The sequence below is a fragment of the Amblyraja radiata genome, chromosome 4 (genome assembly GCF_010909765.2).
Source record: "Amblyraja radiata isolate CabotCenter1 chromosome 4, sAmbRad1.1.pri, whole genome shotgun sequence".
Classification (NCBI taxonomy): Eukaryota; Metazoa; Chordata; class Chondrichthyes; order Rajiformes; family Rajidae; genus Amblyraja; species Amblyraja radiata.
The window spans coordinates 109,698,670-109,770,189 of record NC_045959.1 but is presented as its reverse complement, the minus strand read 5'-3'; the positions used below and the strand labels follow the sequence as shown (position 1 = coordinate 109,770,189).

The 71,520-nt window shown below is 48.5% G+C and overlaps 2 protein-coding genes and 1 long non-coding RNA gene across 3 annotated transcripts in view; all 3 read left to right on the top strand.

Moving 5' to 3' along the window:
* The window catches only part of LOC116972476, a 1,579-nt gene extending 1,034 nt beyond the window's left edge, over positions 1-545 (top strand). Inside the window, exon 2 of the long non-coding RNA XR_004411811.1 lies at positions 203-545. This is a non-coding gene — a long non-coding RNA (uncharacterized LOC116972476). The remainder of the gene's footprint in view (positions 1-202) is intronic.
* Positions 546-8,597: 8,052 nt separating this feature from the next.
* On the top strand, positions 8,598-16,495 carry tmub1 (transmembrane and ubiquitin like domain containing 1). The gene is made up of 3 exons (XM_033020409.1): positions 8,598-8,811; positions 9,214-9,757; positions 15,953-16,495. Exons 1-3 carry the CDS (start codon positions 8,598-8,600, stop codon positions 16,302-16,304), a joined length of 1,110 nt encoding a protein of 369 aa, XP_032876300.1. The 3' UTR covers positions 16,305-16,495.
* Positions 16,496-40,461: 23,966 nt separating this feature from the next.
* fastk (Fas activated serine/threonine kinase) lies at positions 40,462-69,884 on the top strand. The gene is made up of 10 exons (XM_033020408.1): positions 40,462-40,581; positions 48,125-48,791; positions 51,217-51,687; positions 53,012-53,173; positions 55,841-56,041; positions 57,669-57,828; positions 59,816-59,907; positions 61,971-62,691; positions 67,682-67,796; positions 69,329-69,884. The coding sequence occupies exons 2-10, from the start codon at positions 48,170-48,172 to the stop codon at positions 69,413-69,415; spliced, it is 2,631 nt and encodes an 876-aa protein (XP_032876299.1). The 5' UTR covers positions 40,462-40,581; positions 48,125-48,169; the 3' UTR covers positions 69,416-69,884.
* The last annotated feature ends 1,636 nt before the right edge of the window (positions 69,885-71,520 follow it).

The window sequence follows — 71,520 nt, the reverse complement described above, 5'->3', positions numbered from 1 at the left end:
ACCTAGGATTCATCCCCCTCTGTTGCCGTCTGTGTGCAGGTTGCATGTTTTCCTTGCACCTGTCACAGATTTTCTCCCACATCCCAAAGATGTGAGAGTCCGGAGGTTAATTGGCCACTTTACATCCACTGTAATTGAAGGGTGCAGCCTGGAGGGCTATTAGTGGATTGTGGAGAGAATAAAATGGAATTTGTTTAAATAGGTCGTGTGGGCTCGATGGGCTGAAAGGCTGTGTGACTATAAATTATAACAGAACATGATGGTTGGCGTGGACTCGGTGGGCCGAAGGGCGTGTTTCCACAATGTATCTCTAAACTAAACAATGAACAATTGGAAGTCCAGGGAATAAAAACCCGTTCAAGAGTGTAGTGAACATTTCCACACTCAATAATACGACACATCTTCAGATGCTGAGGTTAAGACCAAAGACTCGTTGGATGCTACACACAGAAGTAATCAATGTCCTTTCTGAAGTTCTCTGCACAAATCTTTTTAAAAATAAATTCTCACATTCATTCCAACTGGAACTCAAGCAGTAATGAAAACGTGACTGGTCTATTCGTGCCTGTTTTGCTATTCAATAAGGTTTTGTTTATAAATGGTAGGAGCAGAATTAGGCCATTCGGCCCATCAAGTCTACTCCGCCGTTCAATCATGGCTGATCTATCTTCCCCTCTCAACCCCATTCTCCTGCCTTCTCAGCATAATCCATGACATCCGTACCAGATAGAATCTATCTATCTCTGCCCTAAAAATATCCATCCACGGATTTAGCCTTCTGGTGGCAATGAATTCCACAGATTTGCCTCCCTCTGACTAAATAAATTCATCCTCATCTCTTCCTAAAGGAACATTCCTCTGGTCCTAGACTCTCCCACGAGTAGAAACATCCTTTCCACATCTACTCTATCCAGGCCTTTCATTATTCGTTAAGTTTCATTGAGGTTCCCTCTCATCCTTCTAAACTCCTGCGAGTATAGGCCCAGAGCCGTCAAATGCTCATCATATGTTAACCCATTCATTCCTGGGATCATTCTCGTAAACCTCCTCTGGACCCTCTCCAGCACCAGCACATTCTTCCAAAAGATCAAAACTAATTCTTTGCCTCAGTGCATTTTCATGCTGTAATCCCAAACTTCTTAATATCTAAAAGTCTATTGATTGCTGCTTTGAATTTCCCCATTCCAGACAAGCAGGTTAAGTCAAGTCTGTATGAATTTTATATAGAGTTTCTCATCAACCCAAATTTAACAGTTCAGGCCAAGTCTCCTGAATCTCTCCATCAATCTGGTTATAAGGTGAGAGGGAAAAGAGCCTGAGGGCAACATTTTCGCACTAAGGGTGGTGGGTGTATGGTAAGAGCTGCCAGAGGAAGTGGTTAAGGCAGGTACTATAACAACATTTGAACGATATTTGAACAGACACATGGATAGAAACGGTTTAGAGGAATTTGGGCCGAATGTGGGCAAATGGGACTAGCGTAGATGGGCATCTTGGTCAGAATGGACGAGTTGGGCTGAAGGGCCTGTTTCCATGCTGTATAACTCTATGAAGTGCTTTGAGAGGTTGATTATGGCACGTATCAACTCTACCTCGACAAGAGCCTCGACCCACTGCAGTTCGCTTACCGCCACAACAGATCAATGGTGGATGCGATCTCACTGGCTCTCCACTCCACTCTGGACCACCTGGACAACAAAAACTCATATGTCAGGCTGTTATTCATTGACTACAGGTCGGCGTTTAATACGACCATCCCCTCCAAGCTTGTTACCAAGCTCTCAGATCTGGGTCTCTGCACATCCCTCTGCAATTGGATCCTCGACTTCCTCATTCACAGACCACAGTCTGTCCGTTTTGGTGGAAATGTGTCATCCTTGATAACAATCAGCACGGGAGCACCTCAAGGCTGCGTGCTCAGCCCTCTGCTTTACTCACTCTATACTCATGACTGCGTAGCCGGTCATAGTGCGAACTGCATCATCAAGTTCGCCGACGACACCACTGTTGTGGGACGGATCACTGATGGGGACGAGTCAGAGTATAGAAGTGAGATCGACCGATTGACCAAATGGTGCCAGCACAATAACCTGGCTCTCAACACCAGCAAAACGAAGGAACTGATTATGGACTTTGGAAGGGGTAGGACAGGGACCCACAATTCTGTTTATATCAACGGGACGATGGTGGAAAGGGTCAAGAACCTCAAATTCCTGGGCGTGCATATTTCCAAAGATCTTTCCTGGTCCCAGCACACTGATGCAATTATAAGGAAAGCACATCAGCGCCTCTACTTCCTGAGAAGATTACGGAGAGTCGGTATGTCAAAGAGGACTCTCTCGAACTTCTACAGGTGCACAGTAGAGAGCATGCTGACTGGTTGCATCGTGGCTTGGTTCGGCAACTTGAGCGTCCAGGAGCGGAAAAGAATGCAGAAAGTTGTGACCGCTGCCCAGTCCATCATCGGCTCTGACCTCCCCACCATCGAAGGGATCTATCGCAGTCGCTGCCTCAAAAAGGCTGCCAGAGTCATCAAGGACCCACATCATCCTGGCCACACACTCATCTCTTCCCTGCCATCAGGTAGAAGGTACAGGAGCCTGAAATCCAGGTTCATGAACAACTTCTTCCCCACAGCCATCAGGCTATTAAACTCGCCATTAAACAAACTCAGAACTGTAACAGCCTATTGCACTTTATCTGTTTTATTTATGTGTATAAATATGGTCTATGCTATATAGACACACTGAACTGTTCTGTGGTCTGAAGAAGGGTTTTGGCCTGAAACGTTGCCTATTTCCTTCGTTCCATAGATGCTGCCGCACCCGCTGAGTTCCTCCAGCACTTTTGTCTACCTTCGATTTTCCAGCATCTGCAGTTCCTTCTTAAACGAACTGTTCTGTATTTATGCTTACTATATTCTGTTGTGCTGCAGCAAGCAAGAATTTCATTGTCCTATCTGGGACACATGACAATAAACTCTCTTGACTTGACTTGATCAGCTGATGCAGCATTCTCTTTATTGCAAGTACATTCCTCATTCCTCAGACCCATTGGCTATCTATGCCTCATAATTTTAATATACTTCTGTCTGGTATCTCATCAGCCTCCGACATTCTAGAGAAAACAATCCATGTTTGTCCAATCTCCCTATATAGCTAATACCTTTTAATCTAGACAGAATTGTGGTTAAAGTCACCTGAGGTGGAGCGCGTCTCCAACTACAAATTCCTCGGGGTACACATCTCAGAGGATCTGTCCTGGTCCCTCAATACCACCAAATTGATCAAAAAGGTGCAGCAGCGCCTTTACTTTCTGAGGAGGCTTAAGAAAGCTCACCTGTCCCCCCAGATCCTGTCCAACTTCTACCGCTGTACCATCGAAAGCATCCTGACCACCTGCTTCACGGTATGGTACAGCAGCTGCACCACAGCTGACAGGAAGGCACTGCAACGGTTGGTGAAAACCGCTCAGCACATCATCGGTGCCCCGCTCCCTGCCATGGATGCCCTCCACCACAAACGGTGTCTGAGTCGGGCCGGGAAAATCATCAAGGACCCCTCTCACCCTAACCATGGGCTATTTGCCCTCCTCCCATCAGGGAGGCGGTACAGGAGCCTCAGGTCTCGCACAAGCAGGCTGAGGAACAGCTTTTTCAATAACATCATTACACTGCTGAACTCACAGTCCCGTCGCTAGCTATCTTTTATACTCTCCCATTTGTATACATTTATTTGCCTATGTACCAGTTTAATTCATCCACAGTGCACACATTGTTTAACCAGTATTTTTATTTCTACTATCTTGCACTATGACCAGACGCTAAACTGCATTTTGTTGTACCTGTACTCGTATTTGTGCAATGACAATAGTTGAATTGAATTGAATTGAACTAAGACAACCCTGTTGCTTTGGCATTTTTTTGATAGTAGCTCGATGGTAATCATGGATTTTCTTTCCGTTGGCTGATTAGCACGCAACAAAAGCTGTTCTCATGTGACAATAAACTGAACTCCACTGTAATCTGTCTATATATCTGTTCCGTTATCTCCCGCTTGCTTTTGGGGCCTATAGTACGATCCCATTAGAGTGCTTAGAAACTCTTATTTCTAAGCACCACCATATCACCTCAGCGGACAAACCCTCCAAGCATGTCCTCTCTGAGTGCTGCCGTGACAGCCTCCCTGATTAGTAGAGCAACTCTCCCACCTCTTTTCCCTCGCTCTTTATCATGTCTGAGGCATCAAGGCACTGGAGCACTGAGCTACCAGTCATGTCCCTCCAGCAACCAAGTCTCCATAAGGGCCACAACATCATAGTTCCATGCACTAATATGGGCTCTAAGTTCATCTGCTTTACCCTTGCATTAAGTGGATACATTTTAAGGTCAGGTTGCACAAATTGTGTTGAACAATGATTCTATTCAATTAAATTTAGCATAAAGGAGTGCTGTGACAGACTAGACAAAGAGAAACTGCGCCCTGCATGGAGTTTGCAAGTTCTGCCTGTGACCGTGTGAGCTTCCTCTGGGTCCAGTTTTCCTCACACATCCTGAAGACGTGCGGATTTGTCCCCTAATTAGGCCCCTAGTGTGTAGGGAGTGGACGAGAAAGTGGGATAACAGTCTTACAGCGTGGAAACAGGCCCTTTGGCTCAACTTGCCCACACCGGCCAACATGTCCCATCGACACTAGTCCCACCTGACTGCATTTGGCCTCTATCCCTCTAAACTGTCCTATCCATGTACCTGTCTACATTTTTCTCAAACGTTGCGATAGTACCTGCCTCAACTACCTCCTCCACAGGGCCGGATTTACCTATAAGCTAGACAAGCTTAAGCTTAGGGCCTCGAGGTCTAGGGGGGCCTCCGGCCAAGGCAGGACACCTACAGTTCAACTCTGGGCGGCCCCCCCTCTCTATCTCTCTCCATCTCCCCCCGCTATCCGTATCCGGGCCGCCGGGCTCCGCTGGCTCCTCATCCGCCGGCACGGCAGGCCGCCTTGCACATGCGCATTGCTGTGGCCTGCACGTCCCCCTGCACATGCGCGCAACCACGGCCAGCACATCATCGGCCGCCCTGCGCATGCGCACTGCAACGGCAACTGGTCGGTGCTGGGCACTTTCTCCCTCGCTTTGAATTGTGGGAGATTTGGCCGCCATGTTCGTTCAGTTCAGTTTTATTTATAGATGTATTGGTCCGCTTCCAGATCCAATCACCGTACCCCCTCCCCTCACTTCCCCTTCTCCCCATCTCCCCCCATTCTTCACCCCACTTTCCCCGACGCCCCCCCATTTGTGGACCCAGCCTGCGACCAGCGATCCCCCGCACACTATCCCACACGCTAGGGACAATTTATATAAACCTGTGCACCTTTGGAGTGCGGGAGGAAACCCAAACCCTAACCGTAATCCTAACCCTAACTCTATGTTGATCGGCTTGGTATAATTATAAATTGTCCCTAGTGTGTGTGGGATAGTGTGCTGGTCGGTGCGGACTCGGTGGGCCGAAGGGCACTGTATCTCTGGACTAAATGTGACACAGGGGCCCCAGGAGTTGGACGAACCCCCAATATTCTGCCTGCTCCTCATGGGAACTAAACTATTGGCCACGAGTTGTCCCAGAGGGAGATCTCTCTTCCAGTGGTCTCTCCAAACCCCCAGAGGCAGTGGGCTTTTCATCTGGGTACAGGCAAAGTTGTCAATATACCAGTACCACCCACCTGCTCCGGTCACTGAGTCTAAATACCCACCACCCATTTTGAAGCAAGGCGAGGGGGGGAGGGGGGGGAGGGGAGGGAAGGGAGGTGGGTGGTGTTGTTCCCAAAGTCTGCATTTATCCCATAGTCAATGTTACTAAAACAGATGATGTGGCCGTTGTGCAGTACTATTAGTGGGATCTAGCTGTCACAGGCTGGGTCCACAAATGGGGGGGGGGGGGGGCGTTGGGGAAAGTGGGGGGGGGTTGGAGAATTGGAGAAGGGAGGGGGAGGGGGGGGGTGGGGAAGGGGGAGAAGAGTGGAGCGGGGAGAAGGGAGGAAGAGGGGGGAAGGGTGTTAAGGTTTGTTTTATCAAGGGAAGAAGGTGGGGGGGAGAGGGGAGGGGAGAAGGATAGGGGGAGAGGGGAGGGGAGAAGGATAGGGGGAGTGGAGAAGGAGGGATGGGGGCGGGAGGGAGGGAGGGAGAGGGGAGTTCAGTCTACACTCACTGAATCCATCCCTGTGAAAGTTATAGAGACGGTGATTGCATCTGGAAGCGGACCAATACATCTATAAATAAAACTGAACAACTCAGACATCTTTTCATTTGCACAATTGATTTTATTGTATTAAGTTTAATGTATTAATGTTTAAAATCCATGCATTGAAGGAAGAATATTTTACAGCCATCTGTGGTCCCTAACCCCAACCCTAACCCTAGGTCCTTAAATTAAACTCAATTAAGCATCCTCATGGGTGAGATGGGTAGGTGTAGAAAGTATTAACACTTACTGGAAGAACACTTCCTCACTCAAAATGCAACAGTAATGGCATAGATAGGGTAGACAGTGAGAACATTTTCACAGGGTGGAAACATCAAATACTAGAGGCCATAGCTTTAAGATGAGAGGGAAGTTTAAAGGAACTTGCTGGGCAAGTTTGTCCACACAGGGTGTGGACAAACTTATGAAGGAACTGGATAACATAAATGGACAAAGGTGCCTGGAACATGTTGCCAGGGATGGTGGTGGAGGCAGATACAATAGTGGGGTGGAGAAGGCTTTTAGATAGTCGCATGGATGTGTAGGGACCTGGATCGCGAGCAGGCAGAGGAGATCAGTTTAATTTGGCATTATGTTCAGCATATACGTTGTGGGCCAAAGGGCCTGTTGTTGTACTGCACTGCTCATATGTTCGTTTAGCAGAATTAGGCCATTCGGCCCATCAAGTGTATTCTGCGATTCAGCCATGAGTGATCTATTTTTCCCTCTCAACCCCATGCTATATTTGTAATCCTTTGTTTTTCCACACCTGTGACCCCTATCCTTTTCCAGAGTCAATGTACCATTCTTGAATTGTGGTGAATAAAATTACTCCAGATTGCGTCAAATTAAAACCTTCAGATAACCAACATAATTTTCCAGGTCTCTTAATATTTAGGCTGTGATCTCATCAGCTCTCCAATTTTTTTGTACCTTCTCTGATTTCTGTATATAGACCCATAAATCTCTCGATCCACTCCGGTTTGCTGGTCATTTGGAATCATTCTGATCTTTCTCGCAGATGTCCAACACAGATGGCTTGCCTTACCCCACAGTAAACTGCATCTGCTGTAGTTTCGCCCACCCTCTGAAACTTGCAATGTCCCATGCATTCCTCTGCTCCCATCACGCCACCGGACAACAAGGAAACTGAGTATCACCCTCTTTCTTCTCCCTCCAGTTTGTGTATAAAACTCAGTCTGAAGAAAGGTTTCGGCCCGAAACGTTGTCTATTTCCTTCGCTCCATAGATGCTGCTGCACCCGCTGCGTTTCTCCAGCACTTTTGTCTACCTTTGCTTTTCCAGCATCTGCAGTTCCTTCATAAACACTGTGTATAAAACTCTGCTGAAAGTTAGAGCTCTCGATACAGCATTACCACCTGATATTTGGGGTTTGATACATTTGGTATTGATACCGCAATACAGCGACAAACTTTGTTGTGTAGAAGGAACCGCAGATGCTGGTTTACACCGGAGATAGAAACAAAATGCTGGAGTAACCTAACGGGCCATCTATTCCTTTTCTCCACAGATGCTGCCTGACCCACAGAAGAACTTTGTTAGTGTGCTATCCAGTCACATCATATTGTACAGAAGTACAAGAGAGAGTGCAGATGAAAAACTAAACAGAGCGTACAATATAGTGTTACAGCTATAGAGAAAAACAGAGGGATTGGGAGATTTTTAATATATCTTTAGTTCATTGCGACCACACATTTCACTGTGCCAATTGGTACATGTGACAAATAAATGTATCTTGTATCTTTATGAATCGGTCTGAAGAAGGGTCCTGACCTGAAACATCAGCTATCCATTCCCTCCTCAGATACTGTCTGATCTGCTGAGTCAAATCGTACCAAACACGAGTACAATCAAGCTGTACACAAGTACAACAGGTAGTGCAAAGAGAAAAATACCAGTGTACAGAATATAGTGTTATAGAGAACTTGCTAATTAATAAGAAGTGCAAGGTCTGCAGTTAGGTAGGTTGGAAGATCAGTACAAACTACACACTAGCTTATGGGAGTCTGACAACAGCAGAGAACAAGCTGTTCTTGATTCTGGTGGTACGTGCTTTCAAGCTTTTGTATCTTCTGCCCATTGGCAGAGAGGAGAAGAGGGAATGACCAGGTTGTGAGTGGTCCGTGATTACATTGGCTGCTTTCCCGAGGCAGTGATATGTAGATGGAGTCGACGGTGGGGAGTCTGGTCTGCGTGACAGGCTGGGCTGCATGTCCTCGCTCTCACCTGCTTGCCTATGAGCTTGTGGTCCAGTTCTGTGTCTCTCACTGTTTCTGTGCTTGATTCTTGCAGCCCCCGCCCCCCCAGCTGAGTGAGAGGGGAGTCTGTGGCCCGCACCATGGCTTTGATCGAAGGAGTGGGGGATGAGGTGACTCTTCTCTTCAGCCTGGTTTTCATAATGATGGTCCTCGCCCTGGCCTGGGCTTCCACACGCACCGTCGACCGAGGGGAGCAGACCCTGCCGCCCACACAGTCCACTTCCACGGATTCCACTGAGCAATCCGACTCCGCCTGCCCCTCGTGCCAAGGGGGCTCTCCGCAGCCAGAGGCCGGCACACCAGAACACAATACCGAGCAGCAGAGGAATGGAGCGGAGGGGGAGGGGGAGAGGGACGGAGTGGTGAAGGAGAGGGATGTGAGGGAGAGGGACGGAGTGGAGGGGGAGAGGGAGAGGGACGGAGTGGAGGGGGAGAGGGATGGAGCAGTCAGGGAGACGGACGGAGTGGTGAAGGAGAGGGATGTGAGGGAGAGGGACGGAGTGGAGGGGGAGAGGGACGGAGACAGAGTGGAGAGGGAGAGTGTGCGGGTCGGAGCGGAGAGGAGCAAAGCGGAGGGTGAGAGGGACGAAGAGGAGGGGGAGGGAGTGAGGGTCGGAGCAGAGGGGGAGACGGGGAGGGATGGAGTGGAGGGGGAGGGAGTGAGGGACGGAGTGGAGGGGGTGCCGGGGAGAGAAGGGGATAGGAGGAGTGATGGAGAGGAGGGAGGGAAGCAGAGAGACCGGGTGGAGAGGAAGAAGGATGTGGAGGGCGAGAGACAGAGCGATGGGGTGGAGGGGGAGAGGCAGGCAGACGGAGAGGAGGGTGGGAGACAGAGGGACGAAGCGGAGAGGGACAAACAAAGAAACGGAGAGGGTGGAGAGCAGCGGAGAGATGATGAGGAGGGAGAGAGGCAGAGAGACAGAGAGGAGAGGGAGGGGGACAGAGTGGAGGGGGAGAGGCAGGAGGAAGAGAAGAGGAGTGACACGGAGCGACAATTTGTGGCTGAACGTGAGGAGACGTCTCCGGCCGCCGGTGCTGCTGAGAACACGTTTCCTGACGATGTGCCTGTAGAGGTACGGCAGCGAGGGAGCGCGGCGAGGGTTGGCGACGACGAGGGGGAACAGCCCCCGCACACTGACTGTGCCCCGGACAGCCCCATGCTGATGAGATTGAAGTTTTTGAATGAAACCGAGAGAATCATTCAGGTCAGACCTGAACAGACGATCGGATACATTAAGAGGTAATGTCACCACCCCCCCCCCCCCCCCCCCCCCCCCGACCCAGCCTTGTTCCACCTGCCATCGGCATATGAAGTGTACGCTTGAGGCGACACATCACAACACATCTCCCACCCCCCTTGCCTGTTGCCCCATACCTCCCTGCCCTGTGTCCACTGCCCCTCCACCCACCGCCCTGCATTATGTGATAGACAGCAGGCTCAGCGGGGAGAGGCAATGAGGGGCTTTCCTCCGCTCTCAGGTCCTGCCCTGTTTATTGTAAGGTGAACCGAGATACATGAGGAGCTTTGTTTTGGGTGCTATCGAGGTTTAAAAAAAAAACCTTCCAGACATGAGTACAGTCAAAACCAAAGCAGCGTGCAATGGATGGCGCAGAGAGAACGGAAACAATGTAGAATCCAATCTATTCAGCACGGAAACAGGCTGTTCGGCCCACCGTGTCCTTGCTGACCATTGGCATACAGGACTAGTCCCATTTGGCCCATACCCCTCGAAACCCTTCCTATCAATCTATCTGTCAAAATGTCTTTTAAATGTTGTCATTGGATCCGCTTCTATAGCTTCCTGTGGCAGCTCGTTCCAGATACGGACGGACTCCCCTCTGAGAGATCTCTCCCCTCTCACCTTCAGCCTGTGCCCTCTCGTTTTAGAATCCTCTATTCTGGGAAAAAGACTGAGCGTTCACTTTATCCATGCCCCTCATGGTCTTGTACACCTCAATAAGGTCACCCCTCAGACTCCTATACTCCCAGCCTATCCAACCCCTCCCTATAACACAAGCCCAGGTAACATCCTGGTGAATCTCTTCTGCACCCTTTCCAACTTAATGACATCCTTCCTGCAGCTGGGTTATTAAACCTGCACACAGTACTCCCAGTGTGGTCTCACCAATGACTTGTACAGCTACGTCATGAGGTCCCATTCTTTGTCCTAAATGCCCTTCCCAATGAAGGGAAGCGTGCCAAATGCCTTCTGCACCATCCTGTCATTTTCAGGGGAAACATATATTGTTACAGCTACAGAGAAAGAGCAGATTTAGAAACAAATATAAGGCCTATATTGCAGTAGATTAGGGGTCAGGAACACACCCCTTAGATTGTGAACACAAGCCAGACTTCCCACCATCAACTCCATTTACACTCTGCCTCGGAAAAGCAGCCAACAGAATGAAAGACTTGTCCCAGCGCAGTCAGTCCTTCACCCTTCTGGTAGAAGCTTGAAACTGCACACCACCAAACTCTGAAACAGCTCCTTCCCCTCTCTTATTGGACTTCCGAACAGTCCTTCGATAAGATGGGATACTGTCCTGTTCACCTATAACTCATTACGGACATTGGGAAATTTCCCTGGCAGAATATTGGTCCCATAGTGGATATTGGACACTTTCTCTGGAACTGATGAGCTACAATGTTAAGAACTATATTCTGCGTTCTGTATCTTCCCCTTTCCACAACTTTTTGTACTTGAGTTTGACTTGTTTGTATTTACCTAGAGTATTATCTGATCTGATAACAAATATGTTACAAAGCTGGGTGGCAGTGTGAACTGTGAGGAGGATGCTATGAGGATACAGGGTGACTTGGATGGGATGGGTGAGTGGGCAGATGCATGGCAGATGCAGTAAAATGTGGATAAATGTGAGGTTATGCACTTTGGTGGCAAGAACATGAAGGCAGATTATTATCTGAACAGTGTCTGATTTAAAAAAGGGGAGGTGCAACGAGACCTGGGTGTCCTTGTACATCAGTCACTGAAAGTAAGCATGTAGGTACAGCAGGCAGTGAAAAAAACAAATGGCATGTTGGCCTACATAGCGAGAGGATTTGGGTATAGGAGCAAGGAGGTCCTACTGCAGTTGTACAGGGCCCTGGTGAGACCACACCTGGAGTATTAACATAGAAACATAGAAAATAGGTGCAGGAGTAGGCCATTCGGCCCTTCGAGCCTGCACCGCCATTCAATATGATCATGGCTGATCATCCAACTCAGTATCCTGTACCTGCCTTCTCTCCATACCCCCTGATCACTTTAGCCACAAGGGCCACATCTAACTCCCTCTTAAATATAGCCAATGAACTGGCCTCAACTACCTTCTGTGGCAGAGAATTCCAGAGATTCACCACTCTCTGTGTGAAAAATGTTTTCCTTATCTCGGTCCTAAAAGATTTCCCCCTTATCCTTAAACTGTGACCCTTTGTTCTGGACTTCCCCAACATCGAGAACAATCTTCCTGCATCTAGCCTGTCCAACCCCTTAAGAATTTTGTAAGTTTCTATAAGATCCCCCCTCAATCTTCTAAATTCTAGCGAGTACAAGCCGAGTCTATCCAGTCTTTCTTCATATGAAAGTCCTGACATCCCAGGAATCAGTCTGGTGAACCTTCTCTGTACTCCCTCTATGGCAAGAATGTCTTTCCTCAGATTAGGAGACCAAAACTGTACGCAATACTCCAGGTGTGGTCTCACCAAGACCCTGTACAACTGCAGTAGAAACTCCCTGCTCCTATACTCAAATCCTTTTGCTATGAATGCTAACATACCATTCGCTTTCTTCACTGCCTGCTGCACCTGCATGCCTACTTTTAATGACTGGTGTACCATGACACCCAGGTCTCGTTGCATCTCCCCTTATCCTAATCGGCCACCATTCAGATAATAGTCTACTTTCCTGTTTTTACCACCAAAGTGGATAACCTCACGTTTATCCACATTATACTGCATCTGCCATGCATTTGCCCACTCACCCAGCCTATCCAAGTCACCTTGCAGCCTCCTAGCATCCTCCTCACAGCTAACACTGCCCCCCAGCTTCGTGTCATCCGCAAACTTGGAGATGTTGTATTCAATTCCCTCGTCCAAATCATTAATATATATTGTAAATAGCTGGGGGCCCAGCACTGAGCCTTGCGGTACCCCACTAGTCACTGCCTGCCATTGTGAAAAGGACCCGTTTACTCCTACTCTTTGCTTCCTGTCTGCCAGCCAGTTCTCTATCCACATCAATACTGAACCCCCAATACCGTGTGCTTTAATTTTGTATACTAATCTCTTATGTGGGACCTTGTCGAAAGCCTTCTGAAAGTCCAGATATAACACATCCACTGGTTCTCCCTTATCCACTCTACTAGTTACATCCTCGAAAAATTCTATAATTGTGTGCAGTTTTGGTCTCCTAATTTGAGTAAATACATTCTTGCTTTTGAGGGAGTGCAGTGTTGGTTCATCAGGGTAGTTCCCAGGATGGAGGGACTGACCTATGGTAAAAAGACAAAGTGAGTCGACTGGGCTTGTATTGTCGACTGGGTGCTGCAAGGCTTGGTGCTGGGACCCCAGTTATTTGTAGTAAATATTGGCGATTTGGACAGGGGAATTGGGTGTGGCATCTCCAGGTTTGTGGATGACACAAAGCTGGGTGGCGGTGTGAGCTGTGAGGGGGATGCTATGGGGCTGCAGGATGAATTGAATGGGTTGGGTAAGTGGGCAGATGCATGGCAGATGCAGTGTAATGTGGATGAATGTGAGGTTGTCTACTTTGGTGCCAAAAACAGGAGGGCGGATTATTGTCTGAATGGGAAAGGGGGAGATGCAACGAGACCTGGGCGTGCTTGTACATCAGTCACTGAGGGTAAGCATGCAGGTATAGCAGGCAGTGAAGAAAGCTAATGGCATGTTGGCCTTCATTGCAAGAGGATTTGAGTTTGGGAGCCAGGAGGTCCTACTGCAATTGTGCAGGGTCCTGTTGAGACCACACCTGGAGTATTGTGTGCAATTTTGGTCTCCTTGTTTGAGGAAGGACATTATTGCTATTCCAGTGCCGCGTAGGATCATCAGGTTAATTCCCGGGATAGCGGGACTGACATATGATGAAAGAATGGGTCGACTGGGCTTGCATTCACTGGAATTTAGGATGAGAGGGGATCATATAGAAACATATAACATTCTTAAAGGATTGGACAGGTTAGATGCAGGAAATCTGTTCCCGATGTTGGAGGGGTCCAGAACCGGGGGTCTCAGTTTAAGAATAAGAGGTGGGCCATTTAGCACTGCGATGAGGAAATACTTTTTCACCTAGAGAGTTGTGAATCTGTGGAATTCTCTGCCACGGAAGGCAGTGGAGGCCAATTCACTGGATGTTTTCAAGAGAATGCTAGATTCAGCTCTTAGGGCTAAATGAATCAAGGGATATTGGGGGGAAAGCAGGAACGGGGTACTGATTTTGGATGATAAGCAATTATCATATTGAATGGCGGTGCTGGCTCGAAGGGCCGAATGGCCTACTCCTGCACCTATTTTCTATGTTTCTATGATTGGAGAGCATGCAAGACAAAGCATCTCACAGTAGCTCGGAGCCATCATTGCGTGTTCTGCTCTGGAACATGGCCAATGTCCTGTGATTAACCATGGCGACACCGGCCGCAGATTCGGCCACGCGGGCTCTGTGTCCGTGGGATCTCTTGTCAATGTTCGATGCAGAGAGCGAGGGTTTAGAATGACTTGCTCATTGGGCAGTAAACTCGCAGCACTCTCCATTACACAGCACACATGCACAGGGTTGCTTGTTGCGTGTACACAACATTGTTGTGGCCATAGGTACACAAAATTGCTGGAGAAACTCAGCGGGTGCAGCAGCATCTATGGAGCGAAGGAAATAGGCGACGTTTCGGGCCGAAACCCTTCTTCAGACGCCATATTAGGAGTACTGTGTTCAGTTTTGGTCACCTGCGAGAGGAAGGAAGTTGTTTAGCTGGAAAGTTGGTGAGCAAGTCAAGTCAAGTCAAGTTTATTCGTCACATACACATACAAGATGTGCAGTGAAATGAAAGTGTCAATGCCTGCGGATTGTGCAAAAAAACTACAGAACAGAATAGAACAGAATCAGTATTTACATATTAGAAAAAACCCCAACAATTTTAAAAAGACACAACACAACCGTAAATTAGTCCCTGGTGAGATAAGAGTTTACAGTCCTGATGGCCTGTGGGAAGAAACTCTGTCTCAGTTTTCACAGCATGACAGCGGAGGCGTTTGCCTGACCGTAGCAGCTGGAACAGTCTGTTGCTGGGGTGGTAGGGGTCCCCCATAATGTTGCTGGCTCTGGATCTGCACCTTCTGATGTATAGTTCCTGCAGGGGGGCGAGTGTAGTTCCCATAGTGCATTCGGCCGAACGCACTACTCTCTGCAGAGCCTTCTTATCCTGGGCAGAGCTGTTCCCAAACCAGTTTATAATGTTGCCGGACAAGATGCTTTCTACAGCCCCTGAGTAGAAGCACTGAGGGATCCTAAGAGAGACTTTGAATTTCATCAGCTGCCTGAGGTTGTAAAGGCGCTGTCTTGCAGAGAAAATTTACGAGGATGTTGCCAGGACTCGAGGGGCTGAGCTATAGGGAGAGGTTGGGTAGGCTTTGTCTTTGGAGCACAGGAGCCTGAGCCGTGATCTTATAGATGTGGTATAAATCATGAGGGGAACAGATGGGGTTGATGCACGGAAACCTGGGTAGGGGAATCAAAAACTAGAGGGCATAGGTTTAAAGTGAGGGGGGACAGATTTAATAGGAAACCGAGAGGCACAGAAGGTGTTGGTTATATGGAACAAGCTGCCAGGCAAAGTGGTTGAGATGGGTATGATAACATTTAGAAGATATTTGGACAGGGATATGAAAGGTTGAGAGGTCAGAGAGTCATACAGCGCTTAGGCCTAACTTACCCATGCGGACAAAGGTATATGGGACAAATGCGGTCAGATGAGATTAGCTTTGGTGATGCACCTTGGTTGCACAGACGAGATGGGCCAAAGAGCCTGCTTCAGTGCTAAAGATAGGCCCAACATGCTGGAGTAACTCAGCAGGTCAGGCAGCATCTCTGGAGAGAAGGAATAGGTGAGGCTTCAGGTCTAGACCCTTCTTCAGATTCCTTTTCCCAGAGATGCTGCCTCACCCGCTGAGTTACTCCAGCTTTTTGTGTCTATCTACGGATTAAACCAGCATCCTCAGCACCTACACATTGTGTCTGCTTCAGTGCTGTATGGCTCTGACTCTATGAGGAGCACAATGCACTGATACCAAAGCCCAGTGGACAGAATAAACCTGTGGCAGCTGGTGCTATGCTCGATGCTGCCAATCGTTAATCCGCCTCTATCTCTCTCTCTCTTTCTCTCTCTCTCTCTCACCCCCCCCCCCCCCCCCCCCCCCCGCCGTCAGGACTCAGTTCCCTCAGCAGGAGCACCAGGTGCGTCTCATATACCAGGGGCAGCTGCTGGGAGATGACACACAGACGCTCTCCTCGCTTCACATCAGCAGCAACTGCGTGGTCCACTGCCACATCTCGCAGAACGCCACGCCGCAGTCGCCGGCCGGCAGCCAGGCCGCCGAGAACACGGACAGCACCCTCAACATCGGGGGCCTCATGTTGCCCCTCTTCTTCCTCATGCTCTCCATACTGTGGTACTACCAGATCAACTATCGCCACTTCTTCACCGTGCCCGCCACCATCTCCCTGGTCGGCATCACCATCCTCTTCAGCTTTGTGGCTTTTGGAGCATACCGCCGCTGACCTCACCTTCGCTTACGAGACCCTCCTTCTCCCAAGGACCGACACTGCTTCCGCTTCTTATCGATTGAAACTGGCAATCGTTTGGGAGGTGTGGCAACTATGATGCTAAGCCTGTGGTGGTCTTCGTGGCCATGGAGCTGTTTGATAAAGGCAACTGTGTTGTCATTGACTGATAAAGCTGTCTGCACCGTACGACTGCAGCCTGGTTATTGTTCTGCCCCCCACACCCCCTCCCCCATGGGGCACGCGGTGGGCTCCAGCCCATCTCTCTGTTCGTTCGTTCCTTCGTCCAGTAGGTTGGTCCTGTCTGGTCCCTGGCCCAGCTGTGCAGGCTCTGGGAACAAATCTGCTTCTGAAGGGGAGGCAGGACGAAGAGCAGCTCTCATTCTGCCACAGGTTGTTCACATCATGGGTGATCATTGTTGGCGTGGACTCGGCTTGCCGAAGGGGCTGTTTCCATGCTGTATTTCTAAACTAATTGTATCCCAAGTCACTTATCCCTGGAGAATTTAAAATCAAACAGGTTCCTTGGCTCCTGCCCTCTTTCCATTAGCCTGTACCAACCCCCAATCAACCCAGCTCCCTCTTTATACCAATCTCAAGAATATCCCACTGCCTCGTTTAAAAAAAAAATTCAAACATTTATACAATTGTTTCCTAAAAACACAGTGCATCTCATTTTATTTTTCATGCTCCATCATTATTCACAGTAAAGAGGCCAGACATTTCCTGGGTTAAGTAATTTGGTCTGTCGACATCTTCTAGTTCCTACCATCAGAGACCGCTCTGGTCGTGTGTCGTTGAGTTGCGTGTGTGTTCGTTGATCATAGCCGCACAGACCCAACTCTCCCCTTGTGCCATTCTCTGAAAAGCTGCCCCACCCTGCCGTGCGATCCACAACTTGATCTGTGGCTGCTGCCAGCTGAACAATTACCAATCCTTGGTGTGAGTTGGCTTTCCATTTCACAGACGCAAGGAACTGCTAACGCTGATTTACAAATATAGACACCGTGTGCTGGAGTAACTCAGCTGTTTAGGCAGCATCGCTGGAGAACATGGATAGGTGACATTGAAGAAGGGTCCTGATCTCCAGAGATGCTGCCTGACCCGATGAGTTACTCCAGCGCCTTTTGTCTTTTTATCATTTTACAGAGTTTGTTGTCATTGAGATGTGAAAGCAGCTTCAGTGATTTATGTCTCTTTGTATTCCTTTAACAAGGCTCCTTTCAGGTGAATGCATGTGGGGATCCTCTCCGTCGATGTGTAGTGTGTAAATTGACCAGGGTTCTGGGACCTTTTCATTGTTGATACTCGACCTGTTCAGCTGGTGGAATCAGAGCCCTTCTCCATCGCCCTGAGCAGTGTCCGTACACATGCTGTGGCTCCGGCAGAACATGCGATATTTCCCACCCAGTGGCACCCTTAAGAAAAACTGCACTCCCTGCGGTGAAGCTTTGGCAGCAAAGTCGAGGATGTGGAAAGTCTAGGGCGGTACACAGTGGCGCAGCTGGTAGAGCTGCTGCCTCAGAATGCAGAAACCCAGGTTCAATCCTGACTTTGGGTGCTGTGTGTGTGTGGAGTTTGCAGGTTTCTCCCTGTGACCGTGTAGGTTTCCTCCGGATGCTCCAGTTTCCTCCCACACCCCCAAGAACGTACGGGTCCGCAGGTTATTTGGCCTCTGTAAGTTGCCCCTAGTGTGTAGGGGGAGTGGAGGAGAAAATGGGATAATAACATTGAATAAGTGATTAAGAAGGAACTGCAGATGCTGGAAAATCGAAGGTACACAAAAAAGCTGGAGAAACTCAGCGGGTGCAGCAGCGTCTATGGAGCGAAGGAAATAGGCAACGTTTCGGCCCGAAACTTTGCCTATTTCCTTCGCTCCATAGATGCTGCTGCACCCGCTGAGTTTTTCCAGCTTTTTTGTGTACCTTTGAATAAGTGATTGATGGTTGGTGGGGGTTTGGTGGACCTAGGGGCCTGCTTCCATGCAATATCATTGAATGTAAAAGATATTGCCCATCAGGAGGATGTGTACCACGGAGGGGAACGGTGCCTGCTTGTGCTTGCTGTCCTGGCTGCTGGATGATGCACATTTGAGAGGTGCTGTCAGCCTTGGCGTGTGCAAGAGTCTTGTCTGCCTGCTCCTTCCCAGCATCACCAGTGCAGGGCCACAAAAACCTTGCCAACACCATGCCGGCGTGGAGTCTGTAACCACATCCTACATCCAGCAAGTTTCAGCTTTTGAAAGAAACGTGTGCACACAATGGGTGAAAGAAAGCCATATCCCCATAGCAACATTCAACAATTCATGACTAGAATGGCCAGGGTGAAATAGCAGAGATGGTAAACTCCCTACCATAAAGAGCAGCGAGAATGAGCAGTGTACCTCCCTCAGCTACTGCACAAGATCGTGCCTCATTTTCCTCAACTGTCGTCCCATTCCCCTTTATTCCTTGTGCACAAAGACCCAGTGATCTCAGCTTGAAAATGCTCTGGCTGAGCAGAAGAGAGCAATAAAAGCTGCTGAAGGTGTACAAACAACCTCTCCTCCTCTCTGTCCCACATGCTGGGTTGATGTCCAGTTCCAGTGTACCAGCAGAGCAAGGCCACTCAGAATGTGTCTCAACAAGATCTCAATTCTTCCCAGCTTTACGCCATTCTTACTCATGGCTGATCATTACTGATCAGACAACTCGCGTTCCAGAAATCAACTTTTGAATCTACACAGCTTCACCAGGCAAGGATGTAATATGTTGGGTAGAGGGCTAAATTGCAGACTATTTTCCAGATGAAGTCTCACCAACCACGGTACATTAGCAGTCCAGTAAGACACCTGGACTCCATGTTCTTTCTGCTTGCAAGAAGTCAAACTATTGGAGGAGAAGACGCAAGGTGCTGGAGTAACTCAGCGCGTCAGGCAGCATCTCAAGGGACATGAATAGTTGACGTTTCGGGTCAGGACCCTTCTTCACCTGTTGAAGCAAGACTTATCAGACACCTGAAACTGACTGTCCATTTCCTCCATAGATGCTGCCTGACCTGTTGAGTTCCTCCCAACATTTTTATTTTTGCCCGGGATTCCAGCATTTGCAGTCTTGAGTCTGTTCTGCCACTAAGGCAGCGCTGTGATGCTTTTGAACGAATGGCTCAATGCTACTTTATTATCACATGTGCACAGTTACATTATTTTTTGCATAGATCACATGTTTTGGTGCCAGTTACAAAAAGTCTAAAGTCCAGTCCACACACTCGATGTACTGGAGCAGCTCCCGATCCAGGTAAGCCCCAAGCTGCTGCAGGGTGGGCCTGGATTGGCGTGACCCGCCAACTGACCTCGCCCAACCGCCTCTGTGTCCCAGGGGCACCTCCTGCAGCCGACCTTGTAGGCACTGGATGCAATACCACGGCCCCTCTCCTAATAGCCCACTCCTCACATCTGTCGTCACCAATGGCTCCCTCCTCCTCGCCTCTCTGATCTTCGGGGCCAAGCTCAACGGCTTCCGAGCTTCCTCCCCGCAGGCAGCGGGCCTCGGCGGCTTCCCCCTGCCAGCAGCGGCTGCCGGGTCTCCCAGGCGGGTTCCCAGCTCAGCAGCATCCTAGGCCGCCATGGGGGGCAGTGGAGCATCCTTCATCCTGCTCCGCAGTGCATCCGGGAAGCCGGATACCCAGTCCCCACTGCACATTGTCTACTAGTTCCTCACCACAGATTATGTGTATTTCCTGTCAAAGTACATATCCCCACATTTCACTCCACTCGGCACCTCCTTAACCTATCTACATGTTTCCTTGAGGAGGTTTGGAACTCACTCTCCCATCTCACTTTGTATTGTCTTCGATTTGTTACCATTTAACCAACGTATTAGTTTAAATCGGGGGTTCCCAACCTTTTTTGTCCTGTTTACCCCTGGCAACTTTAACAGCACCTAACGATGTTATTTCACTTATTTATGAACAACTAATGATGAACAGATACCGATATACCAGAACCAAACCACAGTCAGTCAATGAGAAAAAAACATGTACAAATCCAGAATCAACAAATTTACCCCCTGGATAGGTGAAATTTACCCCTTGGGGGGTAAATTTACCCCAGGTTGGGAACCCTTGGTTTAAATTCTGAATACCCAAGAGCCCAGAACTGATTCAAGTGAAGCCCCACCAATAAACCGCTAACCTGAAAATCGTTCTTTTATTTTTCAACACAGGGAACTGCAGGTTTGCAAAGAAAGACACAGTGTTGGAGTAACTTAGTAGGCCAGGCTACATCTCCAGAGATGCTCAAAACATATCTGTTCATAAAACTATTTGATCTCTGCGAATTAGATTATTTAAAAAAAAACAATTTTCCTAACAATGAAACCCAGCATCATCACATTGTTCAGCTATTTGGTCCAGTTCTCTATGTCTCGCTTCCTTTCTAAGTCAATAGTAAGGACACAAGGAACTGAAGATGTTGGATTACAAAAATAGAAGACACAAAGTGCTGAAGTAACTCAGTGGGTCAGGCAGCATCTTTGGAGAACATGGATACGTGACAATTCAGGTTGGGTTCCTTCTTTAGGGTTGCATCCTGAAATGTTACTATCCATGTTCTCCAGAGATGCTGCCTCACTTATTCAGTAAAGGGCCTGTCCCACTTGCCGATTTTTTTTTTCGGCGACTGTTGGCGTCATATCAGTGTCCCCAAAAGATTTTGAACATTTCAAAATCCAGCGGCGACACTTGAAAAAACACTGCGCATCAAATGTCATCATGGCACGTCAGCACCGCATCACACCGCAAATTTTTCGGTGACCTGATACGTCAGTCCACGATGCCGGCGGTCGCCGAAAAAATCGGCAAGTGGGACAGGCCCTTAACTTTGTGTCAAGTTAAATTTGAAGAGTGTTGAACAGAAGAAAAGGCTGACAATCTGGAACGTTGACTATTTCTCCCATCACAGGTGCTGTCTGATCTGTGGAGTATGTGGTGATCTTTCCAAATTACCTCTGATCCTTTCCGTTTTTTGTTTTTTTTTTAGTTTGCACTTAGTGAATTTCACTTATTAAAAAAGGTTGTAATGCATCGACTTTGTCTTTCAGTTTAACCAAATTGAAACAGCACAAATACATTCAAAGTCCTAATTGAAATTTCTCGTGCTCTGCAATTAGTTTTAAAGTAATGATTTATACCTAAAATGTATACATGCAGATATATATAAACTCAAGGTGAATGCCCACATTGATTTGACAGCAATCTTTCACAAACAACAGCGGTGGACGGGTAACTGGGAATCTGCTCAACTTACATGTCCATCTAATTCTGTTGTCCTCCCATTTTCTCCCAGGATACCATTGCCTGATTGATATTGGTTTATTACTTTTCTTTTCACTGTACCTCAGAACACATGACGATAATAAACTAAAGATTATTGTCTGGTGTACCGAGATGCAGCGAAAAGCTTTGTGCACTATCCTTTACATCATGCTATACATGAGTCCAATCAAGTCATACACAAGTACAACAGGTAACGTGAAAAGAAGAATACCAGATTGCAGGATATAGCGCTACAGTTACAGGGAAGAGTGCGATGTTCACAATGAGGTAGGTTGGAAGATCGGGTCTACACCCGGGCGAATGGGAAGACCATTCAGCAGTCTGATCACAGCTGAGAAGAAGCTCTTCCTCAATCTGGTACGTGCTTGTAGGTTTTTGTATCTTCCCGATGTGAGAAGAGTGAATGATTTGGGTGAAAATGATCTTTGATTTTGATGGCTGGGTGAGGTGTAGATGGAGTCGATGGTGGGAATTCTGGTCTGTGTGATGGACTGGGCTATATCCACAACTCAGCAATTACTTGTGGTCTATGGCAGAGCTGTTGCCAAACCAAGCTGTAATGCAAACCCATAGGATGCTTTCTACAGTGCATTTACAGAAGTTGGTAAAAGTTGTCGGAGACTACTTACTATGTGTGTGTGTGTGTAGTGCATTGCACATCATGATGAATTAATGCCTATCCTGAAGCTGGTATGCATGTAGAAATGTTCTGCTGTAGTTTCACCAAAGTTTGCTCATCCAGAGGATGAGGGGGGGACCTCATTGAAACGTACTGAATAGTGAAAGGCCTGGATAGAGTGAATGTGGAGAGGATGTTTCTACTCATGGGAGAGTCTAGAACCAGAGGGCATAGCCTCAGAATAAAAGGACTTGCCTTTGGAAAAATGAGGAGTTTCTTTAATGAGAGTGGTGAATCTGGAACTCATTGCCACGGGTGGCTGTGGAGGCCAAGTCATTAAATCTTTTTAAGGCGGAGATTGATAGACACTTGATTGGTAAGGTTGTCAAGGTTAATGCAGGAGAATTGGGTTTAGTGGGGAAGATAAATGGATAGATAAAAAGATAGGGAAAGAAAGATCCTTTGTCATTGAATGGCAGAGTAGACTCGATGAGGCGAATGGCCTACTTCTGCTCCTATGACTTATGAGGCTGGCACAAGCAGTACAAACATCTCACAGCTTGAGTTGGTTCAATCCTGGCCGGCACTGTCTGTGCTTCCTCCCACATCCTGGCGAAAAAATAAAACGGGAAGGCGGCTCAATCGTGGCTCACAAGGGGAATTAAGGATGGTGTTAAATCCAAGGAAGAGGTGTATAAATTGGCCTGGGGAAACAGCAAACCAGAGGATAGGGAGAAATTTAGAATTCATCAGAGGGGGAAAGAAAGCATGAAAGAAAGATTGCGGGGAATATAAAAACGGACTTAAAAGCTTCTTTAGATATGTGAAGAGGAAAAGATTAGTGAAAACAAATGTAGGTCCCTTACAGTCAGAAACAGGTGAATTTATAATGGGAAACAAGGAAATGGCAGACCAGTTAAACGAGTACTTTGTGTTCCTTAGTGAAGACAGAACCAATCTACCAGAAAAACTGGGGGCCGAGGATCTAATGGGAGGCAGGAACTGAAGGGAATCCACATTAGTCGGGAAATGGTGTGAGGTAAATTGTTGGGACTGAAGGCAGATAAATCCCTGGGGCCTGATGGTCTGCATCCCAGAGTACTCGAGGTGGCCCTAGAAATCGTGGATGCTTTGGTGATCATTTTCCAATGTTCTATAGACTCTGGATCAGTTCCTGTGGACTGGAGGGTAGCCAATGTAACCCCATTTTTTAAGAAAGGAGGGAGAGAGAGGAATTATAGATCAGTTAGCCTAAGTGGGGAAGATGCTTGAGTCGATTATTAAAGATGTATTTGGAAAGCAGTGAAGGATCGGTCAAAGTCAGCATGGATTTATGAAAGGGAAATCATGCTTGACTAATCTTCTGGATTTTTCTGAGGATGTAACAAGTAGAATGGATAAGGAACAGCCGGTGAATGTGTATCTGCCAGATGCAGTATAATGTGGATAAATGTGAGGTTATCCACTTTGGTGGCAAGAACAGGAAGGCAGATTATTATCTGAATAATAATAATAATGGATGGGATTTATATAGCGCCTAGTGTCAGATTAAGAAAAGGGGAGATGCAACGAGACCTGGGTGTCCTTGTACATCAGTCATAGAAAGTAAGCATGCAGGTACAGCAAGTAGTGAAGAAAGCTAATGGCATGTTGGCCTTCATAGCGAGAGGATTTGAGTTTAGGAGCAAGGAGGTCCTACTGCAGTTGTACAGGGCCCTGGTGAGACCACACCTGGAGTATTGGACTGACATATGATGAAAGAATGGAGCGACTGGGCTTGTATTCATTGGAATTTAGAAGGATTAGAGGGGATGTTATAGAAACATAACATTCTTAAAGGATTGGACAGGCTAGATGCAGGATGTTCTCCATGTTGGGGGAGTCCAGAACTAGGGGTCGCAGTTTAAGAATGAGGGGTAGGCCATTTTTGACTGCAATGAGGAAAAACTTTTCACTCAGTTGTGAATCTGTGGAATTCTCTTCCACAGAAGTCAGTGGAGGCCAATTCACTGGATTTCTCCAAGAGAAAGTTAGATTTGGCTCTTAGAGTTAACGGAATCATGGGATATGGGGGGAAAAGCACGAACGGGGTACTGATCAGCCGTGATCATATTGAATGGCGGAGCTGGCTCGAAGGGCCGAATGGCCCACCCCAGCACCTAGTTTCTTTGTTTCTATTCCAGAAACACACTGGTTATCAGATTCATGGACTTCCCAAGTGTTGGTTGGTGATTCGGGGTGGAGTTAATGAGCACAGGAGAGAGAACGGGTTACAGGAAAGCAAGTGGGAGAATGGCTCAATGGCTGCCAATGTCATGATGAGAAATGGTCCCATTGTCCGGCGGGGGGAGAGGAGGAGGAGGGGGGAAGAGGAGGAGGAGGGGGGGCGAGGATGAGGGGGCAGAGGAGGAGGGGGGGGAGGGAGAGGAGGAGGAGGCGGGTGAGTCTGAGGAGAGGGGGGAAGAATAGGAGGAGGAGGGGGAGAGGAGGAGCGATGAGGGGGCAGCGTCGGAGGGGGGAAGGCGAGGAGGAGGGTGAGGGAGAGAGGAGGAGGGGAAGCGGAGGAGGGAGTGGGGGATCAGAGGAGGAGGGGGGGGACAGCGGAGGAGGGGGGGTCAGAGGAGGAGGGGGAAGACAGACGAGTGGGGGAGGAGGCTGGGGGGAGACGGAGGAGGGTGGAGAAGACTAGGAGAGAGGGGGGAAGAGGATATGGAGGAGGGGGGGAAGAGGGGAGGAGGGTGGGGAGAGGAGTCGGATGGGGAGAGGATGGAGGAGGAGGGGGAGAGGAGGGAGAGGGAGGAGGACTAGGAGGAGGGGGGAGAGGGGAAGGAGGGGGGAAGCGAGGAGGTGGAAGGCGAGGAGGAGGGGGGGGAGAGGAGGAGGAGGGGGGGAGGGAAGACGAGGAGGAGGGGGGAGACGAGGAGGAGGGGGGGGCGGGAGGAGGGGAGAATAGGAGGAGGGGAAGAGGAGGGGGGAGGGGGGAGAGGAGGAGGGGGAGAGGAGGAGGGGGAGAGGAGGAGGGGGGTAGAGAGAGGGGGAGAGCAGGAGGGGGAGAGGAGGAGGGGGAGAGGAGGAATAGGAGAGGAGGAGGAGGAAGAGGAGAGGAGGAGGAGGATTAGGAGGGGGAGAGGAGGAGGGGGAGAGGAGGGGGAGCGGAGGAGGAGGGGGGAGGGAGGAGAGGAGGAGGAGGAAGAGGAGAGGAGGAGGAGGAAGAGGAGGGGGGAGAGGAGGAGGAGGAAGAGGAGGGGGGAGAGGAGGAGGAGGGGGAGAGGAGGAGGAGGGGGAGAGGAGGAGGAGGGGGGAGAGGAGGAGGAGGGGGGAAGAATAGGAGGAGGGGGGAGAGGAGGAGGAGGGGGAGAGGAGGAGGAGGAGGAGGAGGGGGGAGAGGGACCCGAGAGCTCTAGTTCTTCACTTGCAGTGCAGTCTTCAGCTATGATCTTTGGTCATTAGCCGATGGGCTGACTTTTGAATAACGGGGGGAAGAGGGAGGGGTGGAGGGGGTGACGTCACTCGCAGCGCAAGCAGACGTAGCGCGAGCAGACGGCAGCCAGGCAGGTCCATTGTGACGTCATCAGCGAAAAACAGGCTTTTTTTACATCAAAGTTTGATCGGATTTATGAAGATTTTCATTAATAACTCAAGAAATAAAGCACAACATTTTCAGATAAGGCGATTTCGGACTACAACGGGTAAATCTCTACCAGAATATGTTAAAAAAATTACTGTTAGCACGTCGTTTTTTCGAGAAGATGTGACAAGACACAAACAAATAAATACACACACACACACACATCCACACACATCCACATACACACACACACACACACACACATCCACATACACACACACACACACACACACACACACCACACACACACACACACACATCCACACACACACACACACACCACACACACACACACACACACACATCCACATACACACACACACACACACCACACACACATCCACACACATCCACACACACACACACACACACACACACACACACACACACACACATACAAGATCGGAGTTTTATAGTTTTAAGGATGTGCAGGACAAGTTTTTAACTAAGTGTGGTGGGTGCCTGGAACGTGCTGACAGGGGTCCTGTTCCATGTGTATAATTTTGTTGGAGTTATAGCAGCTCTCTCTCAACGACCGACACACTCTGCAGAGATGGGAACAAAAGAAATGGGAGCAGCGGTGGACCACTCTGGTCGGGGAACCCACTCCGGCATTCAAGCTCACAGCTGATGAACTTTTCTAATTTTCTGCACGATACTCCCTATCCCTTAGAACAGTACAGTACAGGAACACGCCCTTCGGACCACAATGTGCCAAACATGATGACAAGTTTGAAAGTAATTCCTTTGCCTGCACATGGTCCATCACAGGAGCCGACCAGACAAAAGGCAATTCTGGATTTAGTGTCCAATGAACCAGATTTGATAAGAGAACTTGAGGTAAAGGAACTGCTTGGAGGTAGTGGTCATAATATGATTAGTTTTAATCTGCAATTTGCGAAGGAGAAGGTTAAATCGGAAGTGTCAGGGATGGCAGGAATTTCTGGGCATAATCCAGAAGACGCAGGATTATTTCATTCCAAAAAGGAAAAAAGATTCTAAGGGGAGTAGGGGGCAACTGTGGCTGACAAGAGAAGTTAGGGATAGAATAAAGCTAAAAGAAAAGATGTATAACACATCAAAGAATAGCCGGAAGCCAGAGGATTATGAAACTTTCATAGGACAACAGAATGAAACAAAACAGGCAATACGGGCTGAAAAGATGAAGTACGAGGGGAAGGTGGCCAGGAATATAAAGGACAGTAAAAGCTTCTTTAGATATGTTAAGGGAAAAAGAGTAGCAAAGTCAAATGTGGGTCCCTTGAAGGCAGACACGGGTGAAATTATTATGGGGAACAAGGAAATGGCAGAAGAGTTGAATAGGTACTTCGGATCTGCCTTCACTAAGGAAGACACAAACAATCTCCCAGATGTACTGGAGGACAGAGGATCTAAGGGGGTAGAGGAACTGAAAGAAATTTTTATTAGGCGAGAAATAGTATTGGGTAGGCTAATGGGACTGAAGGATGATAAATCCCCTGGGCCTGATAGTCTGCATCCCAGGGTCCTCAGGGAGGTGGCTCTAGAAATAGTGGACGCATTGGTGATCATTTTCCAATGTTCAATAGATTCAGGATCAGTTTCTGTGGATTGGAGGATAGCTAATGTTATCCCACTTTTCAAGAAAGGAGCGAGAGAGAAAACGTGGAATTACAGACCAGTTAGCCTGACTTCAGTGGTGGGAATGATGCTGGAGTCAATTATTAAAGAGGTAATAATGGGGCATTTGGATAGCAGTAAAAGGATTAGTCCAAGTCAACATGGATTTATGAAAGTAAAATCATGCTTGACTAATCTTCTGGAATTTTTTGAGGATGTGACAAGTAAAATGGATGAAGGGGTGCCAGTGGATGTAGTGTATCTAGACTTTCAGAAAGCTTTTGATAAGGTCCCGCACGGGAGACTGGTGACTAAAATTAGAGCACATGGTATTGGGGGTATGGTGTTGACATGGATAGAAAATTGGTTGGCAGACAGGAAGCAAAGAGACAGGAAGTGAATGGGTCCTTTTCAGAATGTGGCGAGTGGAGTGCCGCAAGGCTCGGTGTTGGGGCCAAAGATCCTATAGCGGAGCAAGATAGGCTACTCCTGCGAAATGCAATGGGCTGACGTGTAGTATGCTACGGAGGGGATCCTGGGCATTCTTCCCCGCCCATTTCAGTGTAATCAACGTTGCGGGGGAACAGTTTTTGTGCGTGATATAGGGTTAGATTCATAATTCTGTTAGTTCATACTTCTGTTAATTCTTGTTAAAGAATAAAATGTTTATAAACACACATACATGAATGTGATATAAATGTATATAATCATATAACACACACAATTATATTTCTTCTGATTTTTATATCCAATGATGAACTTTATTTCAGACTAGACAAGGGACATTAAATAATAAACATTGTAAACCTCCCCGCAACTTCACACACACTAGGCCCTATCCCACCCAACTCTTCCCCCCCCCCCGGCACTCCCCCCGCACTACAATGTCTCCCCCCCTCCTATGCTGTAGTTCCTTAACCCACCAGCCCCCAACCCCACATCTCTCCCCATGCTCTCTGCACCCCGGCCCCTACACCACCTCTCCCTCCCAAAGATCTTATTGCGGAGCGCCGCTATAAGATCTTTGCTCTCTCCCTCCCCCGGCCCTACCTAACCCTCCTGCGCCACCACTACCCCACTTACACTACTCCCCTCCTCTCTCCCCGCTGACCAGGGCCGCACACCCCTTCTCCCCGCTGCCCCGGACCCCTTCTCCCCACTGACCCGGGCCTCACACCTCCTCTCCCCACCCAAGTCAAAGACTTGCGAAGATACGGGAGCGGAGGCGGAAGCAAAGATCCGATCTTTGGCCGGAAGCAAGATGGCAGAACAAGATTGCGGAGGCTGGTTGCTATAATGGGTCCTATAATCACCCATGAATCTGCCCATGACCGTACTACGTGTTTTGCCTGGGAGTAGGCCATCTTGCTCTGCTATAAGATCTTTGGTTGTGGCCGCAACTGTGTACCATATATATTAATGATTTGGAAGAGGGCATTAGGAGCAACACTAGCAAGTTTGTGGATGACACAAAGCTGGGTGGCAGTGTGAATTGTGAAGAGGATGTTTGGAGGTTGCAGGGTGGCCTGGACAGGTTGAGTGTGTGGGAAGACGCGTGGCAGATGCAGTATAATATAGATAAATGTGAGGTTATCCACTTTGGCAGCAAAAACAAGAGGGCAGATTATTATCTCAATGGGGTTAGGTTAGGTAAGGGGGAGGTACAGCGAGACCTGGGTGTCCTTGTACACCGGTCACTGAAAGTTGGCGTGCAGGTACAGCAGGCAGTGAAGAAAGCTAATGGAATGTTGGCCTTCATAACAAGAGGATTTCAGTATAGGAGTAAAGAGGTTCTTCTGTAGTTGTATTGGGCTCTGGTGAGACCACATCTGGAGTATTGTGTACAGTTTTGGTCTCCTAATTTGAGGAAGGACATCCTTGTGATTGAGGCAGTGCAGCGTAGGTTCACGAGATTGATCCCTGGGATGGCGGGACTGTCATATGAGGAAACATTGAAGATATAGATAGATAGATATGCCATTTATTGTCACTATACATGTACAATGAGATTAAAAGCATCTCGTACTCAGTGCATACATATAATTTAGTACAAAAAACAAGAAACAGAATACAAAACAAGGGGGGGGGGGATAGGTGCACAATTCTGCGGCGCTATATACATATCTATAAAGGCAAAATGGTGAAGGATGAATAGGTAGTATTCTTAGGCAGATTTTTAAAGTTATATTAAAATATTAAAAATTATTTTAAAAATATTAAAAATTACAATTACAATACACATTACAATTCCAAATTTCAGTACGTGGATAGAGTAGATGGAAGTCCGGGTGTTGGGCTGTGAAGTCAGTGCATGTGTGAGTTAAGAGTAGTTATGACTTTCGGAAAACAACTGTTCCTGAGTCTATTTGTCCTAGTTTTGATGCACCTATAGCGCCTTCCAGAGGGCAGCAGGTCGAACAGTCCAAACGCAGGATTGGAGATGTCCTTGATGATATTCTTTGCCCTGCTAAGGCAACGGGATGTATAAATATCCATCAGGGAGGGGAGAGGGCAACCAATGATCTTCTGTGCTGTCCTAGTTACCCTCTGAAGCCTCTCCCTGTCTGCCATGGTGCAGCTGCCGTACCATGCTGTAATGCAGTATGTCAGCAGGCTCTCGATGGACGAGCGGTAGAAGGTCAGCAGCAGGTTAGAGTCCAGGTTGTGCTTCCTGAAAATACTAGGCTTGTATTCACAGGAGTTTAGAACGATGAGGGGGTGATCTTATAGAAACATAAAATTATAAAAGGACTGGACAAGCTAGATGCAGAAAAAATGTTCCCAATGTGGGGCGAGTCCAGAACCAGGGGTCACAGTCTTAGAATAAAGGGGAGGCCATTTAAGACTGAGGTGAGAAAAAACTTTTTCACCCAGAGAGTTGTGAATTTGTGGAATTCCCTGCCACAGAGGGCAGTGGAGGCCAAGTCACTGGATGGATTTAAGAGAGGGTGAGATAGAGCTCTGGGGGCTAGTGGATATGGGGAGAAGGCAGGCACGGGTTATTGATAGGGGACGATCAGCCATGATCACAATGAATGGCGGTGCTGGCTTGAAGGGCCGCATGGCCTCCTCCTGCACCTATTTTCTATGTTTTTATCTAAAAGCCTCGTAAATGGACCTGATGGTATACCCGATCGAATTCTCAAAACCTGTGCAGACCAACTGGCTGGGTTTTTTTAGCACACTTTCAACCTCTCACTACTGAGGTTTGAGGTTCCCACCTGCTTTACGAGGGCATCAATAATACCGGTGCCCAAGAAGAGTAAGGTGACGTGCCTCAACGACTATCGGCCAGTGGCACTAACGTCTGTGGTGATGAAGTGCTTTGAGAGGTTGATCATGGTGGATCTCAACTCCTACCTCAGCAGGAACCTCGACCCACTGCAGTTCGCCTACCATCACAACAGGTCAACAACGGTGGATGCTATCTCACCTCCTCTACACTCTGCATTGGATCACTTGGACGATAAGAACACTTGCATCAGGCTGTTGTTTATAGACTACAGCTCGGTGTTCAATACCATCATCCCCTCATAGCTGGGTGCCAGATATATTCGTGCCCGGGTGGTGTTAGAGAGGGACTACTAAGAGGGGCGACCTTCTACAGGGGTACCATTGAGAGCATACTGACCTACAGCATCACTTCCTGGTTTGGGAGCTGCAAGGCTTACGAACAAAGACAGCTAAACAGGATAGTGAAAGCCAGTGGGATCATTAGTGCCCACTCCCTTTCCTGTTGGAGATCCACCAGAAGCGCTGCATCTGCAGAGCAATCTCCATCATTAAGGATCCTTACCACCCACCCCACCACATCTTCTCCATTCTGCAATCTAGGAGGAGGTACAGGAGTATCAGCTGCAGAACCAGCAGGATATTAAACAGCTTCGTCCCACAAGTAATAAAAATGGTTAACGGACTGTGTCCCCTCCCAATACACAAACACCCCCACATCTAACCTCGCCCAAACCCTGACAGCTAGACAGCTAGATTTGAGTATAGGAGCAGGGAGGTTCTACTGCAGTTGTACAGGGTCTTGGTGAGACCACACCTGGAGGATTGCGTACAGTTTTGGTCTCCAAATCTGAGGAAGGACATTATTGCCATAGAGGGAGTGCAGAGAAGGTTCACCAGACTAGGGGTCACAGGTTAAGGATAGAGGGGAAATCCTTTGAGACTGAGATGAGAAAAACATTTTTCATACAGAGAGTGGTGAATCTCTGGAACTCTCTGCCACAGAAGGTAGTTGAGGCCAGTTCATTGGCTATACTTAAGAGGGAGTTAGATGTGGCCCTTGTGGCTAAAGGGATCAGGGGGTATGGAGAGAAGGCAGGTACAGGATACTGAGTTGGATGATCAGCCATGATCATATTGAATGGCGGTGCAGGCTCGAAGGGCCGAATGGCCTACTCCTGCACTTATTTTCTATGTTTCTATGTAAAGTCACTGTTCGGTTTGAATGCATGCTTTTTGTTCAATTTTAGGTCTATTTTAGATATGATAATTTTTAAGTTGTATGTATTTATTTCTGTTTTTATTAATTACACTGACAAAAACTGATGAGAAACTATTTTTCGTTACTTCTGTGTATGCAAGCACTCGGTGAAATGGCAATAACGTTAATACTGAATACTAAATACTATGCGGTCCACGGGCACCCTGGAGGATTTCCGGGACTGCTGTGCACGTCGGAGGTTTGAATGCTTTCTTGACAAGGATTGTGTGATAGCTGTATAATAGTTTATCGTTTGTCGTGTATTATGGTGGTGGGTTCTTTTTTTTACTGTACTGTATATATATATATATTATTTTAGTATTTGAATACATATTTTTGATTTTTTTAAAAAGCTGGGTACCAAGCTCATGGAACTGGGTCTCTGTAATTGGATCCTCGACGTCCTCATCCACAGACCACAGTCTGTTTGAATAGACAGAAATACTTCTTCCTCATTAACAATCAGTACGGGACCACCTCAAGGTTGCGTGCTCAGCCCCCTGCTCTACTCTATACTCATTACTGTGCAGCCGGACATAGTGCGAACTCCAACTTCAAGTTCGCCAACGACACCACCATTGTTGGACGAATTACAAATGGTGATGAGTCAGAGTAGAGCCAGCACAACAACCTGGCTCCCAATATCAGTAAAACCAATGAACTGATTGTGGACTTTGTAAGAGGAAGGATGAAGACCCACATTCCTGTTTATGGTGGGGAGAGAGTCAAAACCTTCAAATTCCTGGGTGTGCATATTTCCAAAGATCTTTCCTGGACTCAGCACACTGTTGCAATTATAAATAAAGTACATCAACGCCTCTACTTCCTGAGAAGATTAAGGAGATTCCAATTCCAGTTCCGGTGGCACTGCGAGTCGGCTGCCTCGCCTGCAGCGGGTTCGTTGCTTCGACTTTTTGGGGGGTTTTTAGTGTCCAAAAGTATGTTTTAGTGTTTCTCTGTATGTCTTGTGTGGGGGTTGGTGGGGGGGAATAGGGAGAAACCGTTTTTCAGGCACCTACCTCGATTGAGATGCAACTTTCTTCCTTGTCGCTTCTTTGCCCCCCTTCTCGTGGCCTTACAGCCGGTTTGGTGCGGCCTTTCCCGAAGTCGGGCCCAGAGATTCAGCGGCGGTGCAGCGGGGACATTAACATTGTGGAGTGGGGCGACTCCTTGCCGGGGGTCGCCGGAGAAGCGCTCCGGTCGCTGGCCTGTGGCCGACAACATCTTGGAGCCTTGGTCTGTGGAGCTTCTGGCAGCAGGCATGGAGCGGACATTCCATCGTGGAGCGGGCGATCCCTCGCCGGGGGTCTCCGGAGAAGAGCTCCGACCGCCGCCTGCGGCCTACAACATCTGGAAGGAGGTGGCCGACTTGGAAGCTCCGGGCCGCGGGGTGTGCTCGACAGGTCCCCTCGTCGGCGTTCCGACCATCCCAACCAGAGGGCCTGAACATCGGGCCGTCCGTAGCGGTGACTACGAAGGGTCAGGACCCCAACCACGGGTGAACGGAGGAGGAGGACTGTCTGAACTGTATTGCATTCCACCACAGTGAGGAATGCTGTGGTGGATGTCTGTGTTGAATTATGTTGTATATTATGTCCTTTTTTAATTGAAACGCTGCATGGCAAATTACATTTTACTGCACCTTATGGTGCATGGGACAAATAAATTTGAACTTGAGATTATGTACGTCAAAGAGGATTCTCTTGAACTTCTACAGGTGTACAGAGAGAGCATATTGACTGGTGGCAAAATGGCCTAGTTTGGCAACTTGAACGTCCAGGAGCAGAAAAGACTGCAAAAAGTTGTGAACACTACTCAGTCCATCACCGGCTCTGACCTCCCCACCATCGAAGGGATTTATCGGAGTTGCTGCCTTAAAAAGGCAGCCAGCATCATCAGAGACCCGCACCATCCTGGCCAACCACTCATTTTACCACTGCCATCGGGAAGAAGGTACAGGAGCCTGAAAACGAACGTCCAGGTTCAGAAACAGCTTCTTCCCTACAGCCATCATCAAGCTATTAAACACTACAACCTCAAATAAGCTCTGAACTACAATAGACATTATTATTATTATTACACTATTATTGTTTGTTTTTTAAGTAAGTGTATGTGTGTATATATATATATGTATGTATACATGTTCGTGTATATGTATGTAGGTATATATATGTGTTAATATATGTGTGTGTATATATATCTATATTACTAAAAGTCTGATCTTGACCACTTCCTGTTCTGTATATTGATTTTAGAAAAAACGCTGCCATTTACGGCTGTGATTTTTGGCCATCTTACTCAGACTCCGCTGCGTAGGGCAAGAGGATTGTTCCCATCTTTGAAAAATAAAAGTTATTAATGCTTAAAAAATGTTGAGATTCTCTCTCCTGAAGGCCACGCCCCTTCCGGAGGGACTACAAAACCCGGCAGTGTGGAGGTGCCTCAGTTCTCTGCAAGATGGGGGGAGCGAGAGGCCGCAATTCTCAGTCTGAGATGTGAATAACACTGAACACATGTCTACTAATCTGTGAGTGGTTTTACTGACCTGTCAGTGCCCTTAATGTGGTTTTAAAATGTATTTTGAAAATGCAAAAGTGTGTTTTGGTTTGAAAGTGCTAAAGCTGCCTTGCCTTTAGTTTTGAAAGTGCTAAAGCAAGCTGTGTTGCCTTTGGTTTTGAAATTACTAAAGCAAGCCATGTTGCCTTTGGTTTTGAAAGTGCTAAAGCAAGCTGTGTTGCCTTTGGTTTTGAAAGTGCTAAAGCAAGCTGTGTTGCCTTTGGTTTTGAAATTACTAAAGCAAGCTGTGTTGCCTTTGGTTTTGAAAGTGCTAAAGCAAGCTGTGTTGCCTTTGGTTTTGAAAGTGCTAAAGCAAGCTGCCTTGCCTAATTAGAGCTGCCTTGCCTTCTATATAATTAAAAGTCTCATCTTGACCACTTCCTGTTTGCGCTTTATATTGATTTTAGAAAAAACTTTACCACGTACGGTTGTGATTTTTTGCCATCTTACTCAGAGTCCCTCTCCGCTCATCAGGTGCCGAGGATTTTTCCCATCGATGAAAAATAAAAGAGTAATTAGTGTTTAAAAAATGATGAGATTCTCTCTCCTGAAGGCCACGCCCCTTCCGGAGGGACTATAAAACCCGGATGCGTGGAGGTGCCTCAGTTCTCTGCAAGATGGGGGAAGCGAGAGGTCGCAATTCTCAGTCTGAGCTGTGAATAACACTGAACACATGTCTACTAAACTGTGAGTGGTTTTACTGACATGTCAGTGCCCTTAATGTGGTTTGAAAATGTATTTTGAAAATGCAAAAGTGTGATTTGGTTTGAAAGTGCTAAAGCTGCCTTGCCTTTGGTTTTGAAAGTGCTAAAACAAGCTGCCTTGCCTTTGGTTTTGAAAGTGCTAAAACAAGCTGCCTTGCCTTTGGTTTTGAAAGTGCTAAAACAAGCTGCTGTGCCTTTGGTTTTGAAAGTGTTAAAGCAAGCTGCCTTGCCTTTGGTTTTGAATGTGCTAAAGCAAGCTGCCTTGCCTTTGGTTTTGAAAGTTCTAAAGCAAGCTGCCTTGCCTTTGGTTTTGAAAGTTCTAAAGCAAGCTGCCTTGCCTAATTAGAGCTGCCTTGCTTTCTATATAATTAAAAGTCTAATCTTGACCACTTCCTGTTTGCGCTTTATATTGATTTTAGAAAAAACGCTACCACGTACGGCTGTGATTTTTGGCCATCTTACTCAGAGTCCCCCTCCGCTCATCAGGTGCTGAGGATTTTTCCCATCGATATAAAATAAAGGAGGTATCAGTGTTTTAAAAATGTTCAGATTCTCTCTCCTGTCAATCACGCCATAAAGGCCACGTTCCTTCTGGTGGGAGGGATATTCTGTTGTGCTGTAGCAAATAAGGATTTCATTGGCGCGTCTGGGACATATGACAATAAAACTCTCTTGACTAAATGCCTCCACCACTACCTCTTGTAAGACTGAGTAAAGAGAGGGTGATGAAAAGATTCAGAGAGATGTTGCCAGTACTAAAAGATTTGAGTTATAAGAAGTGATTGGATAAGTTGGGACAATTTCCCCTGGAGTAAAGGAGGCTGCGGATTGACCTTACAGATGTTTATAAAATTCCTAAAGTTCCTCATGGTTAAATGCAGACCGTTCTATCTGCCCAGAGAGTTTACCTCCACTGTTGTGACTGCAGCCTATATCCCTCCTGATGCTAATGCCAAGCTTGCAATGAAAGAACTGCATACTGCCATTAGCAAACAACAGACTCACAACCCCGAGGCAGCCTTCATTGTTGCGGGTGACTTCAATCACTCCAACCTGAAGACTGTACTCCCCAAATTCCACCAACATGTCTCCACGAGAGAAGACAAGATACTGGACAAAGTTTACACAAATATGGCTGAAGCTTACAAAGCCGTCCCCCTCCCCCACCTTGGACGGTCTGATCACCTTACATTGTGTTCAAAAGGGAACTGCAGATGCTGGAATATCGAAGGTACACAAAATTGCTGGAGGAACTCAGCGGGTGCAGCAGCATCTATGGAGCGAAGGAAATAGGCGACGTTTCGGGCCGAAACCCTTCTTCAGACTGATAGGGGGTGGGGAAAGAAAGAAGGACAAAGGGAGGAGGAGGAGGAGCCCGAGGGCGGGCGGATGGGAGGAGACAGCTAGAGGGTGAAGGAAGGGGAGGGGGGGAGGGGACAGCACGGGCTAGCCAATTCCTCCGCCTACGCCGCATCTGTTCCCAGGATGAGACATTTCATACTAGGGCATCGGAAATGTCCTCGTTCTTCAGGGAACGGGGATTCCCCTCCGCCACCATAGATGAGGCTCACACCAGGGTCTCATCCATACCCCGTAACACTGCTCTCTCTCCCCATCCCCGCACACGCAACAAGGGCAGAGTCCCTCTGGTCCTCACCTTTCACCCCACCAGCCGGCAAATACAACACATAATCCTCCGCCATTTCCGCCACCTCCAACGTGACCCCACCACTCGCCACATCTTCCCATCTCCCCCCATGTCTGCCTTCCGCAAAGACCGCTCCCTCCGCAACTCCCTCGTCAATTCTTCACTTCCCTCCCGCACCCCCCCCTCCCCGGGCCCATTACGGTGCAACCGCCAGAAATGCAACACCTGTCCCTTCACCTCCCCCCTCGACTCCATTCAAGGTCCCAAGCAGTCGTTCCAGGTGCGACAAAGGTTCACCTGTATCTCCTCCAACCTCATCTACTGCATCCGCTGCTCTAGATGTCAGCTGATTTACATCGGTGAGACCAAGCGTAGGTTGGGCGACCGTTTCGCCGAACCCCTCCGCTCAGTCCGCAATAACCTACCTGACCTCCCGGTGGCTCAGCACTTCAACTCCCCCTCCCATTCCCAATCCGACCTCTCTGTCCTGGGTCTCCTCCATTGCCAGAGTGAGCAACAGCGGAAATTGGAGGAACAGCACCTCATATTCCGTCTGGGGTCCTTGCGTCCCCTTGGCATCAACATTGAATTCTCCCAATTTGGCTAGCCCGTGCTGTCCCCTCCCCCCCTCCCCTTCCTTCACCCTCTAGCTGTCTCCTCCCATCCGCCCGCCCTCGGGCTCCTCCTCCTCCTCCCTTTGTCCTTCTTTCTTTCCCCACCCCCTATCAGTCTGAAGAAGGGTTTCGGCCCGAAACGTCGCCTATTTCCTTCGCTCCATAGATGCTGCTGCACCCGCTGAGTTCCTCCAGCAATTTTGTGTACCACCTTACATTGTTCCTGCTCCCAAAGTACTCACCACTCATCAGACGTGTTAAACCTACAGTGAGGACAGTTAAAGTTTGGTCAGAGGAGGCGGACTCCACACTTCAGCAGCGTTTTGGAAACACTGACTGGAATGCGTTTGCAGCTCAGGCCACCCTTGACTCCCACACGGACATTGACTCTTATACATCCTCTGTTTTGGACTTTATCAACTCCATCAACAGTGTCACCTCCCTCAAACGGATTACCATATTTCCGAATTAGAAGCCATGGATGAACAGCGAGGTCAGGCTACTGCTGAAAGCACGGGACACCGCTTTCAGGTCAGGCGATGCTTGAGCCTACAGTTCATCCAGGGCTAACCTGAAGAGGGGCATCAAGAAGGCCAAGCATAGCTACAAGCTAAGGATTGAGGAGCACTTCAATAACAATTCCAACCCCCGACGCATGTGGCAAGGCATCCAGGCCATTACGGACTATAGATCCACCAACACCACCCCCACATCCAGCGACGCCTCCTTCCTTGAGGAGCTTAACCACTTTTACGGCCGCTTTGAACGGGACAATCAAGAGATGGCCATCAAGGCTGTGCTCCCTGCAGATCACCGGCCCCTCACACTCACCCCCATCGACGTGTATGTGGCACTGAGCAGGATTAATGCATGAAAGGCATCCCCGGGCGCGTCCTCAGGGCCTGTGCTGCGCAGCTGACAGACGTCTGGACTGTCATCTTCAACCTGTCACTTGCCCAAGCAGTTGTCCCCACATGCCTTAAAACCACCTCCATCGTGCCGGTGCCAAAACACTCCACTGCGGCGAGCCTCAACGACTTCCGCCCAGTTGAACTTACTCCCATCATCACCAAGTGCTTCGAGAGGCTGATCCTGGCACACCTCAAAGGCTGCCTACCTCCAAAACTGGACCCCTATCAGTTCGCCTACCGCAAGAACAGGAGTACGGAGGATGCCATCTCAACGGCACTTCACTCCGCCCTCTCCCACCTCGACAACAGAGACACCTACGTAAGAATGCTGTTCATCGACTATAGCTCAGCATTTAACACCATTATCCCCTCAAAACTGATCACCAAACTCAGCGACCTGGGCATCGACCCCTCCCTCTGCAACTGGATACTGGACTTTCTAACTAACAGACCCCAGTCTGTTAGGTCAGACAACCACACCTCTTCAACCCTCACCCTGAACACCCAGTTCCACAGGGCTGTGTGCTGAGCCCCCTCCTCTACTCCCTCTTCAACTACAACTGCACACCTGTACATGGTACTAACACCATCATCAAGTATGCAGATGATACAACGGTGATTGGCCTCATCAGCAACAACGATGAGTCAGCCTATAGGGAGGAGGTCCAGCTCCTAGCAGCATGGTGCGCTGACAACATCCTGGCCCTGAACTCCAAGAAGACCAAGGCGCTCATTGTGGACTACAGAAGGTCTAGGGGTGGCACACACACCCCAATCCATATTAATGGGACGGAGGTGGAACGTGTTTCCAGCTTCAGGTTTCTGGGGGTCAACATCTCCGATGACCTCTCTTGGACCTACAATACCTCAACACTGGTCAAGAAGGCTCACTAGCGTCTCTTCTTCCCGAGGAGACTAAAGTAGGTCCATCTGTCTCCTCAGATTCTGGTGAACTTCTACCGCTGCACCATCGAGAGCATCCTTACTAACTGTATCACAGTATGGTATGGCAACTGCTCTGTCTCCGACCGGAAAGCATTGCAGAGGGTGGTGAAAATTGCCCAACGCATCACCGGTTCCACGCTCCCCTCCATTGAGTCTGTCCAGAGCAAGCGATGTCTGCAAAGGGCGCGCGCGTAGCATCGTCAAGGACTGCTCTCACCCCAACCATGGACTGTTTACCCTCCTACCATCCGGGAGGCGCTACAGGTCTCTCACCAGCAGGTTCAGGAACAGCTTCTTCCCTGCGGCTGTTACACAACTTAACTTTGCACCTTGGTGATTGCCAGTCACCCCCCCCCCCCCCCCCCCCCCCCCCCCCCCCCCTCCGGACACTCCTTCCCCCAGAAAAATTGCACTGCTGCTACTGCATGTACATATATATATTTTACTGTTCCATTATTCTATGTTCGCTCTTCTGGGGGAGATGCTAACTGCATTTCGTTGTCTCTGTACTGTACACTGCACAATGACAATAAAGATTGAACTTGTAGTTTGTTTAGTTGTTTGTCTGTTTGTCTTTTTGCACAAAGTCCGCGAGCATTTGCCACTTTTCATTTCACTGCACATCTCGTATGTGTATGTGACGAATAAACTTGACTTGACTTGAATCTGAAATTCATAGACACAAAAAGCCAACATAGTGCAGCTGGCCTTTTTCCCCAAGGTAGGGGAGTCATATTGGGAAAGAATTAAGAGACACCTGAGGGGCAACTTTTTCACACACACACACAGTACAATACAATGACAATAAATTGAATTGTATTGTATAATTGTAATTGTAATTGTATTGTATTGTATTGGAGTTACCTGCCAAAGAAGGTAGTTGATGCATGTACTATAATACTTGTCCTTGTGTGTGTGTGTAGCCGTGACCCCGACGCTCCTAGAAGCAGCATCTTCTCCCAGGCAGCCTCAGGCCTCAGGCCCCCCGCACACCACGGTCCCCTGCCCCAGAATGGGAGGCCGCTCGGGCCGCCGGCGTCCTGCTGGCCCACGGCCCTGCGCCTGCGCGCTGAGGCTGGGGGGGGGGGGGGGGGACGGGGTTGCGCCTGCGCGCTGAGGGCGGCGAGAGTGCGCAGGAGCGGCGGCGGCGGTGGCGGTGGTGGGTCCGGGCCCCGGTGCTGAGGCGGGTGGGCGAGAGTCGGCGGCCGGAGCCGGAGCCAGGCCCTGCGGGGCCCGCTGGGCGATGTGAGTCAGGCGGGCGGGCGTGGAGCGGGCGGGCGGGCTGCTGGGCCGGAGAGAGCGGGGATCGGGGATCGCACCGGGCCCCAGCTCCCCTCAGCCGGGCCTCTATCGCGGGCCGGCGCCTCGCCCGTTCCCCGAGGCCCCGCCGTATCATGTGGATGCACAGCCCGAGCCCGGGGGGGTGGTTTCCCCGGTGAGGCCTTGCTCCCTCCCTCCCTCCCCCCAGCGTAAATCCCACAACCCCAGGCTCCTGTGGACACATCCAGGGGACGGGACAACACTTCATTAGGGTGTGAATGTCATCTAGTTGCTAAATAGATATAAATCCAGACCTATTGCAAAAGTAACTCATGACTGGAATGTAGAACATAGACTAATTTAAAATCACCTTCAATATATTAGAGGGGAACATTCCAGGGTCGTAAACAATATAATAAATGCCAACTGGATAGTAAATATACTTAAATCTAGGTCTGTGACACATGTATCTCGTGAACAGTTCAAGAGTGTTACGGGTCCAGTGTTTAATTTGTACCGACAATGGAACAACAAAATTCTTACTCACTGCAGGCCCAGTATCACAATAAGACAGATTAATATACAATAATCAATGATGTAATAAATTAATAATCACTAATACTAGGTGACCATCATAGTGCAAAACCAAAATATGTAGTGCAACAAAAGACACTGTCTAGAGTCGATCACAGTTGCTGAGGTTAGTGTTGTGCAGTGTTGTTGTTGGGTAGAAACTGTTCTTCAACTTGGAAGTCACGGATTTCAGGCTCCTGTGCCTTCTATCCGATGGTAGCAGCGTGGCCAGGGTGGTGTGGATCTTTGATGGCAATGGCTGACATTTTGAGGCAGCGCCTCCTGTAGACCTCTTTGATGGTGTGGAGGTCAGTACCTGTGATGGGCCGTGCGGCGTCCACAACTCTCTGTAATCTCCTTCATCCCTGGGTGTTCGAGTTACCGAACCAGTTATTCAAGATAGTGTCTTATGAACAGTTTAACATTTTCATCAATGTAGCAGTAGGGTACAAGTCTACAATATTGCCAGTGTACTTATTCTGTGACAATGAGTTACTGTACTGTTGGATACAGGTTTGTATTGTTTTAACCCTTGGGTGATGATCTGGGGAGGGTGAATGTGACCTTGTAATCCTGGAGGGGAGTACTGGTGAGGACGGCTCTGCCACTGTCCCTGAGATTCAGATGTGCAATCAGTCGTTCCATTAACATTTATTGATGCTGTGGTGTTTCTGCACGGTTGGGGGAGGGGAGGCAAAGTTCAGAGCTGTGATTTTATGTGGGGGAAGGGGAGAGAGCCAAGCATGTTCCTCTGCTGGGAAGATCGAGCAGAGGGAAGGAAGTGGCCTGAGAGGGGTATTATAGATTCGCATGGAAACGGACCCTTCTGTCCAATTCATCTATTCCACCCAAAGTGCCTTTCTGAGCTACTCCCATTTACCTACATTTGGTATCTGCAATCTAAACCTTTCCTATCCATCAACCTGTCCGAATGCCTTTTGAATGTAGTCATTGCACCTGCTCATGCCACCTCTATGGACAAACTTTGCACTCATATCCTCTTTAAAAATTGATGGCCGCTCGTTTTAGATTCCCCAACAGATTGTGACGATCTACCCGATCTATCCCTCTCATAATTTTATAAACATCTGTAAGGTTACCCGTCAGCCACTTTTGAAAGGCAGGTAATAGCTAGACACAGGTGTGGGGTTTAGTTGGCAGATGGTTGGAACGAAGGGGCTGATGAGGGTCTCGACTCGAAATGTCACCTATCCAGAGATAACTTCTCCACGTTCTCCAGAGATGCTGCTTGACTAGTTGAGTTACTCCCACCACTTTGTGTCCTCCCGGTTTAAGCAAAGGCCAGAGATTAAAACAGAAGATATGAGACAGAAGAATTTAAGAGTTGCAAAATGTTAACTTACCCCCCTCAAAATCTGTCTGAAGAATGGTCCCGACCCGAAACATCACCTATCCATGTTCTCCGCAGATGCTGTCTGACCTGCTGATTTAATCCAGCACTTTGTGTCCTTTTGTATAAACCAACATCTGCAGTTTCTGCATGCCATATGCCGCCCTCACCACTCTGAATATATGTGTCATCACTGGCATGGACCCCACGGTTGGGCTGCACAATAACACTTCCGATGACACTGTCATTTATTATGTCCTGGCCTGTTTCACTTCACACTTAGAACATAGAACAGTACTGCATGACACGGGAATAGGCCCTTCAGCCACTGTGTCTGTGCTGACCATGATGCCAGTATAATTAATCCTACAAGTATAACACGGGGATTCTCCATTTTCTGCCCATTCAAGTGTCTGTCAAAATGCCTATGAAGAAGTGTCTGCCTCTACCATTTCCTGGGACCTTGCCACTCGGTGTGAAAATAAACCACATATCTCCGTTAAACTTTCTCACTCTCACCTTAAAGCTATGCCCGCCAATATTTGACATTTCCACAATGGAGAAGAGACTCTGACTGCATATCCTGTTTGTACCTCTCATCATTTAATAAACTTCCAGGTTAAGCTCTGGTGCTCCAGGGAGAATGCTACAAGGATTTGTCCAACATTTTCTTGTAGCTATTGCCCACTAGTCCAGGCAGCATTCTAGTAAAACTCTCTGCACTCCGTCCTCATCCTTCCTCCAATGGATTGATGTCACATTTCCAAAGAAGGGTCTCGCCCTGAAACATTGTCTATCCATGTTCTCCAGAGATACTACATAACCCGCTGAGTTACTCCAGCATGTTGTGTCCTCAGCTGTTATATGACATCCTAATTCATGTGCTCAATGCCCAATCTGACGAGTGCCATGCTCCTTCCTCACCATCTTGTTCACCTGTGTCTCCCCTTTACAGAAACTGTGCACTTGTACCCCCAGGTCGCTGTTCATATCCACTGGCCATATCTACCGGATCTACTGTGCAGATCCATTACAAAATGTTTTACATTGACCTTTCATTCCATCTTCTGTTCCTTTGCCCACCTTACCAGTTGATCTCGATCCTGTTGAAACTTTGGACAACTTCTCCACTGTTGATCACACCACAATTTAGGTGGCATCTGCTAACTTCCGAATGATTTCACCAATATTCTCCTCCAAGTCGCCAATATAGGATCCAAGGATTTTATATTAATGCTCTCGCTGAGAATGGATCTTGGGCGAGCAATTTAACTGGATACAGAATTGACTTCTTGGTAGGAAGCAGGTGGTGGTGCTGGAAGGTTCCGACTGGAGACCTGTGGCTAGTGATCGGTGCGTCAGGAATCGGTGCTGGGCCCATTGCTGTTTATTATCTAAATCAATAATTTAGATGAGAATGTACAATGCATGATGGGTTAAGTTTGTAGATAACGCTAAAATAGGTGATATTGTAGACAGTGAAGGAGGTTATTAAGAATTGCAGCGGGATCTTGATTAGCTGGGCAGGTGGGCTGTAGAATGGATAATGGAGTTTAATGCAGATAAGCGTATTTTTGGAAGTCAACCCAGTGCGTGGACAGTGAGCGGCAGAGCCGTGGGATCTAGGAATACACGTACATCGTTCTCTGAATGTTCGGCACAGACACTGTGGGCTGAAGGGCCTGTTGTTGCGCTGTACTGTTCTGTGTTCTATGTTGATTTTCTACCTTAGCTGCCAAGGCTACCTCATGTCCTCTCTTTGCCCTCCTGATTTCCCCCTCGAGTACTCCTTCATCCCTGGAACTCTTCAGGAGAATCCCGTGATCCCGGCTCCTATGCGTCTCCTTCTTTATCCTGGCCAGAGCATCCATATTCCTTGTCGACTAGGGCTCCCCACTCCTGCTAACCTCGCCCTTCACTCTAACAGGAACATGCTGGCCCTGATCTCTCACTGGGCAGCGATCCCTTTACCGGCAAACAACCTCTTCCAATCAATTTTATGTAGGAAGGAACTGCGGATGCTGGTTTATATACCGAAGATAGACATAAAGTGCTGGACCTTCGATTTTTGTCTACCTTCGATTTTCCAGCATCTGCAGTTCCTTCTTAAACATAAAGTGCTGGAGTTACTCAGTGGGTCAGGCAGCATCTCTGGAGAAAAAAGGGGTGACGTTTCGGGTCGGAATTCTTCTTCAGACCTCTCCCAATCAACCATTACAAGTTCCTGTCGAAAACCTTCAAAATATTCCCCACTTCAGTTTAATTGTAACTTGTGGATCAGTTTTTTCTTTTTTCCATAACTATTTTTGAAGCAAATAGATGGTCACGGTGCCAAAGTGCTTCCTGATTGACCCTTCAGTCACTTGCCCGTCCACATTTCATAACAGGAGGTGCTGGAGTAACTCAGCAGGTCAGGCAGCAACTTTGGAGGATATGAATAACTGAGATTTTAGGTCATAAATACGGAAACAGGACCTTCAGCCCAACTCATCCATGTCGACCAAGATGTCCAATCTAAGCTAGTCCCATTTGCCTATGTTTGACCCATATCCCTCTAAACCTTTCCTGTCCAAATTTCTTGGTTAGTTACTCCAGCACTTTGTGTCTTTTTTTTAAAACTATTACAATCCTATTTTTCCAACAGTTATCTGCGATCTCCCATCATATTTGCTCCTCTAATTTGCACTGATTATTGGGGGTCCTATAATACGAAGCCATCAATGTGATCATCCTCATCTTATTTCTGAGTTCCACCCATTTAGTTTCACTTGACAAACCTCCAGGAATATTCTCACTAAGTATCTGCAACTTACTTCCTAATCATAAACGCAACCCCATCTGCTCTATCACCTCTTTCCCTCTATACCACTGTAACCTAAGAACATTAAGCTGCCAGTCCTGTTCCACTTTCAGCCATGTCTGTGTTATGTCTGTAATATCCAACCACACACACCAACCCTTGCCTTGAGTTCACCTGCCTTATCTGCCAGGCTTCTTACATTGAAATGAATGCAGTTGAGTCAGTCAGACCTTCCTGCTCCCTGTCTAGGCCCCGCCTGTCCTGTCTACTAAACTTGCTTTAACATTTATATTTGCCTCAACTTGCCCTCTGTCATTCTACCACTTTGGTCCCACCCCCTGCCAGACAAGTTTAAACCCTCATGCGTAGCACTAACAAATCTCCCTGCCAAAGTATTGTGGACATTAGACTTTGTCACTGGAAATGGTGCGTAACAACGCTGAGAACTATATTCTGCACCCTGTGCTTTACCTATTGTACTTGAATTTGTTTTGATTGTATTTATGTTTAATATTATCTGATCTAGAAAGAAATAGAAACAAATAATTGCAGGAGCTGGTATAGACCAAAGATAGACACAAAGTGCTGGAGGAACTCAGTGGGTCAGGCAGCATCTCTGGAGAAAAAGGATGGGTGAAGATTCAGGTCGGGACACTTCATCCTTTTTCTCCAGAGATGCTGTCTGACCCGCTGAGTTATTCCTGCACTTTGTGATCCTGATTTGTTTGGATAGCATGGGAAACAAAGCTTTTCACTGTACGTCGGTACACGTGACAATAATAAACCTCCAAACAACCTCTTCCAATCAATTTTATGTAGGAAGGAACTGCGGATGCTGGTTTATATACCGAAGATAGACATAAAGTGCTGGACCTTCGATTTTTGTCTACCTTTGATTTTCCAGCATCTGCAGTTCCTTCTTAAACATAAAGTGCTGGAGTTACCCAGTGGGTCAGGCAGCATCTCTGGAGAAAAAAGGGGTGATTTTTCGGGTCGGAATTCTTCTTCAGACCTCTCCCAATCAACCATTACAAGTTCCTGTCGAAAACCTTCAAAATATTCCCCACTTCAGTTTAATTGTAACTTGTAGATCAGTTTTTTCTTTTTTCCATAACTATTTTTGAAGCAAATAGATGGTCACGGTGCCAAAGTACTTCCTGATTGACCCTTCAGTCACTTGCCCGTCCACATTTCATAACAGGAGGTGCTGGAGTAACTCAGCAGGTCAGGCAGCAACTTTGGAGGATATGAATAACTGAGATTTAGGTCATAAATACGGAAACAGGACCTTCAGCCCAACTCATCCATGTCGACCAAGATGTCCAATCTAAGCTAGTCCCATTTGCCTAAACCCCCGGCAGTTCAGGTGTGACTCGTTCCTCTGCCCCAGAAGTGATCCCAATGGTGCAACAATCTGTACCGACCCCCCCCCCCCCCCCCACTGCACTTGACTCCTCACCGATGCATCTATCTGCCCTATTCACTCCACCTCATCACTTTGTCATTGGTAGCAATGTGCATAGCGACCTCTGGCTGCTCACTCTCCTTGACCTTTCCCTGCAACTGCTCGGAGACATCCTGGACACTAGCACCATCCTGGAGGCTTATTTGTACCCAAAAAATCTCCTCTGTCCTATTTCTATAGCTCTCCTAGGCACCACCCTCCACATTGGAGCCAATCGTTTTGTCCCAGACCTGGCTACCCTGCTGCTCTCTTCTGCAATGCCCACGCCCCTGACCCCTCCCAATAGCTACAGGGTGGATGTGAATAAATTGGAGAGGGCACAGGAAAGATTCACAAGGATGGTACCAGGACTGGAATGTTTGAGTTAGGAGGAGAGATTGGACAGCCTGGGACAGTTTTACTGGAGCGTAGGAGGCTGAGGGGTGACCTTACAGAGGTGATTAAAATAATGAGGGGCATGGATAAGGAAAATTGCTGTGGGCTTTTATTGGGATAAGGAATCAAGAACTAGTGGGCATAGGTTTACGGTGAGGGGGAAAGAATTAATAGGAAGCTGAGTGGCAAGTTTTTAACGCGGGTAGTGGTGGGCATATGGAACGAGCTGCTAGAGGAGATAGTTGGGGCAGATAGTACGGCCAAAGTGTCTAGTTGTGTGCTGTGCAGTTCTATGGTGGAACTTGTTGCCGATATAGGTGGTCGAAGCAAAGATAATTTCTGGAGGAAGGTGTAGCCACAAGGATGACATTTTTCATAGACACAAAGTACTGGAGTAACTCAGCGGTTCAAGCAGCTTCTGTTGAGCACACGGATAGGTAATGTTTCAGGTTAGGGTGAATCTAAGAAAGGGTCATGACCCAAATCGTCGCTTGCACATGTTCTCCAAAGGCTGCTGCCTGACTCGCTGAGTTACTCCAGCACTTTGATTTCTAAAGGAAATTAGATAAGCATGTGATGGTTTCAGATTTGTGGTATATTTGTGGAATTCATTGGCACAGGCGGCTGCAGGCACCAAGTCAATGGATATATTTAAGGTCGAGATTGACAGATTCTTGATACATAAGGGTGACAGGGGTTAGGGGCGAAGACAAGATAATGAGGTTGAGAGGGAAATATATGATTGAATGGCGGAGTAGATTAGATGGGCCGAATGACCTAATTCTGCTCTTAGGACTTATGAATTGCATGCGATGGGGATAAAGCAGAACAGGACGGTGTGGTTTGCTGTATCAAGAGTTGGCATGGAATGGATAGGCCCCCTGTGCTGAGGGGACTCTGACTATCGGTGCAGAGGTCCGCCACTGTGTGTGGATTCTCACTCTGCCTCTGTGTGCTCCTCCAGGTTCCTGTTGTCCTGCACTCTCCCTGGAGGTGGGTCGTGTCTAAGATGCAAAGGTTGCCTCTGCACTGCTCCAGGTCTCCGCTGCCGAGGGGGGAAGGCGTTCTGCTAGCCGGACTGAACCAAGTTGGCCTGAGCTGCCTCCTTCGTCTGCTCCGCCTGGCCTGCTGCCGCGCTGCCCCTTGCCCTGCCACCAGCCAGGGTACCATGCACGCAGCCCACTACCACGCCTGCAAGCCACACAACACCTGGGCCTCCTACCTGGAACACTTCTCTCAGCTGCACCAGGGCCGGCACAATGGGCACAAGCAGAAACACCACCACCAACACCGCATCAAGAAGAAAACCTGGAACTTCATCCATGAGAAGATGAGCTATGACACCTTCTTCACCATGAAGCGGCTGATTGACCGCTCGCGGACAGTGGGTGAGGTGCTACGCTGGGTGACACAGAACCCCGGCAAGATCTCCTACAACCATTACCCCATTGCCCTGCAGAAGATCGGGCAGCTGCTGCAGCAGCGGCCGGCTGCAGCCAGTGATGACTCTGCCCACGGCCAGACGCTGGAACTGGATGAGTTCCACACGCTCTGCGCCTCCATCGTGGCCGACTGCTCCAAGTTCGACAACTTCAGCATTGTTAATTGTCTGTACGCCGTGGCTGCCTTGGGTAAGAGATGCTCTCATCCCTCTCCTCTCTCTCCACTATCAGTCACGGAATGGTGGTATCTGACCCATTTCTCACTCGCACCGGGAGTTATCCACAAGGAAAGGCAGCACAGGTAGAGTTGCGGCCTCACAGCACCCGGGATTCGTGTTCGATCCTTTCCCGAGGCAGCATGAGGTGTAGCTGGAGGGGAGTCTGGTTTGTGTGATGCTCTGGGCTACGTTCAGGTCGCCACCCAGTCTCTTGTGTCTCCATTGCATAAAATTTCCCAACAAAAAAAGGACTTAATGTAAGGGTGGCACAGTGGCGCAGCAGGTAGAGTTGCTGCCTCATCACACCAAAGATTCGGGTTTGATCCTGACCTCGGATGCTGTGTGGAGTTTGCATGTTCTCCTTATGACCGTGTGGGTTTCCTCCGGGTGCTCTGGCTTCCTCCCACATCCCAAAGATGTGCGGATTTGTAGGTTAAGTGGCCGCTGTAAATTACTCTATAAATAGGAGTGAATAAGAAATTGGGATAATATAGAACTAGTCTGAATGGGTGATACTGGTTGGAAATGATGCCTGCCAAAGGCACTACTAAAACTTTTTGCAAAATCTTTTCTGGTTTGCTGGAGCTGAATTCTCCATTTATACTCCTGTACTTAAATCTCTCTGCATGAATGGGCATCGTAGGACTTGTTGAGCTGACAGCCATAGAACTGTACAGCAGAGAAACAGGACTACCCTTAGAGTGTTAAAGATGTCCCTTCAGATTTGCGTGATTCACGTTCAAGGATACCTTGATCCTTTTAAACATCAACCCTTTCCAAATCTCTCTCCATTTAAAGAATAATCAACCTTTCCATTTTTTCTTATATCAGGGTGACCAAAAATGAACTGTCTTGCTCAACTGTAATATAACTTCCCAACTTCTATACTCAGTACATTGACTGATGAAGGCCAGAATGCCAAAAGACCTCTTGACCATCACAACTAAAAAGCGATGCCATTTTCTGAGAATTACATATCTGTACTCCGAGATCCCTCTGGTTTACCACACTTCCCAGAGCGCCACTGTCCACAACAAAGGTCCTGCCCTGGGGTTGACTTCCCAAAATGTAATACCTCACATTTATCTGAATTTGCCATTCTGAAGCCCAGTTGCTCAGCTGATCAAGATCCTGCATCCTGTGTTTCCGATGTGGCCTCCTATACATCGGCGATATCAAGCATTGACTCGGCGACCATTTTTCACCTGGTAGGCCAAGGATTACAGGATCTCCTGGTTGCTGACCTCTTTAACTCCCCTCCCCATTTCTGTCGTGAGCCTCCTCCATTACCAGAGTGAAGCCACACAAAAACCAGAGAGACAGCATCTCGTGTTCCGCCTGGATAGTAAACAACCCAACAAATTCTTAAAATTTACTTGACCTCCTACTATACCCCCCCCCCCCCCCCACACCTCCCCTTTTTTCTTCTCCCCTGCCCCACCTAGACTCCCACCTATATCTTTCTTCCCCCCACCCGTTCTGCTTGTTCCCCCCCCCCCTAGCTTCACAATTCACAACTCTTCAATTCTATCTCACACTGTCTATTTTTATATCTGGTCTTTGTTTCAACAATCTGTCTATCAAAAACCCTTCGCCTGCATCCACCTAATAACCGCTAGGCTGTGTCCTGTCTCTGCCCTCTTCTAGCTTTCTTCTCCCCCCCCCCCCCCGGTTACTCTGTCTCAACCCGAAATGTCACCTATCCATGTTCTCGAGAGATGCTGCCTGACCCGCTGTTACTCCAGCACTTTCTTCCTCCCCACCCCTTCTGTCCTTTTGTGTATTAACCAGCAACTGCAGTTCCTTGTAATCCAGCTGCAATTTTTGATAACAATCTTCGCTATCCACAATACCAGGCACTTTAGGGTTATCTGACAACTTACTAGTCATGCCTTTTACATTCTCAACAAAATCATAGATATAAACCACAAACAGCAATGGGCCCAGCACTGAACCCTGAGGCACATCACTAGCCACAGGCCTCCAGTCTCAAAAACAACATTCCTCCGCCCACTCAAGATCCTGATGTAATTAATAATAATCTGCGCTGTCTAATGTACCTGAGGCTGTGATGACACCTTTATTGTCACCTGTACCAAGGTGCAGTGAAATTCTTTGTTTTTGCATACAATTTACACAAACGAGTCGCGACAATGGAACAGACAAAGTTACAAAAAATACTCTTCCCTTCTTCGTCACCGTCCACGCCCTTCCTCCCCCCTCCACTCCCCACCTCCGCCAGGACCCCACCCCTAGGTCTCGGCGGCACCTTGACCCGACCACAGCCTGGTGGTGAGAGGCGGGCAGTAAAGACTTGGACCATCCCGTGAGGATGGGTCCAGCTCTCCCTGGCTCCTTCTATACATCAACGGGCTTCTCTTCTCTTCCTCCGGCAGGTCTTCCCAGCGATTCCAAGATAGTCCAGGTGCTGGAGGAGGAGGCGCGTGTGCGGCTGACCCAGTTCAACCAGAAGGACATCTCCATGGTGTTCAGCAGTGTCATGAAGCTGCACAGGTCCACGCAGCACCCGCTGCTGGAGAGCTGCCTGGGCGGCCTGGAGAAGAACATGGAGAAGGAGCGCCACCCCCAGACCCTCTTCCTGCTGCTCTCCTACTACCGGCTGCGGGCCCAGGCCCTGCACTCCGACACCTACACCAGCGAGCAGCTCCTCAACAACCGCAAGATTCTGCGGCTGGTCAAACACACGCTGGGCCACGTGGCCAACGTCAGGGATCACGAGATGAGCCTACTGGATGAGATGCTGGCTACCTGCTGCCGCGAGGCCAGCAACAAATCCCTGGAGCTGATCTTCAGCTCCCAGATCTTCTACGAAAACCGACAGGAGAAGTTCATCAGCAGCCTGGCAGGTAGGGAGCAGCTAACTCTAGAGACAAGCCCAGGTTTAGGGTAGCTTATTGTCACATGCGCCGAGGTACAGTGAAAAGCTCTCCAGTCAGTGGAAAGACTATACATGATTACAATCGAGCTGTTCACAGTGTACAGATACAGGATAAAGGGAATAACGTTTAGTGCAAGATAAAGTTTATTTAAAGATAGTCCGAGGGTCTCCAATTAGGTAGATGGGAGGTCAGGACCCTTCTCTCACAGGTGATAGGACAGTTCAGCTGCCTGAAAACAGCTGTCCCTGAATCTGGAGGTGTGCATTTTCTGTACCTCTTGCCTGATGGGAGAGGGAGAAGAGGGAATGACCGGGTTGAGACACATCGCTGATGGCCTTACCGAGGCAGTGTGGGAAAAATAATTTTAGATACTTTTATCTAGATGTGGTCATTTAAACTGAAGGAGAGTCCCAAGCTGAAACGCCGCATGTCCATGTGTGTGTCTCCCCCCCCCCCCTCCCCGGACGCTGATTGGCCTGCTAAGTTCCTCTGGAACCTTGTGATTTGATTAGTTAATGAGCAAAAACCGTGTTCGCACTGCGTGACCAATGGTCGGCGTGGACTCGGTGGGCCAAAAGGCCAGTTTCAGTGCAATATCGCAAAACTAAACTATCTCTAAACTAAACTTTTAAGTGGTTCTCTAGTTCCCAAATGAGATCATGATATACCCAATTCAGCCTGCATAATGCAAATAGCGTTCCCTAATTCATGAGTCATGTTATATCCAATTTGTGTTGTAAAAATACGTGACACAACAGGACTAGGTGTACAAGAATGCAGTTTGACTCATGAAAGTACAGTTGCATCTTAAATGAGCATTGCAATATTCCACAATCTTGCATGAATGCCGCTCCAATGACCCATCATCCACTCAGCTGGACACCAGTAATGAAAGTCATCACAAATCCTCGCCTCCCTCCTCAATTCCTTCCACGGGACACTGCCTGACCTGCTGAGCTCCCGCACTTTGTGATTCAGTATCAGTCCGTATTTGTGCCCTTTATCTCTGCAAGTTCAATTTTTCCTGCCCTCCCCCCACCCTCCCACCTTTGTAACAGGATCTTTGTGCAACCCTCGGCCTGTGCATAGGATTCAATGTTGAAGGTTGAGGTCAGTTGTAATCTGCGTGTCCTCCACACACATTGCTGTCTCAGCAGAGATTCCTGCTTCAAGCCAAAGGCACGATGCAGACGACTTTCCTGATGCTGGTGCGGTTGTTAACAGTGGTACCCGAAACACTGGGCTTCTGCCTCCAAAGCCTCCAATGTGATGATACTTCTCTGTGTTTCAGAGGAACTTCCCAAAAAGGTGGACAGCATCACGCCCTACACCATGGCATTGATAGCAAAATACATTGCCCGTCATCGGCTGCGGGAGAGCAAGCTTCTCGACACCATCGCTGAGTTCCTCATCAAAAAGGGAGACTATCTGGACAGCAAGGTACTGGATTTCAGCTGCCCCCCCACGTGTGGTGTGGGTCTAGAGTAGCGGGTGAAGGGGAGGACTGGAGTGTGTGCAGGAGGCTCTGTCAAAGAGACGGAACGCTGTGCCTGTGGGCGTCGGGGCAGTGACCGCTGAAGGTTTCATACGTCACGGATGTGTTCTGTATCATGAAAGACAATATGTAGAACGTAGAACAGTACACATAGGAACAGGCCCTTCAGCTCACCATGTATGTCGAACATGATGCCAAGTTCAACTAATCTCCTCTGATCCATATCCCTTCATCCCTTGCACATCCATGTGCCTATCTAAAAACCTCTTAAATGCCACTATTGTATCTGCCTCCACCACCACCCCCAGCAGCACATTCCAGGCATCCACCACACTCTGTGTAAAAAAAACGTGCTCCACACATAGAGTCATACCGCACAGAAACTTGTCCTTCGGCCCAACATCCATGCCGATCACAATGCCCCTTCTACACTGATCCCATATGCCCGTATTTGCCCCATCTATCTATATAATATTAAAACTCTGTGGCTGGCTGTGTGTGTGTGTGTGTGTTTCTGCCTGACTTGTGGGTGCCAGCCTTTGATTCGTTGCTACGCCAACACCAGACCCAGAAACGCCGAGATTTTTTCCATTTCGGTAGAGATTTCACTTTTCATTCCAAGTATCCACTCCTGATTAAATTTCTTCATGTTTATGTACCCATTTTTAATAAAATCCTTCTTCCCCCCCACTCACTCATTTTGTCGCCTCCTGCTGGCCAGCGACCATAACGGCTGCTGGCTCCCGCCTCTCGCCTCAAAGACGCCATTTAAAAACAGCCGCACTGCTGAGTGCTGGAATCTTATGTTCGGGAACGGCTTGAGTTGGAGGACCACGTCTCCCGTGGGGGCTACGGGTAGGGAACGGCTGCGTTGGGGGAGCAGACCCAACGGGTCTGCACTTGGTCTAGTATCATTTCAAATCTTTCCTGTCCATGTACCTGCGTTGGTGTCTTTCAAAAGCTGTTATAGTACCTGGCTCAGTTACCTCCTCTGGCAGCCACATTAAAGCAATGCCCTCTAGTATTGATATTTCCACCCAAGGAAAAAGGTTCTGGCTGTCTACCCTATTTATGCCGCTCGCAATTTTATAAACTTCTATACTTCAGGTCGTAGGGAAAACAATACAAGTTTGTCCAACCTCTCCTTACAGCTACTACCCTCAGGTGCACCTTTTTCACTCGGGGACGAGGAACCAGGTACAGTGATTTAAACGACATTTGGACAGATATATGGATGGAAAGTGTTCAAAGGGATATGGGCCAAATACAGGCAAATAGGACTAGCCCAGAATGGCAACTTTGTATCTGTGGTGTACAGCTCTATGATTCTATGGGGAAAGCATGTGATATGAATGAATTTACCATTTAGATAGTACGCGAGAAAGAATATGTATTGAGGGTCAATGTGAATCTGAATTTGCTGTGTAAGTATATCATAAGACAGGAGCAGAATTAGGCCATTCGGCCCATTTGAAACGGGCCCTCCTCCACCATTTGATCATGGCTCATCTATTTTTCCCTCTGCACCCCATTCTCTCGCCCTCTCCCGTAACCTTTGACACTCTTACTATTCCAAAATCTGTCAATCTTAACTTCAACACCAGGTCAGGTTGGGGGGGTTCTATGCTACCTGCCCCATGATCGGATGGTCGGCAACTAAACCGTCTCCCCCACCTGGTTTGCCAGGTGAGGAGGGGGCTGTGGACCCCCAGCAGGACCAAAAACAAGACCTGTCAAAGGGCGGATGAGCTTCTAGTGGGCCAACGGCCATCCGCACTTCAGTAGAAGTTGCGATCACTGTCGTCCATAGCATTGTAAGGAGCGCCCAGGAGCGGAAAAGACTACAAAAAGTAGTAAACACTGCCCAGTCCATCATCGGCTCTGACCTCCCTACCATCGAGGGGATCAATCGCTGTCGCTGCCTCAAAAAGGCTGGCAGCATCATCAAGGACCCACACCATCCTGGCCACACACTCATCTCCCCGCTACCAGGTAGAAGGTACAGGAGCCCGAAGACTGCAACGTCCAGGTTCAGAAATAGCTGCTTCCCCACAGACATCAGGCTATTAAACTCAACTGAAACAAATCTGAACATTAATAGACCATTATCTGTTTATTTGCACTTTATCTGCTTATTTATTGATGTGTATATATATTTATATAATGGTATATGGACTCACTGATATGTTCTGTATTCATGCCTGCTATATTCTGTTGTGCTGAAGCAAAGCAAGAATTTCATTGTCCTATCTGGGATACATGACAATAAACTCTCTTGACTTGACTTGAACTTGAAAAAAAACATGAAATGTAATTCTTCCCTCTCCTTGCTTCTCAAAAGAGAAGTTGTTAACTTTAAAAATACCCAATGACTTGGTCCTCACAGCTGTCTGTGGCAACGAATTCCACAGATGCACGAACCTTCCTCATCTCCTTTCTATCCTAGAGTTGCTGGCAATGAGTGAGATTTTCTCGTAGTACTGAGAGTGTGATCACCACCGTCAGCACCAGAGCTGTATGAATGTTGCTGCTTACGCAGTGTGTTTCTGCCAGTCCCCTCTGACAACCCGTTACACGGCCGCAGTGTTTTAAACCGTGTGCTTTCCTATGCGGCAGGTAATTCAGAACTGGTCTTCCCGTTCAGCCGCATGAACTACAAGCCCACCAACGCGGACAAGTTCTTTGAGAAGCTGGAGTCGGTGTTGGAGGTGAAGGCGATGAACTCTCCCCTGGCCACCGTCAACATCTTCATGTCCATGTTTCAGCTTGGACACTTCCCCGGCGCCATTCTCGACCGAGTCTTCTCCGCTGCGTTGTCAACAACGTGATGAGTATGTGGGGGGGAGGGGGGGAACGGGGGCAATGTTGGCAGTGGGACCTGCACCCGCCGTGGGGCAGGGAATGTGGTCTCGCTGTTGGGGTGAGGAGGGGATGTACAGTGTGTACTGGAGGGAGCACACTGACAGAGGCTCTGCGCAGTGACCACTGAAGGTTTCACCCTAGAGAAAGTTTCAAGGAGATGTTTTTTTGACGCGGTGGGGGCCTGGTACCCACTGCCAGTGTTGGTAGTGAAGGCAGATACGAATGTGGTATTTAAGGGGCCTTTAGATAGGCATATGGATGTGCAGGGAATGGAAGGCTATGGATCACGTGCAGGCAGAGGAGATTAGATTAATTTGGCATCATGTTCGGCACGGACATAGTGGTTCATGTGCCCTATTGCAAAACCGAATTCAGGACCGCTGATTAGCTCCCACTGTCACCTCTGTAACTGTACCTCTCATTCTCGGATTCTGTTCTTCTGGTCTGTGCAATTCTCCCACTCGGGAACCCCGTGAGTATCGTGTGTCCTCTGGAACCCTGCAAATGGCTCTCAATGGCCATTTGGTCCAACTTGCTCATGCCGACTAACATGCCCCATCTACGCTAATCTCACCTGCCTGCCTTTGGCCCATATGACTTCCGTTTCGTGTACCTGTCTGTCTAAATGTTTCTTAAACGCTGTGATAGTACCTGCCTCAACTACTTCCTCTGGCACTTACCCGCCACCATTTACCATTTACCAACCACCCTTTGTTTAAAAAGTTAAACCTTTCTACCCTCAGCTTAAACCTATGTCCTCTGCTTCCCGATTCCCCTGCGGTGTAAAATACTACCAATCTATTCCTCTCATGATTTTATCCACCTCTATAAGATCACCCATCATCATCCTGTGCTCCATGGAATAAAGTCCTAGCCTGCTCAACCTCTCCCTGTAGTTCCGGCCCTCGAGTCCTGACAACATCCACGTAACTCTTCTCGCCCCTTTCCGGCTTGACAACATCTTTCCTATAACATGGTGTCCAAGAATGAGCACAATATTCTAAATTTGACCCCATCAATGTTTGTACAGGCAGCACAGTGGTGCAGCGATAGAGATGCTGCCTTATAGTGCTTGCAGTGCCAGAGACCCGGATCGATCCCGACTGTGAGTGCTGTCTGTACGGAGTTTGTACGTACTCCCCTTGGCCAGGACTCGAGGGTTTGTACGTAATCCCCGTGGCCGCGTGGGTTTTCTCCGAGATCTTCGGTTTCCTCCCACACTCCAAAGATGTTCAAGTTTGTAGGTTAATTGGCTTGGGTTTGTATACTTGGTATAAGTGTAAATTGTCTCTAGTGTGTGTAGGCTTGTGTTAATGTGCGGGGATCGCTGGTCGGTGTAGACTCGGTGGACCGAAGGGCCTGTTTCTGCGCTGTATCTCTAAACTAAACTAAACTGTAACATGACCTCCCAACCTCTATATGCAATATTCTGACTGATGAAGGCCAATATGCTGAAAGCCTTCCTGACCACCCAATCAACCTTTTGCGGCACTTTCAGCAATCCCTGGGTAACCTGGGCACTCTGGCAGTGACACACGAGTGTCACTCTGTGTGACCTTGAGCTCCTGACTGTTTGCGTTTCCCCATGCAGGCAGTCCCTATGGTCTAATTGTGCGCCGGTACCTGTCACTTCTGGACGCTGCCATCGAGCTGGAATACCGTGACTACAAGGGTCCCCGACTGGAAGACAGGTACAAGGTTATGATGTTTGACCGCGTACTGACTGCAGACGATGTCAACAGGAAGTACAGGTCAGTGCTCACTTTGAACTCCGCTTCAATTATTTTACTGTACGTGGGCTTTTCTCACCCTCCCTTCCCCACCCCAAACCTCCTCCCGTGGGCAATGCCCTTCAGTCCCACTGGTGCCAACACCAAGATGCCAAGCAGGCATGTAATGATAATATGCCACCTTGGTTGGCAGGTCAAGGTGGGCTGAAGGGCCTGTTTCTGTGCTGTAGAGCTCTACGACTCCATGACAAGGCATCTGACAGGATGGTCTTCACACTGCCACCTTTGTTTAACCTATTCCTCTCCCTTCTCACACCCTGTTTCTCTGTCTCTGTCTCTTTTTTTCTCTTTCTCTTTCTCCTTCTCCCTTTCTTCCTCTCTCTCTTTCTCTTCCTCTCAGTTTCTCCTTCTCCCTTTCTCCCTCTTTCTCCCTCTCCCTATCTCGTGTTCTCCCTCTTTTTTTCCCTTCCATCTCTCTTTCTCCCTGTCTCTTTCTGAGACCAAACATTGAAGAAAACATAGAACACTTGAGCAGAGGAACAGGCGCTTCAGCCCACAATGTGTGTGCCGAACACAATGCCAAGCAAAATCTTACCCCATCTGCCTGCACGTGATCACCCCTCCCCCCCTCCCATTCCATGCAGTTCCATGTGCTGATCCAAACCGCCACCATTGTATCTGCCTCCACCACCATCCCTGGCAGCACGTTCCAGGCACTCACCACTCTCTGTCTGTAAACAAAACTTCGCGTCTCACATCTCCATAGAAAAATGTTCTGTCGACCTTATCTCTGGTACGCAATGGATACGATGCGGCTCACTGTTCTTTACAAACGCCCTGCTCTTTCCCCCCAAAGATGTTTCCTTTTTCTTTCTGATTTCACGCTAACCTCCTGCCATTGTACATTCCTTGTCAATAGACAATAGACAACAGGTGCAGGAGTAAGCCATTTGGCCCTTTGAGTCAGCACCACCATACACGGTGATCATGGCTGATCATCCACAATCACTTCCTGCCTTCTCCCCATAGTGTTTCCTCGTCTCCGTTCTAAATGGCTTACCCCCTATTCTTTAACTGTGGTCCCTGGTTCTGGACTCTCCCAACATCGGGAACATATTTCCTGCCTCTAGTGTGTCCAAACCCTTAATAATCTTATTTGTTTCAATAATATTCCCTCTCATCCTAAATTCCTGAGTATAAAAGCCCAGCCGCTCCATTCTATCAATATATGACAGTCCCGCCATCCCGGGAACCTCGTGAACCTACGCTGCACTCCCTCAATATCAAGAATCTCCTTCCTCAAATTTGGAGACCAAAACTGCACACAATACTCCAGGTGTGGTCTCACTAGGGCTCTGTACAACTACAGAAGGACCTCTTTGCTCCTATACTCAACTCCTCTTGTTATGAAGGCCAACATGACATTCGCTTTCTTCACTGCCTGCTGTATCTGCATGCTTACTTTCCACTGGCCACCTATTTCTGATTCCTGCTTCAAGTATCCACCCCTTCTCTCTTCCCTTATCTTGGTAACCCAGCTTTTACCCTCACATTCAGGCTCATGAATTCTGTCTGCACACATCCCTCCGGGGACAACCCCCCCCCCCCCCCTCCTCTTATACGCTCCCCCCCCCCCCCCCCCCCCCCCCCCCCTCTGATGCAACAAATGTCTTTGTGTAGTAAGGAACTGCAGATGCTGGTTTAAACCGAAGATAGGCATAAAAAGCTGGAGTAACTCAGCGCGTCAGACAGCATCTCTGGAGAAAAGGAATAGGTGACGTTTCAGGTCGAGACACTTCTTCAGACTGAGAGTCAGGGGAAAGCTTTCTTTTGTTTGACCCGCTTAGTTACTCTAGCCTTTTGTGTCTATCTTTCACAAATGTCTTTATTTGGTATTCCGTTGTTAAACATCTTAAGGTTTTTCTTGTGAACGCTGTAATGATTACAATGAACGGTTTCATTTCCCTATTGTTTATCTGAGACGCCATCCTCGTTAATCTCTTGCCAGTTACAAGGGGCTGGTGGCGGAGGCGTTGAGGCAGCTGCTGGGCGACCAGTGTTACAAGCAGGACGAGGTTCTACCTCCCGGCTATTACACAGGTAGGAAGACAGTCTGTGTCCCATGGAGCTGCTCGGCTGTGTTATAAACACCAGTACCCTACCCGACCTTGGCATTAGTTTAGTGTCAGTGTATGGAGGTGCCTTGAGAAGCTTTGCAAACTCTCCAGTAAAATTATTACCATACATGAGTACACACAAATACACCAAGATTGCAAAGAGAAAAATACAAGAGTGCAGAATGTCAAGATTATAGCATTACAGTTGCAGATGTCACAGTGTGCCAGGTTGGAAGATCGAGCCTACACCCGATCATATGGGAGGACCGTCTAGTAGCCTAAAGTACCTTAAAGAGCACTTCACTTCAGCTTCTTAACATAGAAAATAGGTGCAGGAATAGGCCATTCGGCACATTCAAGCCAGCATCACCATTCAATATGATCATGGCTGATCATCCAAAATCAGTACCCCATTCCGGCTTTTTCCCTATATCCCTTGATTCCCATAGCCCTAAGATTTAAATCTAACTCTCTCTTGAAAGCATCTAGTGAATTGGCCTCCACTGCCTTCTGTGTGAGAGAATTCCACAGATTCACAACTCTCTGGGTGAAAACGTCTTTCCTCATTCCAGTCCTAAACGGCCTACCCCTTAATACTTAAACTCTGACCCCTGGTTCTGGACTCCCCCAACATTGGGAACATTTTTCCTGCATCTACCCTGTCCAATGCTCTAAGAATTTTATATGTTTCTATAAGATCCCTTCTCATTCTTCTAAATTCCAGTGAATACAAGCCCAGTCAACCCATTCTTTCATCATACATCATCCCATTATCCTGGGAATGAACCTGGTGAACGTACGCTGCACTTCCTCAATAGCAATAATAATAATAATAATATATCTTTTATTGTCATTGCACGTCAGTGCAACGAGATTTAGTGTGCAGCTCCACTGATGTACAAGAAAGGTAAATAAATACAATACATAAATAAACAAGCTGAATTGATTGACGTGACCATCTGAGGGAGACTGTCCAAAGGGGGTGGGTGGGGGGGCACTCATTAGGGCCGGTTCAGAGCTGCTATAGCTCTTGGGATGAAACTGTTCCTGAGTCTGGAGGTTCGGGCGTAGAAGGCCTTGTAACGTCTGCCGGAGGGAAGTAGTTGAAACAGACCGTGGCAGGGGTGTGATGAGTCCTTATGGATGCTGAGAGCCAGTAAGGAGCAAGAATGTCCTTCCTCAAATTAGGAGACTAAAATTGCACACAGTACTCCAGGTGTGGTCTCACCAGGTGGTACATCTGCAGTAGGACCTCCTTGCTCCTAAACTCAAACCTTCTCGCAATGAAGGCCAACATGCCATTAGCTTTCTTCACTCCCTGCTATACCTGCATGCTTACTTTCCATGACTGGTGGACCAGCACACCCAGGACTCTTTGCACCTCCCCTTCTCTTAATCTGACATGATTCAGATAATAATCTGCCTTCCTGTTCCTGCTACCAAAGTGGATAACCTCACATTACCTGCTTCCGATATAGAGTGCAGCTGCTTGTGTTCTGGACATAATGGAGGAGGGAATGTTCTTGCATCAGCCACAGTCAGAAGCTTGTGGGCCCACAGCAACACTGTGGGAATGCCGCACCGTGGGAACGCAGCACTGTGGGAACGCCGCACTGTGGGAACGCCGCACTGTGGGAGGGGTGCACTGTGGGAACGCCGCACTGTGGGAACGCCGCACTGTGGGAGGGGTGCACTGTGGGAATGCCGCACTGTGGGAACGCCGCACTGTGGGAACGCCGCACTGTGGGAGGGGTGCACTGTGGGAACGCCGCACTGTGGGAACGCCGCACTGTGGGAGGGGTGCACTGTGGGAATGCCGCACTGTGGGAACGCCGCACTGTGGGAACGCCGCACGGTGGGAGGGGTGCACTGTGGGAATGCCGCACTGTGGGAGGGGTGCACTGTGGGAACGCCGCACTGTGGGAATGCCGCGCTGTGGGAGGGACCAGGCAGTGTCCATCACTTTCTGCTGTCTCCTTTTGTTCGTGTGGAAGTGTGTGATTTAACCTGACTCTGGGATGTGTGATTATCTGTTCCTTTTTGCAGACTTCTTACTGTGGATAAACGGATCTGGCAATGTCCTTCATATAAACGGGACTACTCCCAGTGCCGGCACTCCTCTGTGTCCCTCCATCCCAACTGCAAAGTCCACAGAGAAGCCCGGTGTCCCGCATGCCAACGCTGACATCTCCTCCCTCACCACCGACTTCCAGACGTTCTCGCCCTTTTGCCACAACGACGTGGCGGTGAAGGAGAAGAGAGAGGGAGAGCGGGGGGCCGACGTGGATTTCCTGAGCCGTGCTCGCCCCGCCGGCGGTGGCACCGTCTCCAGCGCAGCCCCCATCCTGCCGGGGACCACCATGGAGTACAACTCGTACTACCCGCCGGCCAGCTACTACAACAGCCTGACCAAGGAGCAGTCGCTGGAGAGTCAGGAGAGCTCCACCCTCAGCAGCCCGTCCGACTGCCTGAATCAGCCGCCCAGCACCAGCGGCTGCTCCCCCATCATCGGCTCCAGCTCCCTCTTCCAGTTCCCCATCGGCAAGATCCTGGACGAGGAATCCGACACCCCGCCCCAGAACCAAGAGCACAACCTCTTCAGAACGGAGCAGCCCACCCCCAGCTTTTACGACAGCCCCCACTACCCCGAGACCCCAGGCCGGGTGGGGCAGGGGGAGCTGGTGAGTCCAGTGCCCCCACCATTGCAACTCTCCAGCCCACTGCTGACCGACAAAGAGAGGTGCCGGGACAGCGATCAGGTGAACAGGTCAGTACACAGGGAACGTTCCCAGTTGAGTTTATTGTCACGTGTACCTCGGTACAGTGAAAAGCTTTTGTTGTCTGCTAACCAGTCAGCGGAAAGACAATACATGATTACAATCGAGCCTTTCACAGTGTACAGATACAGGATAAATAGAGGAATAGATCGGGTAGATGCACAGTCTCCATCCCAGAGTAGGGGAACGAGGACCAGAGGACATAGGTTTAAGGGCGGGTTATGGTCTGAGTGCAGGTAGATGGGACTAGGTGAGAATAAGTGTTCGGTATGGACTAGAAGGTCCGAGATGGCCTGTTTCCGTGCTGTAATTGTTATATGGTTAAGGTGAAGGGGAAAAGATTTAATAGGAATCCAAGGGGTAACGTTTTCACACAAAGGGTGGTATATGTATGGAACAAGCTGCCAGAGGCCATTGGGGCTGGGACTATCCCATCGTTTAAGAAACAGTTAGACAGGTACATGGATAGGACAGGTTTGGAGGGATATGAAGCCAGCGCAGGCAAGTGGGACTAGTGTAGCTGGGACATTGCTGGCCGCTGTGGGCAAGTTGGGCCGAAGGGCCTGTTTCCACACTGTATCACTCTATGACTCTAAAGAGTATAACGTGAATAACATTTAGTGCAAGATAAAGCCAGTAAGGTTCTATCTGGTGAAGTCTGAGAGTCTCCAATGCGGGCGAGGTGGTGTTCAGGTTTACACTGGGGCTGTGATAGTGGTCCGAGGCAAAGAAATTGCCTGAACCAGTTCTGAACCAAAGAAATTGCTGTAAACTCTATATGAATCACTGGTTAGACCCCCAGCTGCAATCTTCGGTCCAAGTCCAGGGCGACACACAAGCCTATGGTGAGGATGCGGAGATTTACGGAGTGTATACCCTGACCTGGCTCTTCAGCTCCTGCAGGGAGACCGCAGAAGCTGGCGTTGTTTGTTTTGGTGGCAGAGAAGGTTAACAGGAGATGTTAGTGTGGTTCAAAATCATGGAGAGTTTTGAGAGATTACATTTTAGCTTAGTTTACTTCATTATTGTCAAGTATACCAAGGGACAGTAAACAGCTTTTGTTGGGTGCTATTCAGTCAAAGAAAAGACAATCATGCCATCCACAGTGTACAAGTGCAGGATAGCAGGTACAACATTTAGTCCAAGATAAAGTTTGATTAAATAAGGAAAAGTCCAAATAAGGAGAATGTTGGTGAGGCTGCACTTGGAGTATTATGTTCAGCTTTGGTCACCCTGCTATGGAAAGGATGTCATTAAGCTGGAAAGAGTGCAGAGAAGATTACGAGGTTGTTGCCGGAAGTCGAGGGCCTGAGTTACAGGGAGAGTTTGGGCATTGCCAGGACATTATTCATTGGAGCGCAAGAGGTTGAGGCGTATAAAATCTTGGGACTTGATAGGGTGAACGCACAGTCTTTTACGCCCAGGGTAGGGGAATCAAGAACCAGTGGACATAGGTTTATGGTGAGAGGGGAAAGATTTAATAGGAATAGGAACCTAGCGGCAACTTTTTCATGGTATGTGGAACGAGCTGCCAGAGGAGGTAGTTGAGGCAGGTTCTATAACAGCATCAAAAAGACATTTGGATAGGTAGATGGATAGGAACGATTTAGAAGGATAGGGGCCAAACACAGGGAAATGGGAGTAGCTTAGATGGGGCATCTTGGTCGGTACGGACAGGTTGGGCTGATAGGCCTGTTTCTGTGCTGTATAACTAGCTCAGATAGTCGGCATATGTGGAGGGAATGGATAGGCGACATTTCGGGTTGGGACCGTTCTTCGGGGTTATTAGTCAGGGTTGGGGCAGTTATATGATTTATAGTTTTGAGTTCCTCATTGAAGCATACAAAATTCTTTGAGGTCTCAGCAGCGTATATACAGGGGGAATGTTTCTCCTCCCAGATGAATCTGGAAGCAGAGGTCTCTGGGCTCAAGAAAAGGGGGAAAGTCATTTGGTATTGTCATGAGCATAGTTTTGTTTATTGTCACGTTAACCGAGATACAGTGAAAATCTTGTGTTGTGTGCTATGCAGTCAGTGGAAAGACTATAGATGATTCCAATCAAGCCGTCCACAGTGTACAGATATAGGACAAGGAGAATAATGTTTAGTGCAAGATAAAGTCCATTAAAGTCCGGTTAAAGATAGTCCGTGGATCTCCAATGAAGTAGCTCCCTGCCATGGATGCCCTCCACCGCAAACGGTGTCTGAGACGGGCCGGGAAAATCATCAAGGACCCCTCTCACCCTAACCATGGACTATTTGCCCTCCTCCCATCAGGGAGGCGGTACAGGAGCCTCAGGTCTCGCACAAGCAGGCTGATGAACAGCTTTTTCAATAACACCATTACACTGCTGAACTCACAGTCCCGACGCTAGCTATCTTTTATACTCTCCCATCTGTATACATTTATTTGCCTATGTACCAGTTTAATTCATCCACAGTGTACACATTGTTTAACGAGTATTTTTATTTCTACTATCTTGCACTATGACCAGACGCTAAACTGCATTTCGTTGTACCTGTACTCGTATTTGTGCAATGACAATAAAGTTGAATCAAATCAAATCAAATCAAATCAAATGGTAGCTCAGGACTGCTCTCTAGTTGGTGATAGGATGATTCAGTTGCCTGATAACAGCTAGGAAGAAACTATCACTGAATCGGGAGGTGTGCGTTTTCACACTTTTGTACCTCTTGCCAGAGGGGAGAAGAGGGAGTGACCAGAGTGAGACTCATCCTTGATTTTGCTGGTGGCCTTGCCGAGGCAGCGTGAAGTGTAGATGGAGTCGATGGTTTGGGCTGCGTCTACAATTCACTGCCTTTCTTGGGGTCTAGGATGGAAATGTTCCCAAACAATGCTGCGATGCATAAAATGTTTTCTACGGCACCTCTCTAGAAGTTGTTGAGGGTTGTTGGGGACATGCTGAACATCTTAAACCTTCTAAGGAAGTAGAGGCGTTGGTGTGCTTTCTTGGCCATGCAAATGGAAAGGACAAAGGAGTGGTGAATGCTTGGAAACAGCTACTTCAGAGGAGACTCAGCCATTGACTACATTCAGAACAGAGGTTTATATATTTCTGGATATTGCAGGAATCGAGAAATATAGGGATAGGGCAGGAAAAAACATTGAGGCAGAATATCAGCATGATCCTATTTAACATACGATGGTGGTGTTGAAAAGGCTTTTCAATAGGCGCATGGATGTGTAAGGAATGCGGGATATGGATCACATTTAACTTAGCATCATGTTTGGCAGAGACATTGTGGACTGTAGTATCTGTTCCTGTGCTGTATCATTCTATGTTCTACGAATAGTAGCACAGGTTGGAGGGGCCGAATGGCCTACTGCGACTCCCATGTTCTTGCATCCTCGTCCTTGCTTAACTGCCCACTCTCCGGATAAATGCATTTATCCTGGATACCCTGTCGGACCTTTGATTGATTCCGAAGCCCAGACCATTTCTAAAAATGCATGCCCAGTGGTCCTGATGGCCAGAGCTGTGCAATACCGTTGCCATTTGACAACCACACCCATATCAGTCATCAGTTCTGCATGCTTCCTATCTCTTCCACTGAGCCATAGCGCTGTACAGAATGGAAACAGGCTCTTCAGCCCATCTAGTCTATGCTGACCAAGGTGGCATACTGGGTCAGTCCCATTTGCTTGCATTTAGGCCACAGCCCTCTAAACCTAAAAAAAGTTGAAATTGTCTCCGCTTCTATAGCTTCCTGGTTTATCTGGCAGATCTTTCCAGAAACTGGCAGCTCTTTCCAGATACAGACTACCCTCTGAGTCTCTCCTCTCACCTTAAGCATGCACCCTCTAGTTTTGGACTCCTCTATCCTGTGAAAAAGGCTTTATCCATGCCCCTCATGATCAATATTGTCGCCCCGCAGCCTCCTATGCTCCAAAGAAAAAACGTCCCAGCGTATCAAACCTCTCCCTGTAACTCAAGCCCAGTTAACATCCTGGTGAATCTCTTCTGCATCATTTCCAACTCAATGACATTGCCTATCAGCCAACTTCACCATCTCTGACATTTGCCATGAATGTGTAGTGTAGAACCTTGTTAAACGTTGCTGGAGGTCGAGGCGCATTGCATCGACTAAGTTACACTCGTCCACTGTAACGTGTTTCAAATCATTCAATAAAACTGATCAAGCAGGATCTTTCATGCTGACTCGTTATAGTTTGCAGTGATGTTTTATGTCTTTAACCATGTTGCTAATACTAATGTCATTCAATAGACAGACCTGAGGTTGCCCATTAGTTCCTTTGGTCCTTCAGAGACATGGTGCCTATGTTGAGCTGATGGGGACAGAGAGAAAAGAGGCCCGAGTGTATAGAGCCATTTCAAAGAGCCAGCACAGTGGTGAGGGATGAATGGTTACCTGAGATATAAAATGCCATGAATTAGAATCATAGTGGCATATAGCATGGAAACAGGCCCTTCAGCCCAACCCCTCCTTGTCAACCAAGATACTTGTTCCATTGGCCCAAGTTTGGCCTATATCCCACTAAACCTTCCGATCCATGAACCTTTCCCAAATGTCTTTTAAATTATGTGATTGTACCTGCGTCAACCCCTTCCACTGGATTGGAGGAGGAGAAAGAGTTTTTACGTTGACAGGGACTCGAGAGGTTGACATGTGTTGGAGCAGCATTGCCTTCTGTATCCTGGGAATAAGAGACACTAGGGTGCTAGAGAGAACACAAAGTAACTCAGCGGCTCGGGCAGCATCTCTGGAGAACATGATGTTTCGGGTCGGGACTCTTCTTTAGACTAACTGTAGGTTGGGTGGATGCCGCCTGCTACAGGGAGAGGTTGGATTTTCCTCTTGACTTGGATTGTTCTCTGTGAAGTGTCAGATGTTGAGGGGGGGACCTGATAGAAGACTGTAAAGTGATGAGCGGCATGGATAGTCAGACCCTGGGTTGGTACATCTCCAGTAACGGACTGCTCCTTGCCCCTTCCCACAGGATTGTGATGTCGGTAAACGACAAGTGGCATTACTGCCACAATTCGGATGTGCTGGTGGGATCCCGGGCCATGCGTGATCGCCACCTCAGCTTACTAGGATACACCGTGTTGCAGGTATGGCTCGTCACTTCAGGAAGCTTCCAGCTCTCGGCATCTACAGCACGAGGGAACTTTTGGCCTCGTTAAGGAACTAATCCCCAACTAATGCTGCTGTCTTGCTCCCTCTATGCTGCCTCGCACTCATCCCTTTAGACTTTAGAGATACAGCGCGGAAACATGCCGTTCGGCCCACCGTGGGCAAGAGTGTGTGAGATGTACTCTGTAGGTGGGAGGGACTGGACAAGGGGGTTAGCTGTAAGGAGAGGCTGGACAAACCTCAATTGTTTTCTCTGCACCATCAGAGATTGAGTGGACAATAGACAATAGGTGCAGGAGTAGGCCATTCAGCCCTTCGGGCAAGCACAGCCATGCAATGTGATCATGGCTGATCATCCCCAATCAGTATCCAGTTCCTGTCTTCTCCCCATGTTCCCTGACTCCGCTATCTTTAAGAGCCCTATGTAACTCTCCCTCGAATGTATCCAGATAACTGGCCTCCACTGCCCTCTGAGACAGAGAATTCCACACACAACTCTCTGTGTGAAAAAGTGTTTCCTCGTCTCCGTTCTAAATGGCTTACCCCTTATTCTTAAACTGTGGCCCCTGGTTCTGGACTCTCCCAACATTGGGAACATGTTTCCTGCCTCTAGCGTGTCCATACCCTTAATAATCATATAACCATATAACAATTACAGCACACAAACAGGCCATCTTGACCCTTCTAGTCCGTGCCGAACACGTATTCTCCCCTAGTCCCATATACCTGCGCTCAGACCATAACCCTCCATTCCTTTCCCGTCCATATAACTATCATATGTTTCAATATGGAGATTGAGTCTGAAAATTCTGAAAGGCGTAGAAGAACCATTTTCCCTGTTAGGAAATGTCAATGGCCACAGGGTATAGGTTTGAGGTGAGAGGGGCAAAGTCTAAAGATGATGTGCAGGGCAAGTGTTTACACAAGGTGTAGTGGGTAGCTGGACTGCACTGCCATGGTTTGTGTTGGAGGCAGATACAATCATGACGCTTACCAGGCTTTTAGATAGACGCATAGATATGCAGGGTGTGGAGGGATATGGATCACGTGTAGGAGAGGAGATGAGTTTAAGTATGGCCTGTTTGACATGCATCAAAAGGTCTGTTCCAGTGCTGTGTGTTCTGTTTTTTTCGCAGGGTAAGGGAATCGAGAACTAGCGCGCATAGGTTTAGGGTGAGAGGGGAAAGATTTAACAAGAACCCGAGGGGCAACCTTTTCCACACAGAGTGTGGTTGATATATGGTACGAGCTGCCACAGGAGGTAGTTGATGCAGGTACTATCACAACAATCAAAAGACATTTGGACAAGTATATGGATAGGACAGGTTGAGAGGCATATGCGCCAAGCATGTTGATCGGCGTGGGCAAGTTGGGACGAAGGGCCTGTTTCCATGCTGTAGACTCTACGACTCGTATTCATGCTGCCTGACCCGCTGAGTTACTCTGGCACTTTGCAGTTCCTTGTGTCTACGGACAGCGCCTGACCTTCTGTCTCTGCTCTTCCCCACAGCTGCCTTACCACCAGCTGGAGAAGCTGAATGGGATCGAGGAGGTTAAACAGTATTTACAAAAGAGACTGCTGGACGTGCAGTTATGACGATCAAAGACTGGATTATTTTGTACCCTTCCCTCTTTATACTTGGAGAGCCAGCAGCGGGTGACCAGCTGCCCGACGCAGCCCCGCGGAACGGCCATCCCGCCGGACAGACCGGGATCGCTCCGATCCTTCCTCCCTCCCTCCCTCTCATTTTCTCTGGAGTGTGAACGTGTGACTCCTGGTTTTACAGATTTTATTTGCTTTTGTGTGTTCCCATGCTGATTACTGCCAGATGTTCTGTACCAGCGCTGGAGACTGCGTCCTGTGGGCATTGTCCCTGAGCTCCGGCCGTCTGCTCCTTCCCCTCCCCGGGCTGGGCTGGGCTGGCTGGCTGGGGAAGATCAAGCTGTGATGGAGCTCACAGGGAGGGGCAGAGGCTGCCTCTGACCACCCGGCTCATTCCTCTAAAATGAGCAATGCCGCCAGGTGCAGTGAGGGGCTGAGGGACTCCCCCACCCTCCCCCCTCACAGCCCTGATGGTCTCAGAGAGCCTGGGGTCCACACCATCTCCCTCTCTCAACACAGCCCAAGGTCTCGGAGAGTAGTGAGAGGTTCCCTCCTCATTCTCCCTCCAGTGCAGAGGAGCCTGGGGTGGAGCGGCGGGGAACAGCCGTGTCTCTTTCTTTGCCCATGGTTTGCAGAACCACAGCAGGGGGTTCATTGCAACAGGACCACCTTCAGACGCCAACCTGCAGTTCGTGTGCTGAGAGGAGTTCCAGGATTTAGGCGCTTCCATTTCAGGATGAGGTGAGACCGGGGCAAGCAGCAGCAGAGGTGGGGCAGTATTTGAAATGTGCTGGTATTAGGGTGTAGTGTTACCCTCAGCCTCCTGGGCAGTATTGGGTGGGGGGGGGGGGGGGGGGGGGGGTGCTGTTTGGGAGGTTGGGTGAGGTGCTGCCATGCGTGGTGTGTGCCGTGTTTATGCAGCCTCCCCTGCAGAGGGAACCCAGTTGCAGTATCCTCTGTCACTGGGGCAGCTGTGTAGGGATCTGAGGAGTGGCTGGAATGGAAAGGGAGAGTTGTGCATGACATACATTTAACAGTGGGAGGCTTTTATACCATAGAATCAACCATGATCCTCTGTCCATGAAATAGGGGGGGGGGGTGGGCTGGGGGGGGCTGGACGATTGAAACAAAGTGCTGGAGCAACTCAATGGGTCAGGCAGCATCTGTGGAGGAGGCGATGGGCAGTCGGCGTTTCGGGCAGCAACCATTCATTGGGTTGGTGGTCATCGCCAGCGCCACTGTCCCGTGGTTGATGGTGAGGTATCAGGCGACGGGGAGACGGTGAGAACTACCTCCCCCAGCCTGTGGGAGAATGACTCACATCAGTGGTCAGTGTGCTGACCGGATGTGTTTGACTGTAGTTAGATGGTAAGTGTAGTGTGTGGGGTGTCGGTAGTGCCTGGTGTGTAGAATGCTTTCTGGATGGAGATGTCGGACAGAGGGGGAGGGAAGGGGGTGGGTGGGTGGGGGTGAACAGAGTTTTAGTGCAGTTTGGGGTGGGGGTGTGGAGGGTGGTGGGGTTTCTTGGCTGTGGGTTAATACGAGCGACTGAGGAACTGGTGCGATTCTGAAATGTCCATTGGTATCGGGGTGACGTGTGTTTGAGGTGTAATGGTTTTTTTTTTACTAATCTCCGTGTGTTTGTACGGTGCCCACGAGGGGTGGGTGTGGGTCTGGGGATGTGTTTACCACAATGGGGAAATGTTCATGGGCTAGAATCCTGTACGCTTTCAAATCTGGGTGTCAATCCACTGTGGCTGTAGCAGATTGCTGTGAGCTGTAGGAAGGGATTATACAATGCCTGGGAATAAATAATACAGGAAATCCTCCACTGTGTGTGTCGAACGTCATTGAAAGCCTGAACCTTTCATGTTGCATTGCACATGTTGGTCTGGGAAAGGTGAAAGTGTTCCAGGTCTCGGCAGGGGGGGGGGGGGGGGGGGGGGGGTAATATTATGGGTTTTCGAGCTCTACAGCATGGAAACAGACCCATCAGCCTACCTTGTCTATGTCAGCCAAGTTGGGTAGAGCCCAATTGCCCGCATTTGGCCCATATCCCTCTAAGTTCTCCCTTTCCCCATATATGCCCAAATGCCTTT

Coding starts and splice junctions, on each gene's coding strand:
- tmub1 (XM_033020409.1), top strand. CDS start 8,598: ATGGCTTTGATCGAAGGAGTGGGGGATGAGGTGACTCTTCTCTTCAGC. Junction 8,812..9,213: donor CTCTCCGCAGCCAGAGGCCG/GCACACCAGAAC, acceptor CGGGGAGAGAAG/GGGATAGGAGGAGTGATGGA. Junction 9,758..15,952: donor ACGATCGGATACATTAAGAG/GTAATGTCACCA, acceptor CCCCGCCGTCAG/GACTCAGTTCCCTCAGCAGG.
- fastk (XM_033020408.1), top strand. CDS start 48,170: ATGCAAAGGTTGCCTCTGCACTGCTCCAGGTCTCCGCTGCCGAGGGGG. Junction 56,042..57,668: donor CGCTGCGTTGTCAACAACGT/GATGAGTATGTG, acceptor TTCCCCATGCAG/GCAGTCCCTATGGTCTAATT. Junction 59,908..61,970: donor ACCTCCCGGCTATTACACAG/GTAGGAAGACAG, acceptor TCCTTTTTGCAG/ACTTCTTACTGTGGATAAAC.